The sequence below is a fragment of the Periplaneta americana genome, chromosome 17, assembly GCF_040183065.1.
Source record: "Periplaneta americana isolate PAMFEO1 chromosome 17, P.americana_PAMFEO1_priV1, whole genome shotgun sequence".
In the NCBI taxonomy this organism is placed as follows: Eukaryota; Metazoa; Arthropoda; class Insecta; order Blattodea; family Blattidae; genus Periplaneta; species Periplaneta americana.
The window spans coordinates 70,465,107-70,537,195 of NC_091133.1; the positions used below are offsets into that span (position 1 = coordinate 70,465,107).

The window sequence follows — 72,089 nt, forward strand, 5'->3', positions numbered from 1 at the left end:
AATATTTTATTATAGTAAAATGAAAGTGAGAGAAGAAACTGTTATTAACAATTTTTCTCCTGTGGACTGCTATAACACCTACGTGTAAGTATAACATTATATAGCGTATATAATGTATAATACCCATTGGAAATGTAATGCATTAACATATTATAATGTTCACAAACAATTGTTTGTTATTTATTTTTATATTCTTCATTCTTGGATACACTCTTTTAACCCTTGTATAATCACTAGACTTCGGACAATGACGGACACCACGTCGAAACTGGTCAGCGAGGTAATTTTATATTAAAAATATTAACACAGTATATCAGACCACTTCTGTGGTGTAGAGGTCAGCATGCTGGTCTCTTACGCAGAGGGCCCGGGTTCGATTCCCGGTCGGGTTGAATTTCCTGGTTGAGGTTTTTCAGGGTTTTCCTCAACCGTAAGGTAAATGCCAGGAAATTCGGGCCACAACATCCTTGAATATCACCGGTCTCATTCATCACCGAAATCATATTCATGACAAATCAGTAATACATAATATACAATCGCCACCTAGTTCACAACAATAGAACCAGTCTCAACAATAGTACACAGGCCATCGGATTTCACCCAAAAGATTAACTCGCGATATGACGAAAGATGTTAAAGCGAGTATAAATAACAGCGAGATAAAAAAAAGTTAATCAGTATTTTTATATATTGATTATTTTACTACATCATTTCTGTTTCCGTCGTTTAGGCCTAATAATACTTTCTGAAACTGAAAAGAACTTCAAATACTTTATTTACAATAATCTTCGTTTATTTACAGCTATAGTACTATCTTATAGATGCTGAATTTTCTGTAATTCAAAACTACTGTTACAGACCTGTACAGAAAACAATATTCTAATCAAACCTATTACAGTAGAACCTCGATAACCCGAAACTGAATAATCCGCACGTCCGATAATCCGGACGCACTTACGAATGTACTGTACATACAATACCGAAAAGCAAAGAAAACGAGAGAATGCTGGAAAAGAATATCCAATGAAGCTCCTTTTTTTACCCGCAGTAATGTGTAAATCGGATAAAAGGGCATAAGGAAGGGGAATCTACAAGAAGAAGAATAATTTGTTAATAGAAAAGCCAACCCACAGTCATTACTAGTTCAAAATGCAGTCCGATCAATTTATTGCATTTCAAACATACAAGCGAGTCATAGAGAACAATATCCTTTTTCAAAAGTTAGATAAAACCAGCAAGGAATTGTATGAATTATTACCGAATGATGAATCTCCTAACTTACTCTTGGTTTCACAAGTAAAGAACCTTCGTTGCAGGGTTGGGTTCAGGAAGCCATAAATCTGACTGACACGCTCCCCCAATTAGTGAAACTGTGGACAAAGATACCGCCAGGAGACCGCCGAGAATGCTGTGTTGTGAATTTTCCATTTTTGAAAGAATCCAACCAGTTGCAAAAGAAAATACATTTAAAGAGTCCAGCCAAGAGCAAACGTGACAACAGCTTCCCCTAACTGGCCTGTCAATCACTGTCATCTGTGCAGAAGTGGTGTGAGGCCAGGGTTCTTTACTTGTGGAGCCGAGAGTACGTCATTTCGCAGCTAATATGCTGGCAGTTTTGAATCCACGCACGTCTGTGAATAATTTTTTTATCAAATGAACCTGGTGAAAAATATTGCGCGTACACGTCTAACAGCCTATTATCTCGTAACTGTTTTACGTTAATGTAGTAATAGTATTCATCCTGATATAGACAGATCCGTCCTGACCAAAAAGTATACGCGATCTAGGACTTATAAGTGATTATTTATAATGAGTGCTAAGCCATAGTGACCATATGAATGCATATATTGCATATTTGACTTGATTTGATATTTTGCAATTCATTTTAAGTAAATTTTCAGAAAAGTCTGTATATATATTGAAAGTTTATTGTTTCAGTCATTGACTTTACTGTTGTGTATGTTTTAGGTGTTAACCTTTACATTATAAGTTACAAGACGTATAAACGTTTTCGTTGAACAGTGTCAATATTTTCAGATACGAACAATCAATTTTGCAATATCATTACTCTCTACATTCTCTACACATACAATACATGTTTAATACATTATAATAACTAAAATTAAATCCATTAATCAAAGTTAGATTACCAACTCACGGTTTCAATTATTTTCAGTGTGAATGAACAGCAATAAAGCAAACGCACACCACCAACTCAACAATAAATAACCAAAACCCAATATTTTGGCAAAAAGATTATCACAATAATCTGCATAAGTATTTACGACAGGCCATGAAACATACACTACGATATATATTGGAAAGATGTGCATCACTAAAATATGGAAAGATGAATTAAAATATGTAATACAACATTGTCATTGCAAATCTTCACATGTATAATACAACACGATATATAGTCAGTTCAATTTTATATTTAACCCCATTTCTAGCCTCACAATATTATCTTATTATTAATCCAGCCCACATGTGAAGAATTGCAAACGTATTTCTATTGTACATTAAATGTACACTTTTAAATGTTGACATTAGGGGCACCTATATTTGAATATTAGAATATTAATGTGTTTATAATAATTATATTATTTTAACAGATTTTATCCCCGTATGCCATTAAACATGTATTGTATGTGTAGAGTAGAGAGTAATGATATTGCAAAATTGATTGTTCGTATCTGAAAATGTTGACATTGTTCAACGAAAACGTTTATACGTCTTGTAACTTATTATGTAAAGGTTAACACCTAAAACATACACAACAGTAAAGTCAATGACTGAAACAATAAATTTCAATATTGATTTGATATGTTTAACATAATGACATTCCGCATTAGTTTTGTACATCTCTAAGCGGAAGAGAAACCAAGTTCATGTAGCTACATGTTGATGTAAACATAGCAGCTACGTCCGAAATATTGTGGAAGGAGTGAAATCGATCATTTATACCTCTCCTCCCTTAAGTCCATGCCTGGTCTAAATGCACGGTACAAGTTTGGCGACAGATTCCGCCCGGAGCTCAGACTCGGAAGTGGAAAAAGAGTCGTGGGTCATTAGACGGCGGTCAATCACGAAGAAAACGAAGCGCTGTGGGTGGAAGGTCGAATCATGAATGAGAAAGTTCACATCGGAGATGCGCGGTGCTTGTGTATGTCCCCAATAAGCGAAGACACCTTCCAGACCGCCTGCATGGAAAGCTGATGTCTCTTTAGGCTACCTGTACATAGCAGTCATGCGTTCTATGGTTCAGAATTTGCTCTTCCTACGGAGACCTAGCCCACTAAATTCGTTTGTACACCCTTTGACACGGAAATTGATCGCTGTTCAGAGACTAAGTTCCACCTCGGAATAACTTGGGAATCATCGTGTGCGCTGTGTTTACACGCGTGCGAGAGATTCAAAGCTCGGTCTTTGTAACGAGAAAAAAGAGCTCTATTGCTAAGTCATAAAGGCTTCGTTGGGAATACGTCGTTTCGTGACATACAGATACGTCGCTGCTACAACTTGTCTTCATCCTCGATGCTTTTAATATTTCCCCGTGTGAATCTCGCGTTAATCCGAATGACAGCCAAATTCACGTTATAGCAGAGCGACTATTTTCCGTGTCAAAAGGTGTACGTAAGAGAAAGAGAGAGATAGATAGAGAGAGAGTAGTAGCAGCAACATCAGTAGAAGTAATTGTAGCATTTTAATAGCAATGATCATGATAAAGGTAATAATAATATATTCAATTCGTAGGCCAGACGATCCTGAACAGTGTAAAAAACGGTTTGGCGAGTACGGAAGCAAGGTCAATGTGCACGGCACTGCTAGTTTCGAATGGGAATGACATGCCGTAGCAAAGCCGCTGATTGGCTTGGAAGATGATGACCTAAAAAATTACTAAAAAAAGACCTATAAAATGACCTTAAATTTCTGAAAATATGACATTAAACTTAAAAAAAAGACCATGACTTTAACGGTAAAATACAAACAAAATAATATATTTCCATCTGTAAAAAATACAACTCGACTGTCGCAAGAAACTTTGTTCGCTTTCTTTTACTTTCGGCAATTTTACGCCTTCACTTGTGTGATACAGTATGCTGACTGCGGGCACTGCGGTTGCAATATTTGTTCTGTTGCGTTGAATGAAGGAAGCACTAACACACGTGATCAGGAGTTAAGGCTGATGCAACCGTTAGGAAAATTCTTGTAAAATGTAATCGAATTCCGTAAGCAATCTGCAATAGGTTCTCGAATATAGATTGCGACTACGCCGTAAAAAATGTCCGTTCATAAACAGAAAAGGTGGGAAAATGTAACAAAAAGAGAACATTTCCTAAAAATGACCAATAGACAATAAAAGACCGAAAAATGCAAAATAAAAGTAGGCTATATTAGTTCATGTTGAAGTGAAACGAATTTGTATTGCATCCTGTATTGTCTGTGAAGTCTCAGAAAAAATATATTCCATCAACTTCCGAGCCGCATTGATCAGTCTTCCTTCAGCTATCGTGTTGCGATGGACATACGAAAGAGTGTGTATCAAAGAGCAGTGAAAAAGAAGCATTATGCAGTGCAGCATAAAATCGCATTAAATAATGTAAAATTATTGTAATCGACCTTATGTATCAACATCTCACTAATAGTGCTGAGTGCCACACTACCACACTCCCATGTTTTAAACTAAAATGTGACCTTTGCATTTATTCTCTGTATATGGCTATTTTTGTATTCTGGTGGTGTGGGAGAGAAGGCCTAATGGCCTAACTTCACCAAATTAAATAAATAAATAAATAAATAAAATAATAATAAATAATGTTATTTTTCTGTTTTTTCCTTTCAAACTTTCATAAGTTCCTTTGGTGGAACAGTGCTCCACGAGTTAAAACAAATGGCCAACAGGTTTGGAGCTGTTCTCACGTACAGTCCCGCGGGCTCGCTAACCTTTTAGATTATTATTCCTTCCTCGTCCTTTTTTATTCATATCCAATGTAATTGGAAATTTTCAATGCCTAAAGTGTCTCCACTCTTCATTATGAGACATTTATGAACTTAATGAAATTGGATATTGAATTTTGCTCTCTTCATTATGGTACATTAATGAACAAAAGCACCCTTTCACTTTAAGCACTGCTTGCACAGTTCCCGTGATTCTAATTCTGAAAGCTTTTATTTTAACAAAATCTTCTATATGTTAGGCAACTGCTTCAGCACTGCTCTCAAATCACATTTCAACATTGAATCACTACCCCATAACATCTTCTTGATTTAAAATACTCTTACTAGTCATTAATAAGATTAGTTCTTTAGAAGTTTTTATTTCGATTCGTGTTCGAAAATAACTGTTATTTCTCCCATTGTCTGTTGTTAGTTATTAAACAGAGAAGTGGAAGGCGATATTCTTTTCAATAGATTCGCGGATTATTTCTATTTAACTATGGTATTAAATGCTCTTCGGTAGTTCAGTGCAAGAACACGGGCTGATCATTCCGAGGGCTCGGAGCTGATTCCCGGCGTTGGTTTTCACGGGGTTGTTCAGTTCCCTCAACATTATAAATTTCATTCCACCAGCACTCCTGTTTCATTCTGATCTTCTCTTCCTTTCATTTTATATCGTAAGAAAATGGCTCAGGGTAAATTAACTCAAAAACTATCCAACATTCTGTGATGAAATTTTTTGTGTATATTTATGCATGTCATATCTACAATATGATGCAAAATCACTTCTCTACCTTTGATAGATTGTCTGATAAAAAATAAATTCATTTTAAAAATGGGGAAATATCAGTATTTTTTTCTAACACAATTACTTATTAAGGAATGTAGTGAAAGAGCACGATATTGTAAACATGAGTTTCAGCAATAAAATAAAAGAGAGAGGACATGAAAAAGTTAACAAGTTTATGAGTTATGAGGAAAACGCTTCATCACTGCACAGTGAACTGCCACCATTTTGAATTTTGAAAAAAAAAAAAAATATATATATATATATATATTTTAAATCGTAAAAATATTTTTTCATATAGCAGAAGGACAGTCTTTTACACATATCAATTTTAATTATTTTACAAGAAACGGTAATGGAGGAAAAAAATGTTGAATATTTCCAAAAATTTTACTGCTGTAAGCTGTACCTAGTCCCGCGCCGTGGCGTTGTGGTCTAAGGCATCCTGCCTAGGACTCGCGTTACGGAATGCGCGCTGGTTCGAGTCCTCATGGGGGAAGAAATTTTCTCATGAAATTTCGGCCAGTGTATGGGACCGATACCCACCCAGCATCGTGATGCACTTGGGGAGATACGATAGGTAGCAAAATCCGGTTGCGAATTCCAGCTATAACGGCTGCAGGGATCATCGTGCTAACCACACGATACCTCAATTCTGGTTGGATGATCGTCCACCTCTGCTTCGGCATGTGGGCGTGAGGCCAGCAGCCGGCTGGTCGGTCTAGGCCCTTCACGGGCTGTGGCGCCACGGATTATTATTATTATTATTATTATTATTATTATTATTATTATTATTATTATTATTATTATTATTATTATTGCAGTAAGAGGCATAATTTTTTTTTTAATTTTTCTTTAATGTGCTGTATAGGCTTCAAGTTTGCGATTAGCTGAAACTTGTCATCGTCGTAATTTTCTGTGTACCAACAGTTACCTGAGAAGTTCAATATCGTTTTACAAATAATCAAATAGCAAGAAAAGAACAATGGAAAGTGAATGCCGTATTTTTCAAGAAAAAAAAAATGTGAACTTGCTTTTACTTCTACAGTGAAGTCAGAGTACGTGTTTCATTTGTGGGTAAAATATAGGCCTATGTATTCCAAACGAATATAATATTTTGCACAGGACGATATTTTGAAATTATCGCACAAAATAAGATCAATACCAAGAGAAAACAAGAGAAGATACATTACGGGATTTCAAAACTGCAGTTAGTAGGCCTAAGCAACAATCTGTGCTCACAAATTGTAAAAGAAGACAAAGAAGCTACTGTAATAGCTATGTGACTGCAGAACTTTAAGCGAAAAAAAAAATATATATATTTTAATTTCATAAGAACAAAATCTACTCTATCATCTCATTTTGAAGTGTGGCCCTCGGCCTTTATATTATAAAGTCAAGTTGGCCCTATGTAAAAGTTGAGTTTGACATAGCTGGCCTACTGCATATTAATTAGTACAAACTTTCTTCAACTCTGAAGGTCATAATTGCATGCATGTACAATTCCGTGCCCAAGGTATGACTAAGCTGTCTCAGTGACGAGACTTGGGTGTGTTTTGCAGCATATTTGTCCTCACCTCTCACCAAAATCCCGGACCAGCACCCACGTTTCGAATAATTGTAGCATTGAGTACTGACATGTCATGTTTGTGGAGGCTCATGTTTTCCAGCAAGGCCGTAGACTCCAGGAAGAAGCTCGGAATGGGCACAATGAGCAAATAAAAAGAGACGCAGCGTTGATGCAACAAGCCGACCCCTGGGATTAAGCGAGAAAGTGAGAGGAGCCAACATACGAAGAGAAAGCATCGGGTCCCCTTCACTGCTGAAGGTCTGCCCCTATTACATGCTGCACTTTCAATACTGTTTCAAGTGCCGCCAATATTCACACTTGCACACGCGCGAAAACATCCAGCCTCAAGGAGATTTACAATCACACCTTATGCGGGGGATGTCACTATTAAATTGTTACATTAAATCAGATTAGACTAGACTCAAGGACATCGTTTGGGGAAAGGGTAATTGATAGAATATGTCTCACTAATTACACTGAACAACCAATTTTTACTTTTTGTCTTGCTCCGAAATAAAAATAGGTGCATATTACTAATATGTGTGTCCTAAATCTGAATTTAACATCCAAATTGCCCCATCACGTACCATTTTTCGGGGAAAATAAATTGAATTTCTTTACGACAAACTTATTTGTTTTTATTTTTTCACTGCTATTGATAAAATTATAACAAACTAGGGATTCAAAATTCCTCATAATACTTGAAAAATGTGTATTGGATACAAAAATGATGTTACATAGTTTAAAACACAACAATAATAAAAATATTTCATGCGTATAATGAGAAAAATCTCGGAATTTGAACTTACATTTAAAATAATTTTCTGGAAGACTTCTGTTTATAACTAGATCCGGGACTGTATTTTACAAGGAACCAACAATAGTCTGCAATCATTCTGGATGATGATCTTCCTTTACATCGCCTTTCCATTTCAGATATTTCTTGATGAAATCTTTCCTCGTCGCTTACCGCTCCAAAATTAGGAGGAAAGAAATTCAATGTAATCGCTCCTTGTACTGCTCTTTAACGTGGCGTAAGCTTGGTCCATTCTGACGCCCCAAATATTTACAGATTCACAGGACATTGCATGTTTCTTCAAGCACTTAAATGTACTTTGAAACAAATCTTCACATATTTATTTATTAACCCATAAATGCGTAAGAAGTTGCAACTTTAAGTGGACCATCTTATTTATACATAACATGTTGTCCCCAATACAACGACGTATCGTCCAACAGTTTAAGAAATACTGGTAGCAGACCATGACGGTCGTTGAAATGAACACGGATCATTAAATCCTCGTTTATTACCTAACAACGCAATGAATTATGGCCTCCCTCCAGCTCCTTAATTTAAATTCATCATGCAGTCCTGATAACTTCTCACAGAGCATATCATTTCAACAGTGTCTAAGAAACTACCAGGCACAGATCAACCTGTATCTTCCTCAATGGTTGCACATTTAGTGAAAATCAAGAATTTTGGCATACAATTTCCGAAGAAGTTGCCGTCATAAAGATGACGATAATAATAATGATAACAATAAGAATAATAATAACTCCCGACCACGAGCGTTTGCTCATACGGGGGTTAATTCATTTAACTTAGACTTGTTGGGTGCTATGCATAGACATTTCGCTAGCCCGTGCTACGAGCGTGCTAAACTAGCCCCGGCTATCGAGTGATTACTTGTACAGGATACATATCATATCATATCATATCATATCATATCATATCATATCATATCATATCATATCATATCATATCATATCATATCATATCATATCATATCATATCATATCGCTAACACTGGTTTATGAATACGAAAAACGTTAGTTCCTGATCGTCCACCGGAAGCCCGCGCTAAGAATGTCTATGAATATGCCCCGTTTTGTTTTAATATTTGCTATGCTCATTTTTTGTTTGATGTACAGTATATAATAGTTTCTTAATGTATTTTTGTTTCTGTTACATTTAATATGTAGTTTTGTAGTTTCCTGATTGTAATGATAATAAAAAAATAAAGAAATAATAATATATCATCATCACTATAGTCAATAAGTCTACTTTCTACAATGCAACCCTATCCTCGAAAGAAAATTAGGAGATCGTTCTCTTCTGCGATCAAATATTATATACTAACACCGCGAAGAAGAAATGAGATGTGATTTCAATTAGTGAACTTGCAGATATACCACAGAAATATGTTTCGATAGTTCTATAACCGTCAACAGATCGAAAGAGCTAACTTTGAAAGGTGAATTGGGTCTCAGCGTAGGCATCCACCATCAATTCGTCCATCTTCGTGAGCAATGTATAGTTTTCTTCATGCCTCATGCCGAAGAAATGGATTTGGGCATGCAGTTTATATATAGCGATTTTACCGAACTACGAATTTTGTCCATACTCAGTATATACAAAACAGTTTAACTCGGAATGATTAATACGAAATATAACTTCAGTGAAACAAGATTAAGGGACTTTATTTAAAATATATGACAAAATGAAGGGAAACAAGTGGAAGCATTTGAAATGTGGATGTGGAGAAGAACGAAGCATATGAAATGTACAGACAAAATAATAAATGAAGATGTAGGCCTACTAGAAAGTGTGGGTGAAGAAAGAATAATGCTGAAACTTATCAGGAAGAGAAAAATAAATTAGCTGGATCACTAGCTAAGAAGAAACTGCCTACTGAAGGATGCACTGGAAGGAACGGTGAACGGGAAAAAAGTTCGTGGCTGAAGAAGATATATGACAGACAACATTAAGATATATGGATTGTATGAGGAGACTAAGAGAAAGACGGAAAAGAGAGATTGGAGAATGCTGGGTTTGCAGTGAAGGACTTGTTCTTGGGCCAAAAGCGGGTAATAAATGAGTCACTTATCGCTAATTGCCGGTCACTGAGTTAAAAAGGGCTTCGTTATGCATGAGTGCACCAGTGAAGCATAGCTTATTAGCACTTTTAAATGTCAATTCTCGTAAACATAAAACTATTAAAACTGATTAGAATATTTCATGTAAATTTGTTGACAATGAATTATACATATATCTAGTTAAACCGTACATGTGTAAATGAATTCAAATGTCTTACTTTTGGGATTTTAAATAATATGTTTTAAATACAATTCAAAATAACGAAACTTGGTTAATTTTTGTGCATAATAAATTAATTACAGTATTTCATTTATGTGTATCCCCTGATCAGCCTCATGCACTTTCAAGACAACTCGTATCAATTTCGGTATGCTGCCATCTAGCGACTGCAAAAGAAGTCACGTTATAATCCTGACGGAATTGCATGGAATAATAGCTTGCAGCTCTACTTTAATCTGCCGGTCGTTACCAAAAGTTCATTTTCGACAGTGGAGATTCTAACATTCGTTATCTTTTATATGTTTCCATTTTATAACAGGAATGGCCAATGTGATATACGATATGCAGCAAAACAAACGACACTGAAATTGTTGCTCATCTGCTGTTCACGTTTCCCTAGCAACTAAGTATTTATTTATTGTACATAATTGTTTGACATACTGTGAATTCAGTGTTGTGTTGGTTTCTGCAATATTATGGTTCTCACAACGGAAAAGGTCCCGGGTTCGATTCCCGGTGAATTTTTCTTAAAGAAGAAAAATTGTCTGGGTGTCTAGTCTGAAAATTTGTATGAATGTGAGTGTGATTGTGAATGTCCTGGATTAATATTAATTAACCAATCTTCAATAAATATAAAATACAATATAATCAGGACTGTTGCTAGGCAGAAACCTGAACACAAGTTTCAGCGTCACATTGTTGATAAGTAACTCCATCAGTTAGCAGAACCATAAAGCACTAATAGTTGCTATAGAGTTAACGACAAAAAAAAATAAAGGAGAAAGTTTTTATCATGGAACATTATTTCCGGTCATACAGAATAGAACGTCAAATGGGCCAAGTTTACTTCACGTTACAGAACAGTACGAGGAGCGATTTAAGAAGGAGGCACCAAATAACTGAACAATGTTAGCTGTCGTTGACAAGTTCCGTCAAACGGGATCTGTCTTATGTAAACGAAAGGCGACAACAGGGAGTCCAAGAATTGTCATCACTAACGAGAATCATGAACGATTTCTCCCCAAACGACGAACATCGCTGAAACTTGGTTTGAGCGATAGGTCTGTTCGGCGGATATTTAAAGAGCTGGGTGGATTTGCATACCGCATTCAAGTTGCTTAGCATCTAACAGAAAGGGATGAGAGAGCCCGATTATAATATTGCAGCCAAGTGTTGTCCGTGACTTATCAAGATCCAGATTTCTTCTGCAACATATGGCTTCCAGATGAAAGCCATATTCACCTTGATGGCTAAATCAACCGACAAACTCGTTTTTTAGGGTTTGAACGACGTGATGGCGTTATACAGAAATCACTGCACAGTGCGCGGGTTACGATTTGGCGAGTCGTGTCAGGTCATGGAATATTGGGTCCTTATTTCGTCGAGAATGCTGCACAGAATCCAAAAACAGTAAACCATTTACTCTACGAGATCTCATTGTTACCCCATTCGTGCGGGATTTGCCCCATCTTTGTTGCACCAAAAACTTACCCCTTCAACGACAATGAATGCAGCAAGATGGAGCTATAGTCCACACCATGGGGGAGTCACTTTCCTTTTGCAACGACTCTTTGGAGATTGTCTAATTTCTCGCGGAACTCTATTCCTGTATCCTTTCTGCTCCCCGGATCTCACAGTCCCAGATGCTTACATATAGGGCATGTTGAAAGAATCAGTTTTCAAGACAGATGACACATCTACAAATAATATTCTCGAATTACGCGGGAAGATGTCATTTTTTGTGTCATTACAGCATCCTTTGTTAATTAACATGTTCAATAATCTCCAGAAACTTTACCAACAATGTGTGGCACGTGATGGTACAGTAGTCGCAAAAAAACCGGACCGATTCCTGTAACTGATTTCAGAGTCTTGTTCACTCAGAGCACGATAGACTGGTAACTAAGACTTTCGTGGTTCGAATCCTCCATGAAAAGAAAACTTAATTTTTTTTTGTTCCTTATTCAAATTTATTCCCAATACTTTTCGATTGCTGGTAAGATTCATGTTCTGGGAATAATAAGTTAAGTAGTAAAATATCGCTGCAATCGAAAAGTATTGGGAATAAATATGAATAAAGAACAAAACACAATTCCTTCCCAGGCAGGATTCGAACCACGAAAGTCTTAGTTACCAGTCTATCGTGCTCTGAGTGAACAAGGCTCTGAAATCAGCTACAAGAAAGGTCTGGTTTTTTTGCCACTACTGTACATTGGCACAAATTTTGAACACATACTATACGAACGCAATTAAATAACATTTCAGTGTCGTTTGTTTTGTCGCATATTGTATAATGCGATCAGAGATGTGTCTTATGAACAATGGTTTAATAAAATAAACTAGTAATTCGCAACATGATACAGGAACTGAATTGTTGTGAAAGTGTATGTAATCTTCGCAACACGTTTTTCTTCCATCATCATCATGTAGGCTAATGACTTCAGATTGTATTCTCCAGGGAATGGAGAACATGAAAAACAGTGGAAGGGGAACGACATTATTATTTATTATTACTATTAATATTGTTATTATTCGTATCATACAATATGCGCCTAATGGATAAATTCGATGGTATTCGAGTAAAGAGGGTTATCATCTTTTGTGCAAATGGAGTTTTGTTCCCTGGGTGAATACAGAAGTTAAATTCTACAAGTTGGTGTGCAAAAAACAAAAGGATACTAGCATTTGATGTGTTTTATTTGTGTAGAAAATTATTTGCAGTAAGGTTCCCAAATTTTAATTTCCATTTATCTCATAACTCATTTTTATGATGTATCTCCTTTTACCTAAACACCATCGAATAATGCTTTTTTAGTAGGTTATTTTACGACGCTTTATCAGCATCTTAGGTTATTTAGCGTCTGTATGAGATAAAGGTGATAATGCCAGTGAAATGAGTTCGGAGTCCAGCACCGAAAGTTACCCAGCATTTGCTCATATTGGGTTGAGGGAAGACCACAGAAAAAAAAACCTCAACCAGATAACTTGCCCCGACCTGGAATCGAATCCGAGCCACCTGGTTTTGCGGCCAGACGCGCTAACCGTTACTCCACAGGTGTAGACAATATTATGCTTTGCTAAGGGTAGAATAGTTAATTATGAAGTTAAAAAATAAAATGAATGCATGTATTCTATGGTTTATGTCAAAACAATGTTTAAAAGTCAAAGTGGAAGAGAGCCATTATTTTTTAGGCTCACCTATGTATGACTGGAAACAGGGGATTCCTTAATGTTTAATTCACGCTTTTCTAAAAGTATTTATTACATATAATTTGAAATTAAAATAAAACAGATTTAGATACACGTCAAACATTTTGGAGACACGTTCTAAACTCATCACCAATCGTAATCAGTCCAATCCCAGACGAAAGAGCAACAGGAAATTAGAGAATTTTATAATTCAAGGATTTACTATTGAGATTTCCTACATTGAACTAAATCTGAATATTAACTCTAATTATATGTAGTATTTTAATGTTCATATCTGAAGCAATTAAAAATATACAGTGAGAAATGAGTGTATGTAACGAGGGCCAGGCGACTGTCACGTGCTGTATTGTAACCAAGTAACTACTTTAATCAAATCTGGTGCACAGGTAATGTCATACAACGCATATATGACGCTGTAAATTTTATGATACCCTCTTACTTGAAGCGTTATGGACTCTAATTAAACTCTCAGGTCGACCAGTTGCAATTTCGAGCGAAAGTGTAATCTAGGAAATGGATCGTCACTTTAGAGGGAAAAAGTATGAAATCATATTGCATGACCCTTTTTTCTCTTGCTTCAGCGCAGTTGCCCATATAGTAGGTTGGAAGATGAGACCAGGCACTCCTAATGAGGCATGAATATGAGAACTAATGGTGTTATAGGAGAGGAAATGAGCTTATTGTAAGAAAACATATCTCTACAAACAAAAAACGATAGCTTGAACTTAAGGTGAATTTGAAATGAGGGGTCTATTTCACAAAGTTGGGCAAAAACTAGTATTTTACAAATTAAAAGTAGGTTTCGTAATTCTGTGTATAATTTGCAAATTCTAGTATAAAACATATTATAAAATAATAATACTGATATTAATTATATGAAAACTAAATTAAAATATTAACTTAATAAGTATAATCACTAACTGCACCAATAGTAAAAAGGGTAAATTCTATTTAATCTTCTTGGATATAGTTACAAAATAATCATTAAACTGATAAACCGAGATATTATCATTCTCCATTTTCTGGGATGTTTTTTAATGAGAGACCATGCAGCTCTACATTTAGTAGTGGAATTCGAAATAAACTGGATATTAGTTTTAAACTTAGCTCTCCTTCTTCAGGAAGCACCAGGATGCTGTTGGAGATTTCTTTATGGCATTAAGGAAATCAGTTGTGGCAAGAAAACTAAGTGTATGGCTAGCACATCTAAAATGGATAGGCAAATAAGACAAAAGTTCATTTTTCAAATCCAAATCTTGAAGGACAAGAAGAAGAAGAAGAAGAAGAAGAAGAAGAAGAAGAAGAAAGTATTTTGAGTATTTGAAATACAAAATACATCAATTTAGTATTTAAATACAAAATACTTTCGAAAATCCTTACAAATTACAAAAGACAGCGACGGTCCCAAGGAAGAACATTGTAACTGACAAAATAAACTTTTGCAGTAGAATTAAAAACAACTTCGGATGGCTGGGAAAAATCAGGATTTTTCATTAGGCCTTTTTCTTTGCATTACCATTATTGAAATTGATGTCTTACTCCATTGCAGTGATAACACATTCTCTGAAATCATTCCTTATATGCGTATTGTTGCTTACAATATTAGAAAGTTAACATAAATTCCTGGTAAGAACATTGTATGTGACATACAATAGCATTGCCTGTGAAAGAAGGAGCAATAATGTCATGGTTTACACTTAACAGAATTGTAACTACATAACTACAAACAGGAATGTACATAAATATTTACAAAAAGTATAGTAATTTGTTTTACAATGCCACTGAATTTAATGTTATTCATCACTGCCGTGATAAATGCCAGGAATATGGGGTGTATTTCGTCACACCGATAGCAGATCGATAAATACTTTACTTTGGGAGATGGGTAGTGGAGCAATGTAATCATATTTTAGATTTATATCCTTACAAGTCCTGAGTCTGACTTTGCGTTGTATGTCAATGCTACTGTATGTTCTTGTTCATCAATATGATTGTATTTTATGAATATTTTCTTGCTTAATTCAGGAACAATTTGAATTTGCTTCACTTTCATCGAAACACTTTTTCATTTTCTTCTGTCAAATTTCAGTTGTCCTTTTCGTTGGCGATTAGAGACTTTAAGTTTTTAAAATCGATTTGTGCTATTTAAGTTACCTCATAGGGTTTCCACTTGCTTTAGCCATTTTCACTAGCACTAAAGTTAATGATGACTTGAATTCTATATCCATATGGTCGAAAACGCACGGACTTAATTTAAATGCAAGTAAATCGCAGGCAATCTTAATAGAACATCAAAGATTGAAGTGTGACAAACAAAATTTGCCACCGATAATTGTAAATAATACTACTATTCCATACAGTACGACTGTGAAGAACCTTGGTATTTATATGGATTGTCACCTGGAATGGAATGAACAAGTGAATCACACTTCCAAAAAAATATTTTCCATTATTCACTCATTAAAGCGACTGAAGAACTTTCTTCCTGATAAATTAAAATTAATCCTTGTACAAACATTCGTGATGCCACACTTTGACTACTGCGATATTATATTAAGTAACCTAAATGCAAATTTGAGCAACAGGCTACAACGTGTGCATAATGCGTGCGTCCGTTATATTTGTAATATTCGTAAGTATGATCATGTTTCCCCGTCTTTCCAAACTCTGTCTTGGCTAAGGCTAAGCGATCGACGAGCCCTGCATTCTCTTGTTCTCTTATTTCAAATTCTGCGCACCGCTACCCCAATATATTTGGCTTCTCGTTTTCAAAATTTATCCGCATATCATCAGCTAAGTACAAGATCTCATTATAACAATTTACTCATTATACCCTACCACAAGACATCTTTATATTCTTCATCCTATACAGTTTCAGTTGCTAGAAATTGGAACTCGCTTCCGAGTGATATAAGGGGTTGTTGGACAATAGCTTCATTTAGGTCAAAATTACATAAATTCTTACTTAACAGATGAATTGCTGATTAATATTTGTTACTTATAATGAAACTAACATCTGTCCATTCTTATTATTATTATCTTTAATTTCTCTAAATAGATTTACAAAACCTCTAATGGCAATTACATTAATATTCTCATTATAGAAATAGAAATATATATATTCTCCCTGTAACATAGTCCTAGTAAGCTTATATTAAATTAATTTTCATCATTTTACTAGCTATCTCAAATATTAAATGAATTATAATTCATTGAATTAAATTAGCTCATAAATTAAGTTACTACTTTACCTTATAGATTTATCTAAATTTAAATAAATGTGTAGTGAAGATTATTGCTGGAGTACCTTTTAAGTGTAGTGAAAATATTTGTAATTTAAATTTATGTATTGTATTGATTAAGGCTGGTTGAGTGGAAGAGAAGGCCTTATGGCCTTAACTCTGCCAGCGAAAATAAAACATTATTATTATTATTATTATTATTATTATTATTATTATTATTATTGTCCGTTGTTCAGAGTGAATACTGTTCGTCCTTTTTTTCTTTGTTCATTTAAAGGATGGATTGAATCTGCTTTATTCCATGTGTGTTCTTTTTTCCGGGAATTTATCCTGAACAGACATATTATAATACTATTGTCAAATACAATGTGTTGTAGAAGTCCCTTATCGTTATCATCAAAAGTATCTTACTCTGGTGCCATTTCCATTTGGTGCAGATCAATCTGTGATACAAAATGACAGGATGCTAGGGCTCATGTTACGGAATGCGTGCTGGTTCGAGTCCTCATGGGGGAAGTAATTTTCTCATGAAATTTCCGCCAGTGTATGGAACCGGTGCCCACCCAGCATCCTGATGCACTTGGGGAGCTACGATAGGTAGCGAAATCTGGTTATGAAAGCCAGCTATAACGTCTCGGGGGATCATCGTGTTAACCACACGATACCTGCATTCTGGTTGGACGATCGTCCACATCTCCTTCAGCATGTGGACGTGAGGTCAGCAGCCGGCTGGTCTCGTTGGTAATGGTCCTTCATGGGCTGTCGTGCCTCGGATTATTATAGGTCTGCATGTTGTTGCAAAATGCAGATACAATACTTTTAAATTACATACACTGATTCAATTATTCATTCAGATAAGACTACGGTAACTGTGTCACAATAGTTTTAATGGGACATTATTGCGAAAGGAGGCAGTCGACAAATTCTTAAGCGAGATACAATACTATTCTTCATATAAAATGCATGAATGTTGGTTACAATATTTCAATATTGCGCGATTGCTGCCCAAATATCCAGCCAATCTTAATCATATTTATTCCACAGATGGTCTGTTATGAAACCTTCAGGTCTACGATTAAAACTCAAATTCTTCAAAATGTCAGCTACAATGTTCATGTTGTATGGTTTATCCGATAAGCAAGTCGTAATACAATGTTAAAATTGAAATATACCGTCTATACTTATCTAGTTTTTAATATAATTGATTATAACATAAACGTTTTCGGCACTAATGTGCCATTTTCAAATGTATGAAAATTTGCCTAATTGTGAGCATCGAACGACTCTCAGTCATAGTCTGGCCAACATCGAGCACGCAACACGTTCAGCCATTGTACATAAGTCACTAGCTCAATTCAATGCATTTAACCATCAGCATATTCAAATACGTAACAACAATATTTTATGTTCGCAGTGTAAAGGCTTGACTGATAATCGGACGATGACAACCATGAATATGTAATAATCCAACCACGGCAAACTGAAGGAAAACAATAGCCAGGTATCAATGTAACTTATATTACGCACCACATTCGATCATGGTAAAGTGCTTCAATATGTGAAAGTGAACAAAAAACAAGGAACCTTGGTGCAATAACTATAAATTAACAAAGGATTTTTAATATTTTAACAGTTAGTATCTCAGTGCAAGTTTTTAACATTTTAAGTAACTGAATAACTGCATTTGACTAATAATACGTCAAGATAACCCCAGTGTTCCACCAAATGATGGATAATTGCAGCAAAATTGAAAACAGATTTTAAATATTAGTAATAAGTGTGTGTTTTTTATTTTTTAATCATTTAATTATCTACATATAGATTGTTTTATATGTGATATGAGATCATCAAGAGTACACATTATATGTTTCATTCACACAGTTCATGTGCATCTATTTGAACATGTAATTAGGCAAATTTTCATACATTTGAAAATGGCACATTAGTGCCGAAAACGTTTATGTTATAATCAATTATATTAAAAACTAGATAAGTATAGACGGTATATTTCAATTTTAACATTGTATTACAATGTTCTTCCTAGGGACCGTCGAAATGTATTTCAAATACTGCCCAGCCCTGCGTACTGTTAATGTTTCTCTTCAAAAAAGATTAAATCATCACTTTCCCCCTTATAAATAAGTTTAATTTCTTTCAGTATGCTGTGTACTGCAGTACCTCCACTTACTCGTCCAAACTGCGGCATAATTCAGAGCTTCTAACAGAGTACTTACTCAACTTGCATCAAGAGGTGTTTTTATGTTTCTATCCCATATTCTGATCTGAGATATTTGCCAATTCTGGTTAAGTGTATGCTCAATGTGTAGGGATATATGGCTAATGTTCCTATAAATTATGATATATAATCATATTAATGACACACTGACCCAACTGAATGTCAGAAAAGAGAATTTGCGGTTATTTCATTCACGTCAACACAATTGTGTACACTTCAAATTTTTTAAAGAAGCCAGTACAGTGATCTTATGCCTAGAACGCTGGACTTAAAATCATACAGACCCGGGTTCAATCCCTGGCATACCCCCAATTTATAACTTGTGTTTGGCAAGCCTGTGGTCCAGGTAACATAGGGATTTTCTCTGGGAGCTCCGGTTCCCCTGTGGCATACCCAACAAATCTCCATAATCACCTCATCTCATCACAGGTGTAGCATAGACCACCCTTCTATGGTGCACCCTGGGCAACAATTCTGTCGGTTGGTTTCATATGAGTGAATGACGAACAATCAAGTACTCGCCATTAAAAAAAAAAATGCAGAGAAAACTATTGAATCATTACGTAATTAATGAAGAGTTATTGTCACCTAGATTTAAATCATTGTGACTTCAACTTTTCTCCTAAGTCCAAAAAAAAGGAGCATCAGTGAATACCTTGAACAATTGAAGAGTCCACTGCAAGAATGATGGATGTCATTTGGAATACATTTTTGCAGGAGAAGCAATTGAAAGTTTGAAATGCTTAGCGCTCAAAGCTTAACTGTGATTTTCCGATCATTACTGGACAATGACTATCAGTGTTAATGCCATATAACTCTCTATGTACATTCTGTATGTCTTAAGCTATGCATTGACAGTCTTGGTTCATTTTCGACAAGAAAGTGATATCCATCATTCTTGCAGTGGACTCTTCAATTATAAACCACATTAGTACTGAAATTTATACCAAAAGACAAGAACAGTCCTGTTGCCAGGAATATTTTTACAATATGCAAACTTTCATTCACGTAGATGATAAGTCAGGGAATATTTTTACTACTTACAAATGACTTTTAAGGAAACCGGAGGTTCATTGCCCCCTCACATAAGCCCAACATCGATTCCTATCCTGAGCAAGATTAATCCTGTCTCTATCATCATATCCACCTCCCTCAAATCCATTTGAATATTATCCTACCATCTACGTCTCGGCCTTTTTCACTCCGGCCTCCCAACTAACACTCTATATGCATTTCTGGATTCGCCCATACGTGCTACATGCCCTGCCCATTTCAAATGTCTGGATTTAATATTCCCAATTATGACAGTTGAAGAATACAATGTGTGCAGTTCTGTGTTGTGTAACTTTCTCCATTCTCCTATAACTTCATCCCTCTTAGCTGCAAACATTTTCCTAAGCACCTTATTCTCGAACACCTACAGCCTCTGTTCCTCTCTCAAAGTGAGAGTCCAAGTTTCACAACCATATACAGAACAAGCAGTAATACCTATAACTGTTTTATAAATTCCAACTTTCAGGTTTTTGAGAACAGATTGGATGACAAAAGCTTCTCAACCGAATAACATGCATTTCCCATACTTATTATGCTTTCATTTCCTACCAAGTGATTTATATTTGTTACTTTTGCTCCAAGATATTTTAATTTTTCCCACCTCGTCAAAGGATAAATTTCCAATTTTTATATTTATATTTCGTACTATGTTCTAATCACGAGACATAATAGTATCTTTGTCTTTTCAGGATTCACTTCCAAACCTATCTCTTTACTTGCTTGAAGTAAAATTCCCGTGTTTTCCCTAATAGTTCGTGGATTTTCTCCTAACATATTCATGTCATTCACATAGACAAGCAGCAAATGTAACCCATTCAATTCCAAACCCTGTCTGTTATCCTGGACTTTCCTAACGGCATATTCTAGAGCAAAGTTAAAAAGTAAAGAGTATATTTTTATATCCAAAAAATATGTCCGCAGCTTATGGGACAATAATGCACAGCTTTCCAGAAAAAAAGACTGCTATGGAGTCAGGAAGATGATTAAATGCGGTAAGAACATCTGCATTTATCTATTTTAACATAATTCAAATGTCGTATTATCAAAATGAGAAACGATACAAATATGATTAGCACTTATAGGTAGGGCTTGTAGGGAAGATGTCGTACAATGTCTTTATACAGTATATACAAAAAGATTCTGAAGAAGACAAAAAATTCCTATCAGAGAAGATTTTGTTGTTGAAGAAATGTTGTGTATTTAATTCTTATACTTAATAATTTACATTTAGGCGAAAAGTTGTACAAAATATTGAAAATAAATAAAAAAAAAGTAATACATTTCCAACCACAAGCCTAAACATCCCTTACCTCACGTCTCATTCTGACCTTTATACCAATCTTTAAATGTAAAAACAAAACAAAGGTACATAATACAGTACATAGTTGCTTTAAGCACAAACATGACAACTATTTGTTAACTTAGTTCTCAATGTTTTCATATACTAGAAAGAACGTGTTGTACAATTTATTTTATAATATCAATAATTACCTTCCAGAATTGTAACAATTTTTGTAATTAGATTACAAATAAAGTGTAGTTTGACATCTTATTATTGTAAGCACAGGTTTTTCCAAAATTACTGCTCTGATTTCGATATGGTTTAATTTAAAAAATATATATGCTGTACGAACGAAGTTGGTCTCAATTACAGCTAATTAATACAAATATATTAAAATTACTAAATTGCGCATATGCAACTATAGCTAAAAAAACAGTGCTGACGAAACAAAGAAAGCTTTTTAGTGCACTAATTTTTGCAGTTCATCGTTTTGTCGTGACTGTGCAACGTAATTTTCAATGTGAATTTCAACAAGATCCAATGCTGGGAAGCTCCCTCAGATATTGGCACGAGAAATTTGAGAAAAAAAGAGTGCATCTATGAGGGCAAAAGCAATGGGCCACCATCCATTCTCAATGCAGAGATTACTCAGCAAGTCTATCAGAAAAGACCGAGAAATCAGTTCACAGAGCAAATTGGCATCTGCAAGTTTCGAAACAATTCCGTGGCGTGTGTTGAGAAAGAGTTTAAGAACGAAGCCATATAAACTTGAGTTCCTGCAAATGGCGACTGAAGCTGACAAATATATTCAATACCAATTCTGCAAGGAAATAGAGAGAATGGAGGGTGATGAAAAATTCTTGTGCTGCCAAATTTCCAGAGATGAGGTAACTTTTTACGTAAGTGGTAAGGAGAACTGGAGTAGCATCTGTATATGGGGAAATATAGCCGCACCCAAAATCAACGTATTTTGTATCACTTCGAAGACGAAAGTCTACAGTCATTTTCTTTTTGGAGAAGTGATTGTGAAAAGCAGTAATTACCTCGACATGCTTAATCACTGAAGCTACAGATGTAAGAAAAGAAAGACGAGTCCATTTTCTTGTAAGACGGTGCACTAACTCACTTCCACCATGAAATAAGTTACATGGGTACCTCAATGAGCAACTTCCTCAATGTCAGATTGGCCATTATGCTACCAGAAGCTGTTAATCCATTTTTTATTTCTACATCAAACAAGATCAAGTACCGTATTTACTCGTGTAATAGACACCCCTGCATAACGGACGCACCTCAAATTTTCGCGTTAAAAAAAATTCTCCGTGTTATAGATGCATAAAGGAATGTGAATCTATGATAAATGATAGCAGTGATGCTGAACCTGAGACTGAATGAGGTAAGGCTAGTGTTAATAATAACAACAAAGTGTCTTGTCTTATTGTCAATGTATTCATTGTTACAAGTTGTCATCTGTTTATGCAACTGCTCCTAACTATCGATTGTCTTAAGTGCGACGTAATTGACATATAAATAGTCGCGGCCCATATATTGTTGCGTAGTCTATCGATTATTTCAGCATTTTTTTTCACTAAGATTTTTTCCTCACATAAAGGACGCACCCTAGTTTTTTGTTATAAATATCGAAAAAAAAAAAAGTGCGTCTATTACACGGGTGAATACAGTAATTCAATTGGATTAAACAATGATAACGATTTTCTACCATTCGTTATCTACTTATTTTTAACCACTTTATGTTTATTAAATAATCCTTAGTGAATACACTAGTCATTAATATCCTGCATTTGGACACCTACAGTCTCCAAACAAACTGCAACAGTGTCGGTATTTATGGAGTATAGCCCTGTGGCATCCAACTCTACTTGCACTGTTCAGGTCTACTATTCAGTTAACATGCAAAAACAAAATAAAGTAAGAACTTTGAGATCAGTGCTCTAATAGAAGAATTTGGTAGTGAGCACTTCATTAGGAAAGAAGAAAATGTATTTTATCACAAAGAGGAGAAATGTTGCATTTCAAACAATTAAAATACTTACAATGTTGTTTAGAGACTCGTAAAGGACACAGTCAATACAATAATTGTTTTGTTTTAAGTTTGTACTATGCTTTACGTTATTGTTCTAAAGTATCTGGATGTGTTTAACCCATTGTAAAAATCAGGAGTAGACAAATCCCGAGAGCCAAGTAGCCATGGTGAGTAAACATTTTTATGTGACACCTTTTTTTTTTATTACGTTCAAAATTTTTTAAAACATTGATTTCTTCTGTCACTACGACTAATATATAATGTTAACAAAAGCAGTTGTAGGAAGAAATTCGACTGTACTTTACAGATCAATACTGTTATATTCCTCGTGCATCTCAAGATATTGACACTACATAGTTTCAGTGAAGAGCATACAGCATCTCTGAAAGCATGTGTTTGCATTGTACAGATATTTAATAATGTTTAATATATTTCAGTAAAAGTATATTTATCTCAACTCGAATGGTTTTTTCATCACTCCATGTGTGAGCAAAAAAAAAAAAAAGGGAAAATTTTGAAGTTTTGTCTATCCCTGGTAAAAATAATCTTTTATTGTATATAAGCTGCCTTTGCATAAGTACTTTGTTATTACTGTTATTAAATCCAAGTGATATTTTTTACTTGAGTACTATTCCTGTTGTTAAATGACTTATACACACAGGTACAGAAATAAATAGAGGTAAACGTGCAGTACCTGAGTGTGTGGAGACATTGCTTCACTGTAGATTTAACCTAAGATTCATATATCGAGCAGTGTAAGCTATTGAATGAAACTTTGATTAGTATCTAAGTGGTACTTATTACATTGTCGTAGCACAAACAGTTAGAAAGATAAACTATTGGTATTGTGAAATCAGATCAATCATTTTGGTAAACTCTACATGCTGTCCTGGAAGACTTCAATGTAAAGATAATATAATATAGTAATAACTGTCTCATCTTACAACAGATGCAACATATACAAATTAATTGTGAATATCATGAAAACAGCTTGGTAGCATGTGCTAATTACTGGCAACCTATAAAAAGTTCGCAAGATGAGTGTGTTTTATTAATTAAATTAATCAAATGATTATTAATAAGCCAGACAAACATGTAACTATATATCAAGACATCATAAACTACAAACCATTCCTTGCAGAAGTCCCTTCAACCTAAAAGATCTCGGTTATATTTCACCAATAATATGTACAGTTTTTCACTCAAATGCTACAAATTCTGCATCAGAGTAAAAAAAAATTAAGATGTTTAGGAAATGAAAGTAAATACTTATTACATAAAGCGTAATAATAGACATCAACGTCATACTTGTATAGATCATTCAGCTGACATAAATAGCAATCCTTTTAAATTAAAAACATACAATCTTTTCATTTTATTCACACAATCTTAAAACTTTCATGCTATCTGATTAGCATTCACAAGACCTATACCTTCGCACTCTATTATACTGGAATCTGTTCCTTCATTTATCACATTGAATTTTGCCTGTAAAATAAAAACATATATTAATATTCCTTTTTCAGACATTGGTCATTTAACATCGACATAACTGCATATATGTAAACTAAGATATCAGAAATACAGTAGTTTACATGTAGTGGCAGTTTGTTGTCACAAACAATGCTAACACTCTTTTGTATCAAACAAAAAGAGGAAATGTAAGCTAAATCTTGAACATTATACTAATTGCCATAAATTACCCGAAGTAGAAAAAAAAAAAAGATACGACTTTTTAAAAGGACTTAGAGAGATAAAAATTTAATTTTGATAAAATGTTCAATCGTATTGAATTTAATGTAGCAATAAATTTACTGAAGAATAAGAAATCACCAGGTCCAGAAAACATACTGTACATCCTGAACTTATAAAGCATCTTGGTCTAAAGGCAATTTAGCACTACTAGCTTTTTATAATCAAGCAAGGACATTAGTGTTGACTTTTTGGATGAAGGCTCTTATTATCCCTCTTTCGAGGAAAGACAAACCCGCCCAAGACATTAAGAGTTATAGACCAATATTGCTAACTAGTGTCTTAGTGAAAACAATGGAGATGATGGTTTCTAAGAGACTCAATTTATATTCTGAATTTCAAAATCTTATCACCTCTTGAGAAGCAGGTTTCAAGAAACTATGATCAACAAATGAACAAGTTCTTCGCCTTGGCCAAATTATAAAAGATTCTTTGATCCTTTCAACAGAAGAGAAGCGGTATTAGTAATCTCTGTTGACTTCCAAACAACTTATAACTTAATTTGGAGATATAAATATTAAATATCACCAAATGCTTAGACAACAGAATAGCGACAACATTGTTAAAATATTTTAAAAATTTGGATTAAATACACAAAGTATCCTTTGAAATGTAAGATCCTAACATTGTTGCCAAAAGTTTTGTAGTTTATAATATGTGGGTTCCATGTAAATCACTGATTATTATACTGTCGTTTATACCTCTGCAGAATTGGTCATGTTTTTTTATTCATGACTAAGTTATTACAAAAAATACATTTTGGAGATTCGAAAACTGCTATTTTATACACGTGGGCTACCAAACAAATAGGTCCTACTGTTTATTTAAAAAGTACTAAGACATATTTGTTCCAAAAATTAAAAGATGATCACGATGTCTTCGCTTGGCTTTTCAAGGGATGGACCTGGAACAGGTCCTCGAACTTAGGCTTACTTTGGCCCACTGTATGTCCTATACATGTGTTCGCTGTCCCAAGCCAACAGATGGTCTGGCTGGAATTCGTGAATCCGTTGCAGACAGGTACGCCATCCTGCCACAGTCCTAACAGACCCAGATCTCATCACCAGACTAACAGCTCAGACCCAGAACCCTAAGTCGCATTATACTCAGAAACCTGTAGCACTCCCAAAACTTCAGACCAACCTATTTCTAATCTTCTAATCTAATCTAATTCTTCTCTTTAAGGTTGTAGCAAGTTTGCGCTACAACTGAAAAAATTTACGAATATATTGGTTCAAATTAAAAGTTAAATTATTGTGGTCTAAGTACATGATTGGTATGATCAGCTGTAGTAAGTTTCTCATCCAACTAGAACCGTTTGTAGAAGCCTCACTGTTGACATGCAACAGTAAACAACCGTGCTTCTTATGGGTTCTGGCTTCATCTTGGGTATTTCTTCGAGGCAAGTGGATGGGAGAGGGGTGTTGACCAATGTGGATTTTAAGTTGTTGGTAAACGAACAGCATTAATAAAGAGAGGTAAATGAACTTCGAAAAATGGAAACAGATGGCATTTTTTTTAGAGGGTGAGCTTGTATTTTATTGATGTTTTTGCTGTCAGGTTCCACTGCAGTTACTGAGTCAAGTTGGTTGAGAGCATCTAGTTGCGCATAAGAAGTTGTTTTAATAAATTAATAGTGCTATTTGTGCTAGTATATACATTGTTCTACTATATTAAATAGACCCGAGTTAAGATGAATACAATTCAGTATTTAATAGAACATCCATTTTCATTGTGCAGTTTAGAAGAGAAGTGTGAGATTAAGCGTCTTGGTAAACAGTCTCTGTATTTTGAAATTTCGTAGGTCGTTCAACAGAAAATTCAATTCTGACGCGTACGAGAAGTTTCAGTGATTATGTGGTTGTGAAAGAACAAAATCTTTGTTCTGCTTTCCTTGCATTTTGTTCGGAGAAGAATAGGCATGGACAAAGGACGGTGTTAGTGACATCTAGCATCTCCAGGATCGCTTTAAAAAACACAAAAACTCGACTGAGTATTCTTGTGAGTTTTTGCAAATTTTTATGACTGTAGCATGATTAAATCCAGACGTTTTAGATGGGCAGGGCATGTAGCACGTATGAGTGAATCCAGAAATGCATATACAATGTTAGTTGGGAGACCAGAGGGAAAAAGACCTTTGGGGAGGCCAAGACGTAGATGGGAGGATAATATTAAAATGGATTTGAGGGAGATGGGATATGATGATAGAGACTGGATTAATCTTGCACAAGATAGGGACCGATGGCGGGCTTATGTGAGGACAGCAATGAACCTGCGGGTTCCTTAAAAGCCATTTGTAAGTAAGTAAGTAGCATGATAGGCCTAATATTTTGTAGTAAGAAAGTAAACAACCAAAATTTTGAAGCACCAGCCGCCACTGTATTTAACTACTGCAGATGATAGAGGAAATCAGAGGAAGATTTTATTTTATTGGGTTATTTTACGATGCTGTATCAACATCTAGGTTATTTAGCGTCTGAATGATATGAAGGTGATAATGCCGGTGAAATGAGTCCGGGGTCCAACACCGAAAGTTACCCAGCATTTGTTCGTATTGGGTTGAGGGAAAACCCCGGAAAAAACCTCAACCAGGTAACTTGCCCCTACCGGGATTCGAACCCGGGCCACCTGGTTTCGCAGCCAGACGCGCTGACCGTTACTCCACAGGTGTGGACCAGAGGAAGATGGAACGATAGAGGGAAACAAGAGTACCCCGAGAAAACCTTTCTTTGGCCATCATAAATTCCATCATGACTTGGCCAGGGATCGAACCTTGGCCACCTGAATGGAAAATCAATACATTAGCATTGTGCGACAGATGTGGCACGATCACGGTGTGCAGAACTAATATCTACTTCAATGTTAACCAGTAGGCAATGCAAAGATAAAAAAGAATAAAGAGTGGCCAAATACAAATGAAGAATCATCTGCATTGGTACAATGGATTGGAACAATATTATCTATTCAACAACAAAGAGCTTATGCAGAAATGAAACTTCCAATGATCATTAATAAAATTAATAATAGTAATCAAATTGTAGTGTGAAAAAATACTCACCAAAAATGAAATGCGTTAAAATACAAGGCTTGATCAAATGAAACCTGTTCGTTTCATTTCAATATGATTAATTCGATTAGTAGACAAAAAACATCCTTAACCTTGATGCAGTGATCAAGAACAAACACTGGGAAAGTTAAAAATAAGTTTTATCTTTATCTCTTACAATAACGCGCATGTCTCCACACTGTAAGTGGCATACAGAAGATTCTGCAGTACGTAAATGCATTGACAAAATAATATTATAGCATTTGTTGACATGCTGCTGTGTGACTTCCATATATTAAAAACTACAAATTCACTACAGACAACGATGAGGTTGTGGATTTTATGTACATGTGATTCAGAAACGGCTTTTAAGGACAATTCTATAAATGGATCATAATATTTGCTAATGACTAGAAGCCTGACCAAACTATGGAATTTCTTTTAATATCAAACTTTACATTCATGTCTAAAGATAATACACAAAAATTTAGAATATAATTTTCTACTAAACTATAATTAACATTAAAAAATAGATATAAGGATTTCATTTATCATATTTAATGTATTTTAATGAACCTAAATCTAACATTACATCACATATTTTATACGTGAGTATTCTACTTTTAAAATGTGTAAATACGTCAATGTACATTATAAATTGAACTAGCAACTAAATTATCATTTTAAAAATTATAACATAAAAATGTTGGTTAATGTAATGATTTATACTACTCTTACCTCTGTCAACAACTGTGCAACATGAATGGCCGTCTGAGTGTGTAAAGTGACTGGTCCACACTTTACTCTGGACTTTCCATGTGCAACAGCCATGAGTAAAATCATCTGCAAACACGAACTCAAGTAAATCAGAACAAATGCCAATTTATGGAATACACATACAGCAATACTCAGAATATTTTTTTGCTTATCAACTTTTTTTTTGTCCAATGGGAGAGCCCTGAACTTTCCGTAAATCGAAGTATTTACACATAGATAGTTTCCACCTTTAAAGGTTCAGTACCAATGATATGAAACAATGGGCAGCAGAAAGAAGCAAAGGCGAAACAGACTGGCAAGGAAAAACTGAATTATTTAGAAAATATCTCTCCAATTCATCTGTCAGCAGGGTCCGAATTTAAGATTTCTGATGGGGGGGGGGGGGAGATAGAGTAACAGCTTGGCTGACCGTGAAACGGGTAGGCCCAGGGTCAAATCCTGGTTGGGACAAGTTACCTGATTGGAGTTTTCTCTGAGCTTTTCCCCTCAACCATTTGAAATAGAATTGCTCGGTAACTTTCGGAATTGAACCTGAAACTCATTTCACGTTCATTAACTTCAATTTCGTGTAACATCTTAATAGTTTCAGGTCGACCAAGAGATCGTGGCAGATGTGGTTACAGGATCTGCCTACAGGTGTCAACTGTCTGGGGGAGCTGCACAAATCTCAGGGAGCAGTAGGTGTAGTTCCATTGGTTAGATGGCACCTTAGTAAATCTCAGAATCTGTGATGCTGCCATCTTTGGGTCAAAGGATGCAGCAGAACACAAGCACGTGAGTTGCAAACAGATACCATTGATCTGAGGAGGCAGCATAGTAACAGGGAGGAGGGGTGTTTGCGCTTGTCAGAACTGAATGCCATAGCCAAATCGATAAGATGGCACCAAGCAGTGAATCACATACTTGAAGAGTAGTCCTAAGGACTTCAATAATCATCCTGATACAAGGAGTTGCACAATAAGCCTAAGGCTGTGATGCTTGCCTAGGGACTGTCATCTAGAAAAAAAAAATGTTGTTGTTGTTTTCTAATGCCAGGCGTTTGACAATAAAGTCATTTGACCTCTTGCACTCCAATATTTTTCAAAGATATTATCATGACCAGCCACACTCCAATATTTTTCAAAGATATTATCATGACCAGCCACACTCCAATATTTTTCAAAGATATTATCATGACCAGCCATTGAAGCACAGATTTTGAGGTGTTCCGAATCCATTTCTTGGTTTGAGTTGCACAATGGGCAGTTAGGGGACTGATATATTCCAATTCTATGCAGGTGTTTGGCCAAACAATCATGGCCTGTTGCCAATCTAAATGCAGCTACAGACGATTTTCGTGGTAAATCGGGAATTAACTGTGGATTTTGATGCAGGGAGTTCCATTTTAGAGAAAAAAAATATATATCCCTGCCTCTGTGCAACGTCACAGTTTATAGTGAGGGTAAAGAGAGACAGCAAAAGGTGTTTTGTTTTTTTTTAATACTCTGACGCCCACGACCACGATCACCCACTTGAAATTTAACGGTCACACACTGGCAGAGATCTAATGCAACATCTGTACTCCTTCTGTCAGTCTGTTACACCTTCCCTCCTCTTTTCTCTCTCATTAATCACCTTCTCCCTTCAAATTTTCTAATCACTACCTTTTATATTCGTACATCCTACTCCACTTTTTTCTTGCTTTTCTTCCTTCACCTTTGTTCATTTACTTTAACTTGTTTACTTTTTTAAATTAGTTCTAGCAATTTCTTTCTCTCATTTCCTCCTCCTCCTCTCCATCTCCTCCCTCCTTAGTCTGCTCTCCTCAGTCTCTCTTTAAATTAGTTTCTTTCATTCCTTCCTAATCATCATGTCTGTTTTTTAAATTAGCTATCTTACATCTTTATCCGAACAGAGAAATGTAAACTTTAAGTATGTAATTATTATATGTGAGAAGTACGAGCCTGCTAATTACATCCTAATTCAAAGTAAAGTTTACCTGGTCCTGAGAGTACGAGTCCACACAGGCTCCTGCGTTGATGGACTGCAACAGCTCATTTGCTGCATTCTGTCCCACTTGTTCAGCTTTCAATTCTCGCTTTCCCAGTGCAGAACCACCTAGAAGACAGCCTGTACTAGTCTCTGCAACTAGACTGAAAAAATGAAGTACAACATGTGACTAAGAAAAGAAAATGAGTTACTATTAAATTTACAGCAAGGAAATAACTTACATAACGTCGTTGTTCCTGCAATAACTCCTATGTGTAAAATACAACATTTTTCAGTAGGAAGAAGAAACACATTTATTCATCCTATGGCAGCCGTACATAGGAGACTGTGAATTCTTACATTTTCGAAACAAAGAAATATAATTACATATAGCAGATTTTATTATTTGCTGTATCAATATTTAAGTTATTTAATAGAGCAAAAATCTGAAAATTGATAAATATGTCACATAGGAGTTATTGCAGGAACAATGACGATAAGGTAAATAATTACAGTGAGAGAGAATTTTTATCATATTAGATCTAATTAATTTTCCAGTTTAGTCCTGAAGAAACGAACAACTATCTTGGAAAACATAGTTAGTTACCTGTTTCGAGACTATAGCACAGCTGTCCAGTCTCCAGCCCTAAGATTTCGCGAGATAAGAGAGGTGACAGTTGTCTGCTAGAACTAACCACCACGTCTCTCCCAGTATTGCAAACTGCGACTGAATTCTTTTGCTAATACCAAAACTTAAGTCTTGTAGTAGCACACTATAGCAATCAAAGAAATTACATGAAACCGAACCAGAATCTTTTAAGATTAAAATTTAGCAGAATAGTTTCATTCACAGTAGAATTTGTATGTTCTGTTCATAACTTCAAAATGCCACAAGTTGGCAATACTGATCTCCCTCCTTTTCACTTCTATTACTTTAAAATGCCACAAGTTGGCAATACTGATCTCCCTCCTTTTCACTTCTATTACCTCGCAAAATGTCTGGACCAAAGATCAGACAGCTATACTGTCTGACCATCTATATAAATATATCAAAATAATAAGAGTAAAAAACTTTCAATTTACATTTTGTACATATATGATTTCCGAATATATAATTCGTTTTACCATATATGCTCATGGCCACCCTACCCCATTATCTCCTGGCCTAGTTGCTTCATAAGTGGTGCTTTGTTGGTATCACTTGTGAAGTTCAGACCCGTCTTCGGACAGTTAACTAAATAACAATTTATGCTCAAATTCCAATTTATTTCGTAATAAATTATTAACCTGAAAATACAAGAAATCTAAATTTTACTTTTTTTTTATTTTCGGAAGCTGCTACCTTATTAAATTGACAGTTTACTAACGAAGCATTAATTCATATAGGGCCAAAATTAAACCTGTAATTTAAGTAAACTCTTCAATGAACTATTAACATTAGGGGACATCCTTGCAACTCTACATTAGTCGTCGTAGAATATAACTAATAATTAATAAATATGTTCTTGAAACCCAGCACAAGTATAAAGTTTATAAATAAAATCTTTCTCCAACATACTTGATTCCAGATCCAGTGCCAACTGCTTCATCTGGATGTTCTTTGTATCGCTCAATGTTCACATCCACATTCCTCAAAGCACTCCTCAACGTCTGAACAGCAGAATCTGCCATTAAATGTGCTACCTGTGGCATAAAACATTTAATGACCAATATTTTTATTTCTTTGTTGGGTGATTTCGCTCTTACTTGCAGCTACTTTAACTACAAAAACTTAAAATTGTACATTTCTGTAAAAAAGGTCAGCATACCTACATTATCTCAATTGATTGAAAAATAGACAAAATGTTATATACCAACACATACAGTATTTATTATCGTAAAGCCTTCAACTGAATTATTGGAAACATACTTTGGAACATAATACCGTAAATGAAACTGAAATACCTCAACAACTGATTGTAGCAACACAAGCCATGTACAAACATACAACAATCAAGCTCAAAATTAACAATAAAACAAGTGCCCAAGAAAGATAAATTAATTAGGGAGTTAAAAAGACCTGCCCACTATTACTCATCTTATTCAATATCTATGTAGTTTATGTAAACGAAGGTTGGCAGAGGAAATTAACAAGACTTTAGGGTTAGTAATATTTCATTAAACACATTATTATATGCAGACAACAAAGTTATTTTTGATGATACCGAGGACAATCTACAAAGAGCTTGTAAATAATACATCACTGTACAATTTTGTTTCCAAATGAAGCCATAATAAAAATACAGTAACTCAAATTTTTTATCTTTTTACAAAAAGTCAATTAATAATGAGATGTTGTCGGCCTGGGTGGCGCAGTCGGCAGAGTGCTGGCCTTCTATGCCAGAGGTTGCTTAAATGTGATAGGCGCATGTCAGTAGATTTAATAATAATCCGTGGCTCTACAACCCGTGAAGGGCCTAGACTGACCAGCCAGCTGCTGGCCTCACACCCACATGCTGAAGCAGAGGTGGATGATCATCCAACCAGAATAGAGGTATCATGTGGTTAGAACAATGATCCCCCAGCCGTTATAGCTGGCTTTCGCAACCGGATTTCGCTACCTATCGTAGCTCTCCAAACGCATCACAATGCTGGATGGGCACCGGTCCTATACACTGGCCGAAATTTCATGAGAAAATTTCTTCCCCCATGAGGACTCGAACCAGTGCACATTCCGTAACGCGGGTCCTAGGCAGGATGCCTTAGACTACGATGCCATGGCATGGGACTGTCAGTAGATTTACTCAGATGTAAAAGAACTCCTGCAGAACAAAATATCGGCACACCAGTGACACTGATATAACCTCGGCAGTTATAAGCAACGTTAAATAGAAAATAATTTACAATAATGTGATGTAATATAAAAATAGAGTTCTAAAATGACAATGGCATATTTATGTCCTGTAACATTTATTTTTATAGTCAGATAGAAATATGGCTGAAAATATACTTGAAGGTTTTTGTGACAAACTTGCAACTGTACATAAAATGTAATCTTTCGATAATGCACAAAAGTCATTGTTTTATACAGACCTATCAATTTAACGTAAGTTACAACATTGTAGATGAAACTATGAGTAATATTTCACCCCTAATTAGAATTCTCTCCCCCTCACCATCTCCTTTCTCTCACTCCAAAGCAAAATTTTGTAACTGGTGTCACACTAATTCACTTGCCCTGATATTGATATTACGGAGTGATTATAGCAAAGTGTTCGAAGGAAACCTGCTCCACGACCACTTTATCCACCACAAATTCCATAGAATATAAAGAAATCAAAATAAGAACTAGAACTCAAATTAATAATGATACAACTTATTACACATTCGAAGTGGAGAGACAGATGATAATTTTGCAATGAACTATGTTGTGCAAACCGAAGTATCTTTGGTGAGAAGCTGTCAACTAAGCTAAAAGAAAAAAACAGTTACTTACCTTGATGGGAAGCGAACCAGCTACAAAAGCCCAGCCCCATATTCGCACAACATGACCACTGTCAACCAAGCTGACGGCCTTCAACTGCTTCACTGGATTCACTCTTATATGCACCTCACCTCCACCCTTAGGGAAGTAACCTCTGCAACATAAGCAAGATAAGATAAAATTTGTATAAGGCTAAGGCTATTGTTATTTTACATCATGGACAAAGAACATACACTTGCTGAAAGTATGAACTCTTTATAGTCCTTATACAAGGTGCGGCAAAGGAGTTAGATGGTTTTAGAAAGCCATTTACTAAGCAACATTGGGAGTTATGGATATTGATCGACCGTCGTTTGTTAACGTTTTTTACGCCATTTTGTGTAATCATGGAGGCATGAAGTGCGGAGCATCATGCTTTTATCGTCAAGACATTTTTCAAGAATGATGACTCAAAAGTATCAAACGATTTTTATATTGAAAGTATTTGTTTCTGCAAACTAAAATCATGTGTTTATCACTATATACATCTCACAGAAGCCAGTGAAGGAAAATGAAAACTGTGCCTTCTTTGGTGTAGCTTTTCCGAAAAAAATACCAACATAATTATTTTTAAGGGTGGGTAATGTTAAGAAACGAATGAAGAGTTCATTTTTAAGGTGGTACATTCAAGTAAGCACCTATTTGAGAAAAATGTCTGTTACCATTTCTGTAATATTCTCCTTAGCGGGAGCATGTCAATCCGCAATATATCATTATTGGAAAGAAGAAAAAAAAAAAAAAAAAAAAAAAAAAAAAAAAAAAATTGAATATCACTGTAAATGTATTACATTCAAGATATTACTAGTGGCTGGAGCAGCAAATGCTGCATTTATTTTCTTGCACTGGCTATGATATTCATTAAAAGCTCAAGTTCTTTGCTTTATGATTATGCTGAGATTATTCTCAGTAAGCAGTGATCTACAATCATTTGAAGTCACATAACTATCAACCACTTAAATGTTCCATATCCCTTGCCATCTTTTTATTGGCACATATTTAAAAGAAATTTACTAACCTCCTGATAATCTTGTAGTCAAAGGTAGCGCCAAATCTCTCTAGAAGTGGTCTAAAAATCTAAAAAAGAAAGGTTACATTTTTTATAACATGCTTCGACAAAAGTAAAAAAAATAAACAGCAAGTTATATCCATATTATAGCAATAACTTCGTTATTTATTGAATAATTGTTTCAACATTATTCTAAATTTTAAGTTGATTTGTCAATGCCCCTTTTCTTCCTTCATCTGACAGTATTTTAATCAGAAAACATGGGATTATTTTATAAATACCTCAGTGGTATAATCAATTTGGGGTGCCATCTCTGCATTAGTCCCCCCTCTCAGTTTCAAAATGGTTGTTCCATTGCTGAACATGATACAGGGCAGTGCAACTTGGATCAGTAATCCAACACTCCTGAAATGGATACAAGAGTGCTCAATATATTTAAATTACAAACAGATTCATAAGCAAGTCAAAAAGACATTTATATAAAGATGCTTGTACATAACACATTGTAATTGCATGCATAAAAATTATATACACGTAGTTCAGACCAGAAGATGCTGCTACCTAGCAAGCAAGTCACCTCCTTCCTTTCTGTCAGTCCTCATGTACCCACTGAGCCACCTTAAGGAGTTAGGTACAGCTTAGAGCAGTAAAATTTTGGAAATATTCAACATTTTTTTCTCCATGACTGTATCTTGTACAATAATGAAAATTAGTATGTGTAAAACACCATTCTTCTGCTGTACGAAAAAAATATTTACATTTTTTTTTTTTTCAAAATTCAGTTAACTGTGCAGTGATGAAGCGTTTCCCACATAACTAAAAAACTAACCAACATTCTGTGATGAAATTTTTTGTGTGTATTTATACATGTCATATCTACAATATGATGCAAAACCACTTCTCTACCTTTGATAGATTATCTGATAAAAAATAAACTCATTTAAAAATGGTCAAATATCAGTATTTTCTTCTAACACAAAATAAAAAAAAATATTATTTATTAAATATTATTATGATGTACTGAAGTACATATGATATTTCTGAGCAGAAATTTTGCGTTACCATATGATGAAGGATGAGGGGAAGGTAAAAAAAGGTATCCCCATAACATGCCATGAAGGCACTTGGGGGGCATGGAGGTAGAGCCCCATGCTTTCCATGACCTCGGCACTAGAATGAGGTGGTGTGATCAGCACCACGCTCTGACCGCCTTTTACCCCTGGGAAGGACCCGGTACTCAATTTTATAGGAGGCTGAGTGAACCTCGGGGCCGTTCTGAAAGTTTGGCAATGAGAAAAAATCCTGTCACCACCTGGGATCGAACTCCGGACCTTCCAGTCCGTAGCCAGCTGCTCTACCAACTGAGCTACTGAAGGATGAGGGAAACAGAGAAAAATTCTCTCTGGCATTGGGATTTGAACCCGGGTTTTCAGCTCTACGTGCTGATGCTCTATCCACTAAGCCACACCGGATTCCCATCCCGATGTCAGATTGAATCCTCTCAGTTTAAGTTCCAATATATGATATGCGAAAGATAATCACTTTTTTATTTAAGACAGCACTTATTCCGTCGGATCCCAGCCGCTTAGTCACTCATAACGAATGCACCTCTGCACGTGTATGGACATTGTGCCACTGTCATACATCTATGAAGCAGTGCATGAAGGTAGGCCACTATAGGGAACCCAAGAGGCGGAACTTAAACTGAGAGGATTCAATCTGATATCGGGATGGGAATCCGGTGTGGCTTAGTGGTTAGAATGTCAGAACATAGAGCTGAAAACCCGGCTTCAAATCCCAGTGCCAGAGAGAATTTTTCTCTGTTCCTCTCATCCTTCATTATTTATTAAGGAATGTAGATGAAAGAGCATGATATTGTAAACATGAGTTTCAGCAATAAAATAAAAAGAGAGAACTGAAAAAAGGAGGAGTAAGTTTTAGTTCAGTACGAATTTCGCTAAGATTGAATGCCCAGTCTACAATGATTCATCTATATACTGAGTGATACAGTCAACTAGAGCGTTTTGCCATCACAGCTCCGGAAAAATCGCTGTGATAGATAATAGCGATTTTGTCACAGTGATTTTTGTGTCTGAATGGTTCTTGGTGATTGTGAGTGTTGTAACACCCTGGCATTCACAGAATCATTCATTAAAGATGATGGTAGGCAATACATGCTACATTCTAACAGTCGTAATGTAGAAGTTTCTTGTTGCTGCAAATCCCAGCTTATCTGGGGTCTTCAACTCTTCAATTCGTGGTCATTTTACAAAATTAAGGAATGTAACTGTTCTTTGCAAGGGGAATGTATATCGGAACACAACCAGAATGAATCCGAACATAACAATCAAAAGGCATAGTAAAGCCTGCAATGTATCGAACACAAATCTTCGTTTTGAGACTCAAACCATTAACTGGTGACCAGTGATGTGTTCGGTCTTTCCTTTCACATATTCCGTAACATATGATTATTATTTGAGATTTTATAGTGATCAGTAACGAGTGTTATATTGTTAAATTATTCTAAATTAATCGCATTTAGCAATACTGACTATATAAATTAGCATTAATTATACTGGGTGTTCATTTCAAAGTGTGTCATGACGTCACTGTTGATGAGTCAGCGATTTGAAGCGAGTTTCAGATTTTATGTCAGAGAAGTTGCCTATTAATCAAGGCGTTCAATGTGAACTTGAGAACGTGTACACTATAACTTGAACATCGTAGCAACAGATGGTGGTCTGTTCGGTCTATGTGCTACCATAACCTCTTTCGAACTGTGTTTTGCGCGGCCAAGTCGTACACAGGGTATTTGTTATCATCGGTTGCGTACCACAACATTCCACAATACAAATCAAATGCTCTGTATCCATGGTGACCGTCGAAATTATTGTCAACAAATACGTAAGTAATCGTCTTAACCCTCTCCCCATATCTCGACAGTAAGAAAAAAACTCACCTCAGTACATGTTTCGAAACAGTTCATATTCCTGCCACTACTGGCGTTACCGTACGTATCGGTAAGTACTCTTCAGAATGAACGCCGTACTTGCTAGGCAACTTTTCTGGCACATAGGTAATACACCTCCGCGGAAGTGTAGGAAGATTGAATTCTCTAGGCTCATCGGCTAGCCACATGACGACATATAGCAAGCCATGACACACTTTGAACTGAACACCCAGTATTTAATCAAAACATTTCGAGAAAACAGTAATGTTCAACTCTCTTAAGCGAATTGAATTGATATACTGTTGCCATGTCTTGTATAAACAATAGCGATTAGCGCATGAGTATACTAAAAGCAAACCACACTCTGGCCAGTGTTAACTGTGAGGTGTCTCAAGAATGTTTTCGAAGCTGAGTCATTCGTGGGAGAACACAGTCGATAGTGAGTGCTTCAGTATCAAAGAATTGCCCTCGTTAACCTCTAGAGTGGGATGATAGTTACTTAGATCCCAGATATGTTGTTCCTCCATGGGAAACACAAGGACAAAATGCACATATTGAAAACAGTCGGCAGCTTTTGATTTCTAGTAAGCTCTGGGATCTGTATCTGTGCTAAGTAACATGCGGAAATACTTGTGTAGTGTCTACGTATCGTTTCAAAGGAGAGAAGAATGCTACGAACTTTTGTATCAACTCAATAGAAAAACAGTCTTTACATTCTCAGATATAATTCTACTAGAACTGTAATAATCAAGTTAGGCCTATTAATAAAAGGAAATTACTTACCCTGCTGTTCCAGTGTCTGCAAAGTATTCTCCACACTTTACTTTCCCAGGATGCAACACAACTTCTGTGGAGCCTATTTCTCCGCCTTTAAGTTTTCCTTTGCTTATGTCACTCACAATCTGCACACCTGACAACATTAAACGAAAATGTCAGTCACAAATTCCTACAGATAATTTTATTATGAACAAATAATTTTATATATCAGTAAAAGCGATTTTAGATTAGCCTATATTTTAATACCTTCAGCTTTAATGATTAATTCAAACATAATTCCATAATTTTGTACATTAAGCTAATGTTCAGGAATTTTTTTACTAACAGCATGAAAAAGGAATAAGTGGTAATGCTTCTTTCTGCTCGTACAGTAAACCCTCGATTTAACGGGCAATTTTATTATTATATTTTTTAATTTATTATTATTATTATTATTATTATTATTATTATTATTATTATTATTTGTGGTCACCAGTGAAAGCATGCCTTATGTAGTCCTGTGCGATGTGGTGATGCGATTTTGTGCCAGCCAAAGCACACCATATGTAATGAGATAAAAATGTAAATTAGTCCTGTGTAATGTGGTGATGTATTATTGTTACGATGTTAGCTTCAGAAAAATGGTATGTACATTTAACATGTAACATTAATATGTTCAAATTACAATTATATTTTAAAATATTGTTTTAAAAATTCGCTATTTAACAGACACCCCTTTATCCCCTCAAAAGTCCGTTAAATTAAGGGTTTACTGCATTCCACCACAGTCTACTATATACAGTCACGAAGCTTGAGTTTTGAGGGTGCTAGAAACAATAGACTGTGACGGTACTATTTTGCATTGCCTGTAATGAGGCGATATTAGCGATCCTAGTGGTGAGCAACTATCTAATGTTTGCATATTTACTATGTATTGAGCTTCACGACTGTATATACTAGACTGTGATTCCACTCGTATAGCTTCGTGTCAACAGACGTTAAGCAGATGTTAGTACTGTGGAAGAGACTGAACAAATGCAATTAAAGCATATTATGTAGACCTATTTGTGTTGAAAATGATGTAGGTATGGTCTTCACCAATTAATTTTTATTTATGAGAAATTTATCAAATGAAAGGCAAAGTGTAACAGAAAATACCATAAATGTGGTTGCATTAAGACCCTCTAGAAGTTTTAAAATTTGGAATATGACCTTACAGTGTCATTAGAAAGTTATGCAACTTGCAAGAAGATCACGTACTAGCAAAAACTATCACTCCACCTGCGAAATGTGCATAGCTCAAATAATAATAATAATATTGTCCATGACAAGCTTCAACGTCCTTGTCTTATCTCCTTGTCAAAACCGACTGCAGTAAGTGGCAGTGACTGTCTTTTCAGCATTGCCAACTGTTCCACAACAATGTTAAAAAAAAGTTTAAATCTAACTTAAGTCATCTACCAAGAAATTATTAAATTTTAACACACATCCTAACCTATTACTATCTTGAAAGTGCGAAATGTTCTTAACTGTAACAATCCAATATTTTAACTGCTCTATTCTTAATTCTACTTCATAAAACATAATAATTTTGAACATTACCACGCAGAAATGTTTTCACATTATGTAACAAAACACTTTATTTTCACAATTTGGCACATCTTCCAGTTATTACATGATCACGTTTCTCTGTTATGATCTTCTCCAAAGAAGACACAAGTTACACATCAGCAGATCATCGGATGAATAATAATCTTCATCCATGTAAGTAGTTTTTCTCTACGAATCATCCATTTAATTATCAAGCAATGGCTCATCTGCGAGTATCAATGTTAACAGTAATGCCTACAAGATGTAAGGTTAAACCAAAAGTGGCATATGTGAAAAGCTGTCGGCTTCTGCTATCCATAATATAGAAAAACTGGATTTTAAAACCAAAAACATAAGCTCCAAGGACGACATTCAGCTTATCAGTGCACAACGAGAAACAGCATAATATGAGAAAGAGCAGCAGCGTCTTCTAGGAAATTCCCGAATTATTTTCCAAAGAATAATGAATACAAACACAGGCAGTTGTGGCTACTTTTAACTTCAGGTTTTCACATTCAGTCTAGAAAAACTGAAATGTGATGAAGAGATCGTGGAGAGTAATGGATGAAAGTCAGATGTCCGAGTGTACATAGATCATGATAATAGATACCACACCGAACTTCATTCCCACAGTATGGTAACGAGATTAAGAAACAAACGTAAACACAAGCTTAATGTATACAGGGGCAGGCAAATGCCAGAATAGTACCTATTGCAAAGGGAGGTAATCCCTTCCTTTTTCAGTCCTGTAACCCTTCATTATCACCCAATTCCCAAACGTCATCACCTGTCTTCAGTGACAGATCTGACATTTATCTAGGAAATATAACAACTAGCCGAATGTAAATCCAGACGTTTGAGATGGGCAGGGCATGTAACACATATGGGCGAATCCAGAAATGCATATAGTGTGTTAGTTGGAGGCCAGAGGGAAAAAGATCTTTGGAGAGGCCGAGACGTAGATGGGAGAACGATATTAAAATGGATTTGAGGTAGGTGGGATATGATGATAGAGACTGGATTAATCTTGCACAGAATGGGGATCAATGGCGGGCTTATGTGAGGGCAGCAATGAACCTCCAGGTTCCTTAAAAGTCATAAGTAAGCCGAATGTGCTCCCTCTGGGGGAGGCAATAGAGGCTATCATTCTGGAACTTGTAAGTGGAAACACCCAAGAAACATTCTTATTCCTTCAACTGATTTGATAGGTTAGTGGGCTAAATACAATTCATAGTGAAGCTACTGTTGCAGGTTTAATTCACTGACAAAGCATTTTAAAAAGCGCTAAACCGTAATACAATACCCGTATATTACCAATCTGTAGGTATTGTGGCGACTGATAGAACTACACGAGACAGAGAGAGAGAGAAAGTTAGTGGAAAGAAAGAAAGAAACAAAGATACACAGCCATTTATTAAACATTTAAATTTTTCCCCCCTCATTAACCCAGAAACATTGTATTCACGCAGTCACATTTGAGCACATCATTATCTGCATTCTAGACATTTACCAAAACTGAACTATTCAGCAAAAACAGTTGCAAACCTTTTCAAATATGATCAAATAATTGATGTCTAATACCGTAACTAGTTTTTAATTACTACTCTGATCTTTAATACTCAAAATGTGACCACTGGAATGAATGTACAGATTGTTTTAAAATACATGATGATTTTAAAAATACCTTTAAGATGTTGAGCTCTTAGTCCGGGATTGCTTCTTCCAGCACGAATATTGAACACTCTAACCGGTACTTGTTTCAAAACACTGAAAGCCAAGGCCATTCGAAGAATTTGGCCACCCTGAAAAATAATAGTAGGCCTATTAGAAATGTACACTGAGTTACAGTCCCCTCTGTAGGCTTATTAAGTAATATTATTCTAACACTTTTGTGTATAACAAACATTATGATTGTGTGAAATGAAGTGTCTTACTCTACGAGATTAGGTTACTTGCATACGATGGGTTTATACGGTACATGCTCTTGTTTAGTCAACTGTCCGAGACAGGTCTGAATCTCACAAGTGATACCAAGTAGGCACCATTTATGAGGCAACTATGATATGGAGAAATATTTTATATATGAGACTATATAAAATGTTTTTAAAAACGGCAAGGTGTGCTTTCTTTTGTCGTTCTATGTGAAGGTGTGTCCTTACAAAATGCCAGATATACTGTTTAAATTAACTGAAGACGTAAAACGACCGACAAAAAAGTCATTATTTTCTACAGGATACTATAGTTTCAAAGAACTTCAAATAGACCTAATTGCACTATGTTTTACCTAAACAAATGATTAACTTAAAAGTACCGGTAGGCTAATGTTTACTTCACACTGAATTACCTACAAATAATATTAGGCATACACTTCACAATCGATGAAAATCTTCAATCAATACCCGTGTAAATTGTGTACAAGTTCAAAATTAAACTTGAAAATAAGCAGCATACACATGTGCAATACTACTGAAATTAAGAGAAGTTATTATGTCACGGTATGACATAATATGCTGTAACTTTCGATCGTCCCACTATTGTCTTCACAATCTGATCACGACAAAAAAATCCATAAAAATGAGGAAATATAAAATCAAACTCATGACAGACTAGGGTAAAAATTCCTTCGATGCGTAGACCTACTTTATTTTTTTTTGCAAAAAAAAAAACCGTACCCAATTACATGATAAATCCTATTGATATAAAGTCAACATTTAAAATCCTCGACGAAGCTACAGAGGTATACCAACCAAATGAATTAATAAATTGCGAATAAATAGCGAATTTTAAACCCAGGAACGTATCCTGACTGTTTTGAGAATCATAACCTAACCTTCAGGCATGCTTTCATACCGGCTTTTTCATGCCTTTCATGTTCACTACAGAACACCAAAATTTAACAACGCTGATACTTACACCTTCCAGCATGCCACCATCTATATCTTTCACTAGCTCTGACATGTTGTTGCTTTGAGGTTGCAACAGATAAAGACTGACAATTGTAATAGCTACACAAGTATTTGACATCAAATAGCAAAATCATACAGAATTCAGTTCATGACATGCGCCACACGCCAAACGGACTTGTCATTACAAGAGTATTGCTTGTCTTCAACAAAATTACATAAAATATCCTATACGAAGAAATGGTATCATTTCTATTATTCATATTATTATATTTTTACTCAAAACTGAATATGTAGTAATTTAACTGTAATTCTGAGTCCATTACAGACATTAATAATATCCAATAGGCTTATTATATTTTTACGAATTGTCAGAAATAAACATTTCATTCAATTCTGTTTGGAAGAGATCGTAAAATATCGTATCATCGTATATGCAGTGAATGAGGAAAAATGACGTCTAGCGAGACAGCTGATGTAAACATGACTGGAGAAGATTTTGCTCCATTAGAGCCGTCTCTCCAAAATATTATTGATCAAAGGTCACTTCGTTGGATTTTTGTGGGAGGAAAAGGTGGTGTAGGTAAAACAACATGCAGGTTTGTACACATTTTCAATGCAATACTCTTGTTCGCCTTGTATAGGTTAGCATAGCCGCTGATTTGAAGGTCGACTACCTACTCCGTCATTGACTTTGAACATAGTATATGAATCGTTCTTAATATAATGCGGGTCCCCGTGTGTCTAATTTTTATATAAACGTTCTCAGAAGAGCGAAGTTCGTAACTAGGAAGTCATAATATAGAAAAACATCTAATTATTGTACAGATAATTAATGAAATACCAGAACTGCAGTGTTAGGATAACATCTCATCGTATCATAATTTAAGGCATTCCATCACTTATTCAAAAAGTTGGTAAAGAGAAATTTCAGTTAGGTATTTTGTTACCTTTTCAAATTAACTTCATGATGATATACGTGCAGAAAAGGTCCAGCAACTTATAGCAGCTGTTGCAGACTAATGGTATGACGTGACGTGTCATTTCCAAATTCTGATAAATTGTAGAGCACAGTGGTGGCATTGTGATTGTACAGCGATAATTTTCCAAGCATAAAGTAAGTCTGCAGCCTTCCAGTAAAGTTTTTTAATTGGTTATTTTACGACGCTTTATCAACTGCTATGGTTATCTAGCATGAGTTCAGGGTCCAGTGCCGAAAGTTATCCAGCATTTGCGCTTGAGTTGAGGGGAAACCCCGAAAAAGAAACCTCAACCAGGTAACTTGTTCCAGTTGAACCTGGAACCGCTAGTTTCCCAGTCAGGCATACTAACCGTTACTCCACAGCAATGGACTGTATTGAAGTTAAATTCAGGTATAAAATTGTTAATATTTACAGAATGGTAGAACGTAATTGTGCGAGACCGTCACTTGCTAATTTTTCTTACTTAAAAAAAAAAAAAGTCGTTTTCGGTAATTTTCCAGAAAAGCTACACCGAAGAAGCCAGAAATTTCTTTTGCTCCACTGACTTTTATGAGATGTACATAGTGATAAACACGTTATTTTAGTTAGCAGCCACAAATACTTTCAGCATAACAATCGTTTGGTAGTTACCTGTGTATTCTAATGCACTGTTGTAGCCCCTTTCCCCCTACTAATTATCGACATAACATGTGAGAGGTCCAGGACGAATTGCTAGGGAAATGATCAGTTTCTATAGTATTACGTCCTAGACCTCTCGAGTGCTGTATTTGTAACAGCTTATCTCTCCTACGAGTCCTACCATAGTTGTGCACATGTATTGTAGAGTTGTTTCTACATTTTTTTTTTTAATTTTAAAATTAAAAATATTTCCATGTTGCCACTGTGACCAAGTTATGTTCTTTCAAATTGGTTCTATGGTCAGGATGAAAGAAATTAATTTTTTTTTCAACTAATGTCACCAGGTTGTTTTTCATCATTTCTGATCTTCTCTCCTGGCAGTGGCTTACGTGTAACTCACTTGTGAGGTTGAGGCACGTGGAAGACAGAGTTATGTTACCCTGATGATGTGCTATGATAGGATGGCTACGTACGATTATGTGGTGTCAGGAGAGGTCTAAATCTATACTTACTCTAAATTCCAGACTATGGTGAAACACAGGAACAATTCCCTTTAAGAAAAAATTCTGTGCTCTTGCCGGAAATCGTATCCAAAACCTCATGAATTGTAGCCAGATGCTCTAACCATTATACCATGAGACTGGTCTAATATATAAAAGAAATCTCCCTGAATTTACATTTGCTCGACCAGTCTCATGGTCTAGTCAGAATTTCTGGCCATAGTCCATGAAGTCCTGCGTTCGATTCCCAGTTAGAGTATAGAGCTTTTTCTTAAAGGGAACTGTTGCTGTGTTCGCCCATAGTCTGGAATTTAGGTTAAGTGTAGATTTAAAACCTCTAGTTGTGCTACATAATCATGGTCATCTTACCATATCATCAGGGCAGCATAACTCCGCCTTTCAGGTGCTCCAATCTCAGAAGTGGGTTACACATAAGCCACTGCCAGGAGAGAAGACCAGAAATGTCGAAAAACAAGGCTTTATAATTACTAAGGCACAACTCATTTTCTTAATAATTTCTTGCAAGGCTTAGGCTCTGAGGATGGTGTGAAGAAGCACCGAAACAGCTGTAAGCTGCACAGTCTTACACAATTAACACGAGTAAGATCGCCATTTAATCAATTACTTTAAAAAAGTGTGTCATTTGCTGTACACTTACATATTTTAGATGCTTTATTTCATAAGTTCTAAGATACAACAACTTTCATTTTGGGTCAAAACTACGAATTGAAGTGTTTTGCAAAAAATTATGTTTTCGTTTCAAAACTTTGTGGAATATATTAAAATAATGTTATTTTTTATAAAACCACGAAATTAATGTTTTTCGCATTTAAAGTGCGAAATTCGCGTAAAAATTTATTTTATCGCAAATGTAAAAAATAGGGCCTATAGCCTCCTAATAACCCAAAAACATGTAATACTTTTCTTAATTTTACATACATTCAACTGCTTGCTTCAGCTAAACCTTAAAAGATGAATCAGGACACATTGCGAGTGAAATGGGCTATTTTAATAAATTCGACCTTATCAAAAATGCAGTCCGTTTTGATCCATTTCTTACGGTTTAGGAGTTAGGACCATTTTTGTTTGGCTTATCCAAATGCTATGCTGAGGGCATAATGTAATAACCTTAACAACTGCAAGTGTGTGACTTTACACACAGATAAACATGTCTGTAGGAAGCAGAATATATGAGACTTTATAGGAAAAGAAAACGTGAAGAGATAGATAATTTACATCTGAAAAAAATCTAGCCTAGTAATGTATCCAAATAAAGAAAGACTAATGCCACGTAAGTATGTGAGTAAACAACTCAAAGCTGAAGCAAAAATACTGCAAGCATCTCAACTCTTTCTACACCATTTTAATGCCAAGGTAAAGTTGTTTTAATACAAAACCTAATATTTGACGTTAATCAACGTTTATCCTGGAACTAAAGGTTCCCTAATATGTATATTTTTTAAATTGACTTTATTGAATTAAAGACTGTAAATTTGTGATAATTAAGAAATTTACTGTTAATAAAGGATTAATTTTGTTACAGTTGCAGCTTAGCAGTACAACTGTCAAAGATTCGCGAGAGCGTTCTGATCATATCAACAGATCCTGCACACAATATCTCTGATGCTTTTGATCAAAAATTTTCTAAAGTACCAACAAAAGTTAAAGGTTTTGATAATCTTTATGCTATGGTAAGTTTGAATAGTGTTGAATACTACAGAATCATTGTATTACATTATAAATATTTTCCAAAAGAGAACTCACTTTGAAACCCAAACTATTGTAAAGTACCAGTAAGTGAAAAATAAATAATTCATTAATGTACATATGTGATTCTTCCGGAAAGTGAGGCTGTCTTTAAGCTAGAGGTGGAAGTTTTTGACAGTGACATACCATAACTAATGATCTGACTGATAGGATTGACTACTATTTATCATCACCATTATTTAGTCCGAGTATTCACTTATTCTTGTATTTTCATTCTGCCATTACTCTATTGTCTTAATCATTTCACCGTTATAGTAGTTTAAAAAGAGTAATTAAATTGTTCACTAATGTACTGCAGGAGATAGATCCAAATGTTGGCTTTAATGAACTACCGGAAGAGTATTTTGAAGGAGAGAATGAAGCCATGAAACTGAGTAAAGGAGTGATGCAGGAGATTGTTGGGGCTTTTCCTGGAATAGACGAGGCCATGAGCTATGCAGAAGTTATGAAGTAAGTGACTATTGTGCGTGTGTTTAGGAAACTTCAATGTGCATGTAGTGTAAGAATGGTCACTTGCATTACTTATTCAGTGCTTTTTTCTTGTGACTAAATTACAGTTCAGTCACTTTGTACTTGTATTTGACAATGTGTAGAGGTTTATTTTCTTTCTTTTTAAATTTTTTATTTTATTTATTAGATAACAAGCAGGCTCATTTCCTAATTTATTTGTTTTTCTTTCTCCTCTTCATTTCTTTCCTTTACTTTTCTCCTCCTTGTCAGATCTTCTCTTATACCTTTTTTCGTTTCTTCTTTATTTTTTCGCCTTAACTTTTGCTTTTCTTAGTCTGTTTGTCTCTCTCTCTCTTTTCCTTTCTGTCTTTGTCTTTTTGTATTTTCTCCTTTTTCATAATTTCTAGCTGAATGACTAGAGCATCGGCTTTCTACACTGGTAATCCAGGTTCGAATCCTGATGAATCCAAGTTGAATTTGTAGTAGACAAAGACAGTGTTTGGTGGGAAAGAGTACTGCCGTTTTTCCTACCGACATTCCACCATTGTTTCATTAATGATCATAATCATACTGAGCCACCTGTGAAGCTAAGTCGGCTAAGGTGCTTGCCTGCTGATCCAGAGTTGTGTTTGGGCGTGGGTTTAATTCCTGCTTGGGCTGATTACCTAGTTGAGTTTTTTTCCGAGGTTTTCCCCAATCATAAGGCAAATGTCAGGTAATCTATGGCGAATCCTCGGCCTCATCTTGCCAAATATCATCTCGCTATTACCAATCTCATCGATGCTAAATAACCTCGTAGTTGATACAGCGTTGTTAAATAATCAAGTAAAATTAAAAAAAAAATAATCATACTGAAGCACTGTAAACCACCTCTCTGGTGCACCAAGGGTAACACCCTTGACGACGACAAAAGCCTACAATTATGACACATTCCTCTTATAGAGGAGACACTTTGAATGAATGGCTTTTAAAGCTAGTTTACACACGACACTAATTTCGCATCAGGTTTTTATTTGAATGCGCATGCATGAAATGTAGTGGTGACACTGAGTTACGCAGTTTCAGCTGCTTCCAACTTTTCATGTAACGAAACTTGTAGTTTCGAGGCATTTCGAGATTAAACGTGCTCTGATCTGTGGATTGATTTACGAAATGAAATGAGGAAGTGAAGAAATTATTAAGTGTCTTAGATTATATGCAGTGCAGACGTGCTTGTGAGATTTCAATGACCCAAACTTAAAAAATAAACAAAAAATTGAACTGTTCCAAAGTCATTCTTAAATGATTATGATAACTTTTGGAATCTTTCAAAACTATCTCTTTGAATAAGATTGCAGAACATCCTAAATGTGATCATCTTTTTATCCATGTCCTAGTTCAGACTCTTTCTTTCTTCTTTTCTCATTTTTTAAGGTCAGCAATAACATCTCTGCTACTCTAGCATTTAAATAAGCAGTGGGGTAGCGTCAATGTAAGCTAAAAAGCTTAGCTTCCCCAGTTAATAATAATTTCATAATAAACCTGCAGTTTATGAAGAAAATTATTTATTAATTTTAATAGAATTTATATTTACGCATTAAATATTGTGATGCGGCAGCTCAGGATGATTTGTGATGCAGCAGTAAACAAGAAGCCTGCACACACCAGCTTCCAAGCAGATCGGTTTCTTCTGTGTAATCCACCCCGCAGATTTTCCATTCCTTCCTAAGCTACTCTAGTCGCAAGGCTCGCAAAGAAGCTAGCTTTAACATTGAAAATAAGTGGTTTCCGAGTTATCCCTTTTCGTCAGTTGTGTTCAGTTGAAGTGTTAGTGTGCATTGTGGCTGATATAATAAATAATGAGCGAAATAAGTTCCTGACACTAATTTACTTGAATTTTTTTAGGACAATTGTATTATCAAAACTGACTTACGAACAAAAGTGTGATTTAAAAAACAAATGACCGACTCCCTTGCTGTGAATGAAGGACAAAACCAAAAGACAGACGCATACTTACGTAATGATACTAATATTGTGATTTCTCTAAGTATGACAGGGAGTGAGCTAATGTTATACGTATACGTGTCTATTTGTTAAGAAATGTGTAAACCGTGAAATCATATTTTACTACGTATCATTTGAGGTCATGCCTTATTGGCGTTACTTACGATGTTCCAACCAATCTTCGACTGCTGACTTGAAATTGACTACTATTTATTTTAAGACTGTATTTTTGTAATACGTTTTCTCATATTGCATGAAAGACAACTTGAGTTAGCTTCCCCTACTCAAAATTTCATGCTACGCCACTGTAAATAAGTAACACTGAAGAAAAGTACAAAAGTTGTCATGACACTACAGTATACACAAGTGTCTCCATGTTAACAATTTCCTAAGTAAATACTTTCATGAAATCAGTGGCAAAACCTAGTGTTGTCGTGTAAAGTCAAGAAACCTGTCATTTGGAAAAAAATAAGTAAATGAAATAAAAGAATATTTCCTTTTGTCTTTCTCTTTGTTTTCTTAGTTCTCTTTCTTTTCTTCATTACTCTTTCTGTTTATTTACACGTATTTTCTTCCCCCTCTTTTTCTCTTCCTTTCATTCCGTCTTTTTCTCCTTTTCATATCTCGGTTGCTCCTTTTTCTTTCTTCTTATATCTCTCTCTCCCCTCCCCCCGTCTCTCCCTCTCTCTTTGGTTTGTAAATAAACACTTACGGTAATGTAACAGAAATTTTACGAAAACTTGACTGTTGATTTTCTTGCAGACTCGTGAAAGGAATGAATTTCTCCGTTGTGGTGTTCGACACAGCCCCAACAGGCCATACTCTCAGGTTACTCTCATTTCCTCAAGTTGTGGAGAAGGGGCTTGGGAAGCTACTACGACTTAAGATGAAGATCAGTCCTTTCATCACGCAGGTTATCCACTAATTCAAGCCTACATTTTTTTAATCTGTATTGATACACACATTTTGTTTTAAAATTTTGATATATCTTTCTTTAGATGTGTTCCATAATGGGATTGAATGACTTCAATCCCGATTCCTTCTCTGCAAAAATGGAAGAGATGCTTGCAATAATTCGTCAAGTGAATGAACAGTTCCGTGATCCTGTAAGTAGAAAATTTCGTAAAATGATGTAAGAGATTTAAATTGCTTTTAATGTACCTATATTCAAACACCTTTAGGTGCATCATTATCCCCCTCATGGCATTTTTGCTGTATTACCTAACTTTCCACTGTATTTTAAAATTTTCTTTCACGTTTTATGCATCAGTGATCACAAGTATGTGCTCCTTCAAGTCAGAAGTATATTTAAGCTCTATTTTTTTTTAATTATGAAAGAAAATCGTATGTACTATATGGAAAATTTTAGAATGTCATATGAAATTCTGAATTGAAATTCTAGAAGGTGTATTAAAAGATGAATTAGACCTTAAGAAGTAACTGGGACCTTAAACATTTTAATAGAAGAGAGAAGAAGAATTAAGAAGAATTTTCTCTGAACTAAATATCCTTAGAAACAAACATCTTACAAAATATGAACCAAGTTAAGAAGAAAATTGTTGCAGCAGACAGTATTATTATTATTATTATTATTATTATTATTATTATTATTATTACCTGCAGGAATTCATAAAAGTTGAAATATTTCATAAGCATACTGCCCAGTAACTTGAGCATCCATTATAGTATACCCCTCAAACAAATGGTCAGTCATGGGACTACTTTTTTGGTAATAGGGTTAGTATATCAAAATTTTCATGGGGTATATGAAAGAACTTTCGGTATTCACCACTACACTGAAAAAAATTATCTTAGGCATTATTAAAGATTTCTTGAGCATTTTGAATTATCATCTCTATGTCAAACCTTAAATATTCTAATTTAATATACATTTTCTTTGTAGTTCATTTGATTAATGTTTGTGGAATTGCTATTATTTGTCAAAATTCATGTATCATTTACTATATTTCGAAATTCCTTCATTAGCAGAAATTCTGGAAATGTGTATCTCTGCAAAAATATTGAACTAATATAATTTTTCAGTATGACAGTATTTTCTCTGTAGTTAATATGCCTAACAAGACAGTAAAAAGTTGTTTAGAGATTAAATCCTGGAATTCTTTAGTGAATGTACAAACTTACGAAATATACATTATAATGCCCCTTCTTAGGACGTAATCTTGTTAATTGTGCAGGAAAGAACAAAGAAACTATTAAACATTTTTGTTTTATAGGAGCAGACAACATTTGTTTGTGTGTGTATTGCTGAATTTCTATCGCTGTATGAAACCGAGAGATTGGTACAAGAGCTCACAAAGTGCGGTATTGATACGCACAATATTGTTGTGAACCAACTACTTTTCCCTTCCAAAGGCGAACAGCCTTGCAGGATGTGTGCAGCAAGACATCGTGTGCAGGAGAAATATTTAGACCAGGTTTGTTGCATTGATATAAGATGGGTTGGTTGTTCTGTTGATAGATTAAGCATTGAAACAGGGACTTCATGTAATTCTGTACATATCTGTGAATCAGGATATTATACACCACCTATACTCTGTATACTATTATTCTGCAAAATGGTCTTCATACTGATTTGAAATTCCACGGATATTTGGCCTTCAGGACAAAGAATTACACTACCTTGTGTGCACTACCATAGTATCAAAATTACGTATGTCAAGTTATGGAAGTTGATAAACTCCTCCCTATTACTAGCTTTCCCCTTCCCCTTTTCATATATACCCACAAATGCATATTCTATTGTTTCAGATTGCAGATCTGTACGAGGACTTCCACGTAACAAAGCTACCACTCCTGGACCATGAAGTTCGAGGTGCTGAGCAAGTCAAAGAATTTTCTAACACCCTTGTGAAACCTTATGTACCTAAATGACAGGCTGACCATAATCTCAAATGAATGAAAATAAAACTAACAGGTGACTGTATTATGCTCGTGTAAAAGTTATAAATGTATTCTTTAAAGATCTGTGGGAGTATTTCATAGGTTGAAATAAAATATATTAAATTGTGAATATATGAATCTTATCCTATTATTCATATCAGTGGTAATACCAGAATTTTTATTCTGGGGGTGCCCACACCTCAAAATTTTTTTTTTTATACAGTGAAGTTAGTTGGAGATACTTGGGTTTTTATCCACAGCCTGCCCAGCTATCAGTGTGTTGGTTACCGCAAGGAACACGTGTGCATTTCCAGTCAGCACTTTTAGGCCTACAATCCTACTGTTACAATGCTTAAAAGTTACAGTACTTACCAAGCTCACATTCGTTGCTCAAAATGTCCTCCATTTACTGCAACACGCATTTTACATCTTTTTATGAAATTTGCAGTCACTCTCGCAAGTTCTTCAATCTTTCACCAATCTCGTCTAATTCCTCTTCTGACAGAACACGGCGTTCTTTTTTCGGTTTTTCATAATTTATCAAACCTGTCCGCATGAATTTCTTATAAAGTCGTCTTATTGTACTGGCAGCTGGAACAGATCCCTCTGGAAACCTTTCTCGAAATTTGTGTCTTGCCGCCACATAAGATTTTCGTTTCCATATGTGTAAGTACGTTCACATAATGAATGTCATTACAACAGTAGCCTACACGGAGCACTTTATACTTAACTTAAACTCTTAAGATTACAACTTCCACCACCAACTTACTTCTCACAACACAATACAACTAAAGTGAAACTGCATTGTCACTCATTGCTTGCATGCTGAGAGTGCAGACGCACTATTCCTGGTGATCATGCCATGTCTTGGCAGGGAATGGCTCCTGTAAAACCCCAGCATCCCCAACTAACGTCATCTGTATATTGTTTATTTTACACTGCTTTACCAACTGCTATGGTTATGTAGCATCTGAGTGAGATGAATGTGGTATGCAAGCAAGGTGAGTCTAGTGTCCAGCGCCGAAAGTTATCCAGCATTTGCTCTTAATGTGTTGAGGGAAAACCCCGAAAAAACCTCGACCAGGATTTGAACTTCGACCTGCTAGTTACATGATCAGATGTTACTCCACAGCAGTAGACTCAAAATTGTTATGGGAAAAGATTATTAGATAATCTTCTTGTTTGGATACCTACAATTTCTAATTGGCTTTGATCATCTTGTTAAACAGTGAGCCTCTACTTAAGGCCGGTGTTTGTAATATTTAGTGTAAATAAAGAAAACATTCATTCAAAATTCAGATTTTTACTTTTTAAAAGCAACAGAAAATTAAAAGACTGGCTAGAGTAACTCTAACTCTAACCATCATTCATCCAATGTTGTACGAAATAAATGAAGTAGAGAAAGTGAATTTGTCACGTTTTTCAAAAACAGGAGATGGTAAAAAGTTGACAAATTCATCACCTAGAATGATACTTTTGTCGTTTATGTTGGGCCATCGAAAGGAGGAGGTTGATGCTATCCTTCTAGCAAATTTAGCTTCCCAGGCAAGCACCAATTTCTGTCAATTGACCAACAGACATCTTTACGATTTTGTCCTTTGTAAACTTGAAAAGAACCCAATCAACTACTAAACCATCTGCAACATTTTTAGTTAAAACCTCCCTCATGGAGGTTTGATTCTTCCTCGACCTTTTGAATTTTGTCTTGAAAAAAAAAATCATCTGCCTCTGAACCACTTTTTATCTCTTCAGTGCTATCTTCATCACTACTGTCCTCTTCCATTGCCACAATCTTCCTTTTCTTGTTTTTTTTTTCTTTCCCTTATGGGTTCCACTTACCCCAACAAGGCAAAGTGTGAGGGCACATGGAACTCTGTTCATGCTTCCACTTTATTATCAAAAGAACACAAAAACACTGTCAATGCTTACTAACTAATCAATCAAAGAGGAAAATCTTACGAAAAATATTGATGAAATTGAGTTTGTTGAGCTACAAAGTCAAAAATAGAGCAGACGTCAACAGGTTGCTAAACACTCATAAACAAGACTTTCAGAAACTAACCTCCTGCTATCCATTCAACAGATGCCACCCTTGCCTTACTTGATGGAGTCCCATAAATTGTGTTGGGTTCCACTTAACCCAAGGTACCTTAATTAAATTGTTTTTGTTTTAATGTATTACTACTTTTAAATTCATAACTGCTGCTTTTTAAGTATGTTCTATCCATTTGAAGGATAACAGTATAGTTAATGATCTAAATAAAAAAACTGAGCTTGTTTCCCATACTATTGCATACTTCTAGGTATCAAGTTATTAAGAGTATTATTATTCCATTCATGAACTCTGTACATTTTTTATGACATATATTAATGAGTTAACAATGGAATAACACTGAACATTACGATACTTAACAAAATTACATACCTGAATATCATGAGAGACTGTCAGCTTTTGCTGAATCCTTTCTTGAAATCCAGTTTAGTTTCACCTGCATTTCTGTAAGATTTGTGAGGAACAGATACCAGAATTTCCTCAGTTACTATCAATGTAAGTGTTACAGTTTTCTTATCTGATGTTAACTTTTTGTTCTATTATACCATAAACCCAGAATTCACAATACAAAATCATTTGTTTGGATAAAAGTAAAGTAAGTGGAATGGATTTTCCATTTTTTTTCTACTTTCTTATTTTATTTGTATAAAGCTTAAAAAAAATGTCTGTACTGCTTCTTCCGTCAAAGGTCTCTGCATTTTCATAAGATGATGATATGATGTTTTGCAGAGACATGTGTCTGCAAAGCAAGAAATTTCAAGGGCGAAAAACAGATGGAGTCTGGAATCTCTTCATTCAGAGGCATTTCTTCCTTTACCACAAGGAGTAACTGTTAACATTTCCTGATTTTCGTATATACAGAGTGTTTTTTATCCAATGTCAGATTCCACCTCACCTGATATGCAATTGTGCGCCAGTGCTGGACAGAAGGGTGAATAAACTCACAGTAAAATTAGTTGATATTTCACTATGAGTTAAAATTCTATGACTTTAAGATTACATTCACAATGCAAGCTTAAATATAAACCTACTAATAGTTTAACATAAATAGAAACCTAACAAAGAAAACATGAGCATTCGAACTGTCTAAAGACTTAAAACATTTCGAAGTCCCCTTTGATAACTTTGTGCGAGTTCATGAGCACTGGATTCACTCTCGCATGACTTATGCAGCTGCATAGGCTTTTTGAGACAATTTTCTCGATTTTGATGGAAGAAGAAAAAACTATGCATTTTTTATACAAGATATCGCCCATGTAGCAAACGAATCCGTGAATGCAATACAATAGATGACGTTTTTAGGGAATGCATTATTAGTCGACGAACTTGGCCTTCTATATTTTTCTGTTTAAATCAGTGATTGTTATTTGTAGTAATTTTATTCGTGGTGCAACAACCCTTGCTAAGGCCAACCAGCAGACTGCTGGTCTCAGCAGAGGTGAATGATTATCTAACCAGTATGGTAGTAACATGTGTTTTACACATACTAATTTTCATTAGTGTACAAGATACAGTAATGGAGGAAAAAAATGTTGAATATTTCCAAAATTTTACTGCTGTAAGCTGTACCTAACCTCTTACACAACTTTTATACATTTCTACCATTAGTTACTGGAGGTTAAGAGTCGTTTTCAAGTAAAAGTAGAAAATACAGGCATATGATAAGTAGTCTCTTGAGGATATTGTTTACAATATTAATCGATCAAATGTCGTAGTGACTATGGTGGACAAAATTTTCGATTAAATGACAAAGTCTTAACGTATTTAATCTACTACTCCGAAATTTTCTAAAATATAGCTAATTAATAGAACACTACTACTTTTTGAGAACTTAATTAGGGCCTAAGTCTCACTTAAATTTCGTTGAAATGAAGTAAAGAAACTACATAAACAAATTGTGCCTTACTTTTAAATATCCTGTTTCCCTTTATCTCTTCCTTTATTTTATGTGTTGGTCAAAAGTTGAGATTACCAATACAAAAGTTTATAAAAATGGAGAGAACCTATCAAAGAATTATTTTGTCGGTCATAGGATAGTCTTTTAAAGCCCATAGTTATCGACAAGTTAACTCAATGCCCTATTCCATCATACAATACCAGTTCTAAGAGTGGTAAGGAAGATAGATATATAGATGAGTGGGTGGCTTTATGATTTCAAAAAAATTTCTTATCTTGTTAATTAAAGTATATAGATCTTTCATTAAGTTTTATATGATATTCTTATTGAATTTGGTATTCCTAAGAAACTAGTTCGATTAATTAAAATGTGTCTCAGTGAAACATACAGCAGAGTTTGTATAGGTCAGTTTCTGTCAGATGCGTTTCTAATTCACTGTGGGCTAAAGCAAGGAGATGCACTATCACCTATACTTTTTAACTTTGCTCTAGAGTATGCCATTAGGAAAGTCCAGGATAACAGAGAGGGTTTGGAATTGAACGGGTTACATCAGCTGCTTGTCTATGCGGATGACGTGAATATGTTAGGAGAAAATCCACAAACGATTAGGGAAAACACGGGAATTTTACTGGAAGCAAGTAAAGAGATAGGTTTGGAAATAAATCCCGAAAAGACAAAGTATATGATTATGTCTCGTGACCAGAATATTGTACGAAATGGAAATATAAAAATTGGAAATTTATCTTTTGCAGAGGTGGAGAAGTTCAAATATCTTGGAGCAACAGTAACAAATATAAATGATACTCGAGAGGAAATTAAACACAGAATAAATATGGGAAATGCCTGTTATTATTCGGTTGAGAAGCTTTTATCATCTAGTCTGCTGTCAAAAAATCTGAAAGTTAGAATTTATAAAACAGTTATATTACTGGTTGCTCTTTAAGGTTGTGAAACTTGGACTCTCACTTGGAGAGAGGAACATAGGTTAAGGGTGTTTGAGAATAAGGTGGTTAGGAAAATATTTGGGGGTAAGAGGGATGAAGTTACAGGAGAATGGAGGAAGTTACACAACGCAGAACTGCACGCATTGTATTCTTCACCTGACATAATTAGGAACATTAAATCCAGACGTTTGAGATGGGCAGGGCATGTAGCACGTATGGGCGAATCCAGAAATGCATATAGAGTGTTAGTTGGGAGGCCGGAGGGGAAAAAGACCTTTAGGGAGGCCAAGACGTAGATGGGAAGATAATATTAAAATGGATTTGAGTGAGGTGGGATATGATGATAGAGAATGGATTAATCTTGCTCAGGATAGGGACCAACGGCGAGCTTATGTGAGGGCAGCAATGAACCTCTGGGTTCCTTAAAAGCAAGTAAGTAAGTAAGATCTTTCATTACCGTAAAATGAGGTGAATAGGGACGAAGTTTTATTATTTTTTATTTCTTTATATCAAAGATTGAATATAATAATAAGAGTGTTTATGTTTTCATTCATAATGAGTGAACAAATAAACACTCTTATTATATTTACAAAGAAATAAAAAATAAAACTTCGTCCCTGTTCACCCCCTGTGTTCCCATTCACCCCATTTTACGGTATGTTATTTATACTTTCTATTAAAATGATATAATATAATACACTAATTCAAAATTGTAATATACAAGTTTTGGATGAATAATGTAACATTATTTACCAGAGTTGTGGCCATATGATACACCACATTAAATTATCAGTAGGCCTATGATAACAAAGCCAAACAAAGAAACTCAATCCTTTCTATACAAAAAATTTAACTGAAAATAGGTTTTCTTTTTGTGGTATAGGTTTACTATTAAAACTTGTATTATTAAAGCACTAGTACTGAAATAATTACTGGTACTGGTATATTTCAAATACCAGTACCAGTAATTATTTCAGTACTAGTGCAATATTCAGAATCTACCAGTACCGGTACTGATAAATTCAGAATAGGTAATAAATAATAGACTGAATTAATATCCACCACCAATCAAAACCAACCTACAGATATTTATCTTTTCTTTATTTTACCTGAGAAAATAATTATTTATTGACCAGAGGGCTAAATTCATTCCTACCCTTTGGAAAGAAGGGCAACTTCATCATTTCAATGAATGAAGCAGACAAGTGGTGGTAAACTGTAACAAACCATCAGATTTACGTCAGTGAAGAATGGAATGACAAAAACTACTAATTACAAGTCTTCATTGCTAGCTACTGTGATTGAGTTGTCAAATGAGTCGCCTGTAGTACACTGAAAAATAGAGCTAGCTTATGTGGGTTGTATTTTTTGCACAATGCATCTACTAAATTAGGCCTATAATGAACGCTTCATTTATTTTTTCACAGCTAACACACTTTTTTCTTCGAATGTATTTTTATTTACGAATATATTTCATTAGTCACATACTAGTCCCGTGACATGGTGTCAGCACTACGACATGTCCCACCTAAGACAGAGAACAATATCACACTGGCAACAGGAAGACATCTATGTGTTGATTCGAACCTACAACATAGGGTTGAAGCTGCATACTAACCGTTGTATACCGGCACACTAAATTAATTACCAATAATTTAAAACTACTAATAACAATTATGTATACAATTTATACATACAGTTAAACTAAGAACATAGCTAATATTATGTGAAACAGTTGAAAAGCATAAAAAATACAGACTATAATCGCAATATATTTTTCTTAGCATTCTGTTAAAGTAGTAATTGAACAACACTATTTTGATACTAAGTAGGCCCTATATAATATTAACATCATACAGTACTTTAGTCTAAGTAAAACTTTTCGATGTTTGTTGTTACCCTACACCAGGGCTGGGCACCAAGAGCGAATTCTACTCTCTCATGGGGAGCCATATGACTTCTCTTCAACCTCTTTCTTCCCCATGGAATACAATAGTGCACTAGGAGAAGGCTTATAGGAATTGAAATGGATTTCTTAAGTAAAACTGTAGTATATAGGTACCATGCTACATGGGAGATTGGGAGGGAGGGAAAAAATACAATTCTTCTTTAACTGAAAATTTGTACAACTTCCAGAGGCTGTGAAAATTCTAAATTTTATATTAGAAACCTAATGGAATAATCTTGTATAGAAAGTTAAGGTGTGTTTCTGTGATAAATAGCTTAACATAAATAGCCATTGCGATAGTTTTTAAAAAGTCCTGCAGGATAATTCTTGGTGTATTTTTGTGGTATAGTTGGATGGGTGTAGGATATTGAATGATTGCAATGTGTTGAGACGAAGAATAATGTATATACTGTGATATTTTATGAATTACTATTAAGGTGGAAAACAATGTGTACACAACATGGTCTATTATAATTCAAAGTACGTGACATTATTTTGCTTGGAGAGTTTCTGTCTCTGCAGAATATTTACGGACTGTCAGAATTCCTCTAAAGTCACCCACAAATTGATATACTATAAGATCCTTTTTAGCTGTAACAATGATAACATAACCTTAATAGAAAATTAATTTATTAATGTATATACAAAGTTGCATGTGATCTCACATTCGCACACATGCGGTCAGAAGCCACACACACTCAAAATAAAAACAAGGTAAGACTACGTATGATTAAGGGATCATTTATACAACTTAATTCATCACAACATCTTTTTTTTTTCTGTAAATTTCTTCAAACTAATTCTGAGATTATAATTCAAGATCGTTCACATTTACCAGGTGATATCACCTACAACCCACAATGCATAATTACATTTAAGAAAGAATCCATTAACACTGCCATTGAGGAAACTCATTTAAAATCACACAGTTTCAAATTCATTTCACAACCACGACAAAATTCACTGAAAATTATACTATACATATATTTCATCCATACAAAATTCTCACATTTACACAAGGAATAAGTAAGTTATATGACGACATATTTCCAGAACAAGAGGCTAAATATTCTACATCACTGATGAAATCTGAAGACAGTATATTTGGCACAAACACTATTTAAAGCAGCAAAACATCTTACTTATACGTTTGAAGCCAGTTCCTCATAAAACAAAAGGTGGTAGTTTTGATAATATCGAGGAATTAATAATACATTGTGCAGTGTAGTTTGGCATATATATATATACATTATTTATATCAATTTGAAGGTATCGAATTAAATGCCTTCAAGTAACACTAATAAAACGATTCATATTTCTATTGTTCCATACAAGTGTAAGTATTGCTGAATCAGTATATAAAACAGTAACATATGGTTTCTTTTGTCTAAAATATGGAAACAAAGATAATCACTCCTCTCCTGAAAGTAACTATGGAATATAAAGTAAGTTGTGTCTAAAAAATTTTGAGACAGAAATTTTTACAAGAATACTGTGCTTGAAAACTATCAGCCCACTCCATAACTACGTACTTCTTATGACTACCAGTACTGGTATTTTACTAACTCAAGTTTCAACACAGTGTTTGGCGGTTTAGACTTACCGATATTTTGCCAGTAAAGATTTTACGCACTGTAATTGGTGTCATGGAGTACCATACAGAGCGTGACAAATTTGTTGTGAAAGTTTGTAGCATTACTGCAGAAACATTAGAAATAGCGCAATGTGCATAGAATTTCTTAATTATAGTTCTGCAATGAAACGACAGAGTTTGGAATAGGAAGAGAAACATTGATTGAAATTAAAAAAAAAAAACTGTGATTACAGAAAGCGATGATTTCAAACAGCAAATCTGATTTGTCCAAGGGATTCTCCAATAATGTTCCTGCACACCAAGTTCACATTAATATTTTAATTTTACGAACTGCTATGCCTCTTACAGCACAATTCTACACTAATTAAAAATATTTTTAACATCATATGTACCAGTAACAGTAACAGTACTGTATTTCTAGCTTGAATTATTTTAGAAAATAAATCTAAAGAGATATTTAGGCCTATATTAAATTAATGGTGATTACGGGGTATTCTTATAAAGAAGTGTTGTGAGCTGACAAGTGAAAGCAATCCGATAATAATTATAATTGTGAAGCTAATAGCATAAATATTTCTTAAATAAAATGAGGTACCGGTAGGTACATTAGCACAAGAGGGCTATAGCCCTCTTGCATTCTTGTGTTAGTAGAAAGAGCTGAAAAAATTCGTATGTAAGTCCCAACATTCAATGTTCTGAGGAATAATCTTGTTATTTATAGGGAATTCAGAATATTTTTACTGAACAATAAATATGTGTCAGCTATATGAGAAAAATAATCTTTAGGTAGACCTAGTGCTCAAAATGTATGTAGTACGTAGACTGTATTAAGTACGAAAAAATCAGCTGATTTATAGGAAGAACATTTTTTTGGGCAAAATTAAGCTGTAACTTCTTCGTGGAATTGAGTTTACGATTTTTTATTAGTAAGATTCATATATCCTCGACACAATAACGTAATAAATTATTCACTGAAATTGAAGCATGATACATGCAAATAATGTAATATATAAAATATGGTTATAATCATGTGAGATCACTGTTACTCTAAAGAAATATAACAACAAGCAATCTGAAGTTATTAAAATGTTTTTGTTAAAACAATATTTAGACTTCAGACAATATTACACTTGTAGAAAACATGACTACAATCAACAGCTATCAAATGGCTAAAAGAATTAGATAGCCAAATGTTACCTACATAGTGACGAGATTGGAAACATTGTTCCATGACTGGTGACTTTGGAACACTTATCATTCGCCTCTCCTCTCAAAGATACTGTACACAAATACAAAGTCAGAATATGCAGTTCTTCTAACCATCAATGGTTAAATATTTTAATGAGAACTATATCACACTTAATGGTTTTGAAGCAAGGGACACCCACACTGGGTAAGATGCTAAGGTAGCCTACATCTCACGTAAGTTTTCCATAATGTTAACAGATATGTGAAGTGGCCATCTGAGTGTTTGGGAGGAACATGTATGTGCTTAATTTATGTGAACTGTTTTTAAGTTGATGTAATGTGTTGAGCAATAATAATAATAGTGATAGCGTTGTGTAAAATAAAGAGATATTTGAATGAGAAATGAGAACAGAATCAAGGGAAATGCAACTGTTGAAGTATATGGTAGGTAAGTAATACACTAAGCCACAAGAAGAAGATATTATAAAAGAATAAAAATAGAAAACTTAATTTAACTTAAATACTGAAATATCATCCAAGAAAATTAGAAAGAAAAAAAAGCATAAAGAATATATTCATAACAAAAACTAGACAACAATTAAATACCGGTATCAGTATTCAAAAGGGAAAGACCAGTTAGAATACCCAAAAATATTGGTGAGATCAATTGTTAAATTACATGAAGACGAAACAGGTTGAAAGGTCTCACACTTGAAACAGATGATATTGCATAGTGTAGGGCCTAACCATTAGTCAAAATATTTGTGCCTGTCGTGATGCTTTCTGTTACGGAAATTCATGTTATATTCACGGTCACAAAAGAAAACCAATTGTAATCATAATTATGAATGATGCAATACTTAATGGAAATGTTACAAAACAATCAAACATGTTTTCTATTCCATTATTCATACAAGAAACATTAGCAAGAGAGGTTAGATTTCTCAGAACAAATTAAAATACCTTACTGAATAACAAAGAAATGACAGAATTCTAGGAACTAGAAATCTGGAGAAAACTAGTAAAACTGGATGCTTGCAGCGAGAATGAGTCAAGATAAATTAGGTACTGGTACCGTTACAAATTTTGGACTACTGGCTGATAGGTAAAAAAAGATTAGGAAGAACTCTGAAATGTTGTTCGTCAAAATGGATGATGATGATGATGATGATGACAACAACAACAAAAATATTGGGTGTAAAAATTAAATAGAAGTGCGATGTATAGATCCTATCAATGAGATAGAAATGTGGTGCAAAGTTTATATGTTTTAATTTTCTCTCTTAACTTGTTTTAAGTTCAACAGGCAAGTCTAAGAGGAAGTCCTTACAATGTGCATGTTGCAAAATTCCTCATGTGGTGGCGATGTTGATGGAAGACTGTGTGGAGTTGAAAACCATGAGAAAAAAATTTGAATTAGGATTTCAAACCGAGGAAAGCAAACATTCTATTTGGTTAACAGTTCTTATTTGATGGAAGTATTTGTGAATGTACACTAATGCACACTGGCCCTCCTCCAATCCTGAAATTGAAGAAAGATGGTTACCTCTATCATTTGTTCACATTAGAATAAAACTTATGGGAGATGTTTACCAAGAAGAGTTGGGAGCAATAAAATTTGATACGATACTGTTACAGATACTGAATTTAAAATTGCAACAATGAACTAGAAAGCACCGACTTCAGATTCTCTAATCTGTGCTATAAATGTCTGCATCTAACAAATATGTTCCTTAAAGGAATGGGTGAGTCTACAGCTATGAGCTTAACTTAAAAGAATCATCATGGCAAGAATGGCAGTAGGAAGTGTGGTATCTGGGAGTGGTAAATTACTGTATGTCTTCAAGAATATAATTATATCGTAACTTAGTTAAAAATGTGACCTGTTTGAATGGGATGTCTACGACTTCTTGTGACAGGAATGACAGCAAGAGCTGCGGTAATACTTATATTTGCAAAGTCGTGCTTGCACTACCAGATGGCAGTTGCGGAACTTGTCCACACAGTCGCTGCCTGAAACAAAACAGAAATACAACACTGTAAAGGTCATATCTGTATATTAAAAGGTTATCATATTTCCTTTTTTATTTCCAAACATTTTCCGAAAAAAAAAAATCAATTGTACAGAGTGATTCATATAAAATTCATGATTTACTTTATTCATTCATCTCAACAAGAACTTTTCGCAATGTTTAATTTTCCCTTCAAATTACGCGGGAGGCTTTGGAGTTCTATTCATATATCCCGCGAGAACTTTAGGAGTGTATATCACGAGAGGGTGCAGCTGTTTCGCAACTTGCAACTGTCTGTTTGCCATTTTCATTGAAGATGGAGTACAATACTGGATAACAAATTCGGTCATAGGAAAGCAAAGGGCATATCAGGGGGAATTTGGTGTTCATGATCGTTCAGACAGGAACACAATACTGGTACTAGCATTGGTACGCAAATTGAAAACAATTGTACATTTTGTGAGTGAAACCTGCAAGCACGTTCGTCTACATGCCAGCAGTTGCTATGGACATTCAGGAGCGACTCCATTATAGTTTGATGATGATGATGATGACGATGATGATGATGATAATGATGATCATGATGATGATCATGATGATGATGAGCCAGAAACAACTCTGTACTGGTACATTATTTGCACGTTGTCATCTAAATCTGGCTAGCTTTTTTCGTGCTGCAGATTTCAAAATTGGACTTCTTGCTGTATTTATTTTCAGAAAAAACTGTATCAAAAATTTTTATAGCACCCGATTTAAAATTCACTGTCTTCAGCTACGTTAAAACTCATGATGCTATTACTACTTACGATGACTACCTAAGGTACATTAAATAGACCTATGTAGGTACTAAAAATGGACTAAATTTAACTGGTTTATTTACCTTTATGTGTTGCTTCATCATGATCATTGGCGGGTGCCTGATCTCCAACACTCTTGCTTAATTCAGGATCACTGTCCGGTTTAGACTGAGAGTGACCTGTAGAAATAAGAAGGTCTTTATGTTTCTTTAATTTATTCAACCTTAATATAATAATTAATTTTAAATTATAAATAGGCCTATGACATAACACAGTATTTATTATTATGATTATTACGATTATGATGATGATTATGATATTATTATTATTATTATTATTATTATTATTATTATTATTATTATTATTATTATTATTATTATAGCTGCTACGTACTCTGGTACTCCTGCCTTCTTGGTTCACCTGTGGGGTTCAGACCTGTCTTCTGACAGATGACTAAATAACAACAACATTAGACTAAAAGGTTCAGCTACTGTTAAGCTAATCCTGCAAGTGAGTAACATATTTCTATTGTTTAACTATAACCTGCTAATCCTTCCCTTTGTCTGTGACCTCCGAAATATTTGTACAGTGGTTGTAAACACAACACTAGCACCACTGAATTCAGAGACATTCAAGTGATGGACGATTTATATTATATGTAGCAGTAATAAACAAATATATAGAAAATAATGGCACATTCACATGGAGATTTCACGCAGATATATCTTTAAAAAAATATAGAACTACAAAAACCAAGGAAACGAAGAGATGTCGATTATTTTAGGAAGAAATTGATTTCACATAGATTTTTCTCTAAAATGCATACCTGTTTTCGGAATTCGTCCTCATATTAGACAATTCCTATAAGTCAGTGGATCTTTCCATGAATGATACGTAACATTTATTGTATTCTAACTGGTCATCCCTGACAATCATCAGTGCAAAGTCGTGAAGTTGTCTGGCTGGACATCCTTATTTCGAATCACCAAGTAAAATGTACCAAAAGTGGCTTTGAAAATCAAAGGAGTTAAAAGTGAAAATGTTTTTCTCTTTCTCCTGCAAAATCTTTTTGTAAACACATAGTGAATTTTGAAGGTGCAGCGACGATATGTTACAATTAGGCAAAGTAATGAGAAAATCCGAAACAAATTTTAGCAGTAATTTCAATATTTTGTGGATTTGGGACATAGGGAAGAGCAGGACTGGCGCAGGTTAACTTTGGGTGCGCACTAGCATATCGAAATTCTCTGCTGGTGCTGCCCCTCTGCTCTTTACACAAAAATGTTTTTTGATAATAGAACTGTTCTCAGTACCTGAGTGACTGTGTGGACACTCATGAGTGTTGCACACTCGTCTGCTGGGTGGCCGCTTCTCCTCTGAACAGCCAACAGATAACTGTTGCTTCTCGTCCAAGCACTTCACTTCACGCTTCTGAACACCAGTGCCACATTCTCTAGAACACTAAGCAGAAAAAATGAAAGTTAGCAGTATTAAAGCTGCGTAGAATTAAATTATAACTTACCAATGTTTTGCTCTTTCTTTACTTATGTCTTTGCTAACACAATACAGAGGTTTTGGGATTTTATTAAATGTGCCCAGCAAAAAAAAAAAAAAAAAAAAAAAAAAAAAGACGATGATCGAACAGTGAAGAAGAATAGGAGGAAGAGTAAAAGAGAATAAATTTTGAACTAGAAACTATATTTCGAAATTCCAGAATGTAACGTCATCACAAAGAGTTCCTTTTTTGCTGATGAAGATAAGCCCAACCTTGGCTTTGTCGCATTTTTCACGAACATTTACAGATGGAAACCAAATATATGAGAAGCTTTTTTTCAAAACTTAACATGTCCAATATACGAAAATACACTTCAGAGGCCAAAAACTTACTTTTCTGCAATGAACAAAATATGTTCTATGGCGAAATATTAAGGATTATTTTTTTTTGCAATCCATTCGTGTAAATTTTTACCGAAGAAAAATCTTCGTTTATCACAGAGACTTATATATTCGATGGAGAAAGAACTCATGTTAAAAAATAATCAATTTGTTTGAAAGATAAGTCAAAAATGGTAATTTAAAATTCATAGAGAGAGCCAGCTGCCGCAATCAACATGTTAGTGATGCAACTCACAAGGCTTCTTCTCTTTCTTCCTCCTGCATTTGAGATAGGCCGATTATTCAGAAAAGATGAAGCACGGAAATTCTCCATTAGGCCTACTTGTGATGAATACAAAAATTTCACTATGTTACCAAAATTGGTTCTACCTTCTTTTGAACAAAAAATGGGGGATTATGAGGAATTGTTCGCCTTAAAACAAAGGTAGAGTCAACCTTCTACACGCTGTGAATTTACTATACCGGTACAACTCACTCACTCACTCACTCACTCACTCACTCACTCACTCACTCACTCACTCACTCACTCACTCACTCACTCACTCTCTCACACCAACAATGGCAAAAATCCAACATAATTTCTTCTCAGTACCGTAATTTAATATTTAAATAACAGTGTAGGGAGAACTACTGCATTGTATAAATTTCTGAACAAAATTAAGAACATTAGCTAATGGTTAAGATGATATTAAATAATTGATTGTAGATACATCTCTTCTGCATTTCTCATGTGTTAAGGGTAAAACTAACAAAGATACTAGTGCATCTTACATGTGTCCAGTCAGTGAGGAACCATTCAGGACCACAGGGTTTCGCCTCACATGGTCGTTCAGTCTCTGGTTTCAATGAACTTGGACAGTTCATGTCGAGAGCTACTCTATACTGGCCTCGGAGAAATGTGGCACAGATGACATCCCTGGTCTGGCGCCCATATCCGCAATTGGAAGAACACTGCAACAAAAAATATAATTTTTTCATTAGTAGGCAAGCAAGTGTTTTGAATTGCAGTATGACAACAAAACTACACAATAAACGTACATGTCCCCACGGTCCAGTAAACCACTTCCCACTGCATTGCTTGTCACTAGAACAGGCTCGACTCTCATCAGGCTTAGAGTTGATGTCACAAGAATCCATCGCTGGTCCTGAGCAGTGAACCTTTCGAGTCTGGACTCCTGTTCCACAGTCTTCGGAGCACTGAAATAAATACATTGAACTACTTAATACAATTTTATTAGATTTTCAAACTTTTTTGGGTATTCTGAAATGGCAACAAATATGTGAATTTCAACTTACTAAATCTTTAGTCGACCTACAAATATCTCTCAATCTGTTACCAGAGCTACTCATGCCAATTTTCTTTACTAGAATTTCGACTTTCAAAGTCTGCCAGTATTCTGAAATGGCAACAAATATGTGAATTTCGACTTACCGGTACTAAATCCTTAGTCGACCTACAAATATCTCTCAATCTGTTACCAGAAATACTCATGCCAATTTGTTTTACTAGAATTTCGACTTTCAAAGTTTGTCAGTATTCTGAAATGGCAACAAATATGTGAATTTCAACTTATAACCTTTAGTTGATCTACAAATTTTAATGCAAGACAGGTCTATACAGATCACAAAGTTTTGCAATACTTCTGTAACACAATATACTTCATTCAAATAACTAATATCATATGTTATATACATCTAAAAACATAAAATTTGAGTTTAAGGAAGCCAAGTGACTGAGACCCGGCCTCATTTGCCTCAGCCAATCAGCTGCCACTGCTGGATGGTCAAGCACTTCTTCCTCATAACGATGACTCAGTTTACGCGGAAGGAAGTAGCATAAGTGCCCGTAACTTGTTGCATCGATGTATGATCTACCTGATCTCAAATTATAAATAGATTTCTCTGTACTAATTATATTTCTAGTCGACTTCGTTAATATGTTGCTATAGCAACACATACAGCTTGTCGATATAGGCTACTCAGTATATTGGTACAGTCAGACAGGAAAGTTTATCGCAATTAATGTACTGTACAACTTACATGCTGGGTCCACTCCGTGAAGAACCAAGATCCGTGCACGCCAGTGGAACAGTAACCCATGTCACACGGTTCTTCCAGTGCAGGTTTCTCGTCTTGTGGACAGTCATCAGCATCGACATTGCCAGGTCCCACACATTTCACTGTCCGGGAACGCACGCCTTGTCCACAAGCTACGGAACACTGTTTCAGAAATAAATAAGTATAAGGAAATTGCAGTGGACACTGAACATTATTACGTAAAAACACCGTACACTAAAATGTCAAAGTAGGGAAATATTCCATATTTAATTTTCTTCCTTTCGATCATTTAACCTTGTACACTTAGGGATATACAAAACTACTACGTCTATAGACTCAAATTGACCGTCAAACAGTAACTTACAGCTAATGCCAAAATTTTATGGTTATAAGTGAAATTAAAAAAATATTATTTTCTCTACTTCATCCAAATATAAAAATCAGAAAAGTGGTTTGTACCAAATATTACAAGTATATACAGAATGAATTTAAATACTATTATAGTCACAATCATGCCATGGTATGAAAGAAAAATTTCACAACCTCGAGCGGGAATCGAACCTGCGACTTCCTGTTCCATCAACGGACGTGTATACGTCACCAAACATCGTAATGATGAAGATTATATATACAGAATGATTCAAAAGTCCGGCGACATGGACAAATTCCGTTATTAGTGCAGATACCGAAAAATGATGATGATTGTGTGTATGCCATCAAATGAAAGTTATATGAGTGCAATACACCGGAGATTATGGGTCTAAAATGCCGTGTATTAGCTCGCGCTCTACAGGGTTGCTCCCTCCCACATTCTTCAGATCAAGTGTGGCGCGACCGCTCTGTACTTGTTATAGGTATAATAAGAAGCAAATGATATATTGAGAATCATTCAAAATGAGTATTCTGAAACAGAGGCAAAAGAGCGAACGAATACTCTCGCTCATATTTTTGTAGCTCTTACAGTATTGCGGACAATTTGTAACTACATAAACACATATTCGTTGTTTGATGCTAGGGAAAATTATTGTTTTACCTACTTTATTTGTTTATAATTTGTATAGAAATTCAAAATTTTATTGTAGAAAATGTGATGTATTATATAATTCTTAAAAAGGACTGTCTTACAAGAGAAAAGGGACTGGAAAGGAAATGATGAGAAGAACTGGAAGGAGGAAGAAAGGAACTGAAAGGAGAAAACGAACTGGAAGGAGAATGATGGAAAAACTGGAAGGAGGAAGACAAGAACTGGGAGGAGGAGAAAAAGAAGGACTCGAAGGCGAATGACAGAAAGAACTGAAATGAGGAAGAAAATAAGTGTGAGGAGAAGAAATGGACTAGAAGGGTAATGATGATAAGAACTGGAAAGAGGAAGACAAGAACTGGGAGGAGAAGAAAAAGGAGGGTTGGAGGCGAATGATGAAAAGAACTGGGAGGAAAAGAAAGAGGACTGGAAGGGGAATGATGAAAAGAACTCAAAGGAGGAAGAAAAGAACTGGAAGGAGAAGGAAATGAAGAACCGGAAGGGTAATGATGAAAAGAACTAAAAGAAGGAAAACACGAACAGAGGAGGAGAAAAAGGACTGGAAGATTAATTATGAAAAGAACTGGAAGAAGAAAAGAAAGGACTGGGAGGGGAAGGAAAAGGACTGGAAGGAGAATGATTAAAAAAAGAACTGGATGGAGGAAGACAAGAACTGGGAGGAGGAAAAGGACTGGAAGACGAGAGAGAAGGGAAAGAAGGACCGGAAGGGTAATGATGAAAAGAACTGGAAGGAGAAAGAAAATAAATGGGAGGGGGAAAAGAAGGACTAGAAGGGGAATAAGATAATTGGAAAGGAGGGAAAAAGAAGTACTGCGAAAAACGGGAAGAGCAAAATTGGAAAGAGGAGAAGAGAAAGGAGAAGAAAGAGGATAAGGGAAGGACATGAAAAAAGATGAACAGAACGAGAATGAGAAGAAGTATAAGTTTATGATTATGACATTATTGTTTATTATTATTATTATTATTATTATTATTATTATTATTATTATTATTATTATTATTATTATTATTATGACAATGATCGTCAATAGGAGTAAAAGGAGGTCAGGGAGGAGGTGTGTCATGTGGTGACGAGGGAAAGAAGAGAAAGAAACGAAAGGAGGGGTGGAAGAGGACAAGAAAACAGAATGCAGAAGGAAGATGTAAATGAGAAGGATAATTTAACAGTAAATATATAATGAAAAAGGGGAAGGGAATACGAAGAACATAGTGAAAAGCAGCTACATTTGTTGACGGATATTAAACGATAACAGCACAGTGACTGGAAGCGTGCAAACAGAGCCACAATATTTATTAGGATCCCTCTGTCACTCGTGCTCACCTTTCCCCACTGACTGGCCTGCCATTTAGACTTCCACGGCTCTTCCTGCTGCTGTGGCGCGTGTTGGGTGCAGGGCGGCAGCACACACTTCTGCGTCCGAGGCAGGACAGGAGTGAGGCATGCTCCTTCCGCCACCTTCATAGTCAGTGTGGGGCTGATCTCTTGCTTGCACATCACTTCACGCTGCTGAGTGCCTTCTCCACATGTCACAGAACACTCACCCCATTCACCGCTCACCCATCTGCAAAGGCCACAAGCAAGCTTGGTTTTTCATGGTGTAAGAATTTCAAACAGAGGTCTGGCTAGAAGCATGTTTGAAACTAAAATGTGTTAAGAAAGTCTGAAAAAGTAAAATGCTTTAAAATTAGAACTCTGATTCTTCAAATTACTATGAGAGAGCGTCAAAAGTAACCTTAATAATT

At 35.2% G+C, this 72,089-nt stretch overlaps 3 protein-coding genes across 3 annotated transcripts in view; 1 reads left to right on the forward strand and 2 right to left on the reverse strand.

The window, feature by feature from the left end:
* Positions 1–24,609: 24,609 nt before the first annotated feature.
* Positions 24,610–44,056, reverse strand: Rtca (RNA 3'-terminal phosphate cyclase). Its single transcript, XM_069817461.1, has 10 exons — positions 43,726–44,056; positions 42,497–42,614; positions 39,250–39,376; positions 35,798–35,921; positions 35,526–35,584; positions 34,484–34,625; positions 32,567–32,691; positions 31,019–31,172; positions 29,002–29,106; positions 24,610–24,953 (listed from the first exon to the last, which is right to left on the reverse strand). Exons 1-10 carry the CDS (start codon positions 43,834–43,836, stop codon positions 24,864–24,866), a joined length of 1,155 nt encoding a protein of 384 aa, XP_069673562.1. The 5' UTR covers positions 43,837–44,056; the 3' UTR covers positions 24,610–24,863.
* Positions 44,057–44,105: 49 nt separating this feature from the next.
* On the forward strand, positions 44,106–53,049 carry LOC138693475 (ATPase ASNA1 homolog). The gene is made up of 7 exons (XM_069817462.1): positions 44,106–44,314; positions 47,360–47,507; positions 47,882–48,033; positions 50,779–50,929; positions 51,015–51,122; positions 52,251–52,451; positions 52,786–53,049. The coding sequence occupies exons 1-7, from the start codon at positions 44,169–44,171 to the stop codon at positions 52,906–52,908; spliced, it is 1,029 nt and encodes a 342-aa protein (XP_069673563.1). The 5' UTR covers positions 44,106–44,168; the 3' UTR covers positions 52,909–53,049.
* An 11,081-nt stretch (positions 53,050–64,130) lies between these two features.
* The window catches only part of LOC138693473 (thrombospondin type-1 domain-containing protein 4-like), a 603,922-nt gene continuing 595,963 nt past the window's right edge, over positions 64,131–72,089 (reverse strand). Inside the window, exons 8-14 of the mRNA XM_069817459.1 lie at positions 71,668–71,908; positions 69,287–69,466; positions 68,285–68,443; positions 68,018–68,197; positions 66,664–66,811; positions 65,434–65,529; positions 64,131–64,554 (exon numbers count right to left, since the gene is read on the reverse strand). Of these exons, the coding sequence (XP_069673560.1) occupies positions 64,442–64,554; positions 65,434–65,529; positions 66,664–66,811; positions 68,018–68,197; positions 68,285–68,443; positions 69,287–69,466; positions 71,668–71,908 (1,117 nt within the window). The 3' untranslated portion in view covers positions 64,131–64,441. The remainder of the gene's footprint in view (positions 64,555–65,433; positions 65,530–66,663; positions 66,812–68,017; positions 68,198–68,284; positions 68,444–69,286; positions 69,467–71,667; positions 71,909–72,089) is intronic.

Excerpts from the sequence above, each read along its gene's own strand:
- Rtca (XM_069817461.1), bottom strand. The coding sequence starts at position 43,836 with ATGTCAAATACTTGTGTAGCTATTACAATTGTCAGTCTTTATCTGTTG. Across the intron at positions 42,615-43,725 it reads ATGGTGGCATGCTGGAAGGT|GGTGGCCAAATTCTTCGAAT; the intron begins GTAAGTATCAGC and ends ATTATTTTTCAG. Across the intron at positions 39,377-42,496 it reads AAGAGCTCAACATCTTAAAG|GTGTGCAGATTGTGAGTGAC; the intron begins GTATTTTTAAAA and ends TAATGTTGTCAG.
- LOC138693475 (XM_069817462.1), top strand. The coding sequence starts at position 44,169 with ATGACGTCTAGCGAGACAGCTGATGTAAACATGACTGGAGAAGATTTT. Across the intron at positions 48,034-50,778 it reads AGCTATGCAGAAGTTATGAA|ACTCGTGAAAGGAATGAATT; the intron begins GTAAGTGACTAT and ends ATTTTCTTGCAG. Across the intron at positions 50,930-51,014 it reads TCAGTCCTTTCATCACGCAG|ATGTGTTCCATAATGGGATT; the intron begins GTTATCCACTAA and ends ATCTTTCTTTAG.